This window comes from Procambarus clarkii, chromosome 62 (genome assembly GCF_040958095.1).
Source record: "Procambarus clarkii isolate CNS0578487 chromosome 62, FALCON_Pclarkii_2.0, whole genome shotgun sequence".
Lineage (NCBI taxonomy): Eukaryota > Metazoa > Arthropoda > Malacostraca > Decapoda > Cambaridae > Procambarus > Procambarus clarkii.
The window spans coordinates 8220596-8292684 of record NC_091211.1 but is presented as its reverse complement, the minus strand read 5'-3'; the positions used below and the strand labels follow the sequence as shown (position 1 = coordinate 8292684).

At 46.0% G+C, this 72089-nt stretch overlaps 1 protein-coding gene across 2 annotated transcripts; it reads left to right on the top strand.

The window, feature by feature from the left end:
* The first annotated feature begins 32883 nt into the window (after positions 1–32883).
* LOC138354258 (uncharacterized) lies at positions 32884–40151 on the top strand. Of its 2 annotated transcripts, XM_069308168.1 has the most exons (3): positions 32884–33374; positions 33761–38701; positions 39088–40151. In XM_069308168.1, exon 2 carries the CDS (start codon positions 34994–34996, stop codon positions 37955–37957), a length of 2964 nt encoding a protein of 987 aa, XP_069164269.1. In that variant the 5' UTR covers positions 32884–33374; positions 33761–34993; the 3' UTR covers positions 37958–38701; positions 39088–40151. The 2 variants fall into 2 exon arrangements, with proteins under 2 accessions (XP_069164269.1, XP_069164270.1); XM_069308169.1 differs by lacking the exon at positions 32884–33374 and having other exon boundaries at positions 33383–38701.
* Positions 40152–72089: the final 31938 nt, after the last annotated feature.

Below are 72089 nucleotides of genomic sequence, written 5' to 3'. Positions count from 1 at the left end.
TCTGGATCCCCGTTGCGGCAGCAACGAAGTGTAGCAGACAGCTATGTGAGAACCTGATGTGATCTTAGTGACCAAGTTAAGTCTGCAGTATGTGAGTATTGAATGAAAGACTAACCGGGTGTGGAGCGTTGTAGTAATCATTCCGTATTAGGGACTTAGGCGGAAGTTACGAGTGTGGGTGGTGATCGCGGAGGTCAAGTGGTCTATGGGTATTGGAAGTGTATTGACCTAATAGAGTATGTTAATATGTATTTATTTGTCAGAGTCTATTCTTTGTAATTAAATGACAAAACCCGACGGCCTTTAAATACCTTCCATATGTTCATTCATTGTGTTCCAGTACAAACCGAGTGGTACGCCTCAAGGGTCTGGTGTGTGTAGGAGTATAGGTGGTAGTAACGGTTGCTGAGGCAAGGTGTTATGTGTTGTGTATTCGCTGTGTTCGGAATGAACCGGGGGGCGGCGTCACGACAGTGTGTGTGTGTGTGTGTGTGTGGGGGGGGGGGCGGCAAAAAAGTCGTATGAAAAACTTGTAATGTCCCCTGAAATAGTTTCCGTTTTTTTTCGAATTTATTCTAAACTAGCAACATCTTATTCTAGTTCAGAAGGACAGTACTGCCTGAGGGCAGATTAACAAAATAAAATCTGACAGATTTTATTTTTTTAAATGGCGGCCTGCCTCTCAACTGTTAACCAACTGTTTCTCCTACTACTTTTTTTCCACACCACACACACAAACACACACACACCAGAAAGCAGCCCGTGACAGCTGACTAACTCCGAGGTACCTATTTACTGTTGGTAACAGAGGGCACAGGGTGAAAGAAACTCTGCCCATCGTTTCTCGCCGGCGCCCGGGATCGAACCCGGCACCACAGGATCACGTGTCCAGCGTGCTGTCCGCTCGGCCACCGGCTCCCTCCCTGTGTGTTTCAACTCACCTATTTCACCTTTTTGTATTTGCGGGGGTTGAGCTTTGTCTCTTTGGTCCGCCTCTCAACTGTCAATCAACTGGTGTACAGATTCCTGAGCCTACTGGGCTCTATCATGTCTACATTTATGAGGTATTTAGGTGAGGTATTTAGACAGAACGTTTTGTGCCAGAGATAAAGGAAACAGGTTAAGGGTTTGCTATCCAGGAGCTGGTATTGGTGATATTGTTGGAAACATGAAAGATATTATGACGGGAAATGGGAATAAACCCATTATTTGTATTAGTGCAGGGGGCAATGATGTTGGGCGAGTTTGGAGTGAGGAACTAATACAGAGATTCAGGACAGCCATTGAATTAGTGAGGAGCAAGGGAGGAATCCCGATCATATGTGGCATTCTTCCAAGAAAGGAAGTGGGAAATGAATGGATGTCGAGGGCACTTGGTGTCAATTGCCGGCTGGAAAGATATTGCAAATCAAATGCAATATCTTTCATAGACAACTGGGAACACTTGTATGGAAGAAATGAAATGTATGCTCGTGATGGGGTGCATCTATCGAGGGCTGGGGTTGTTGCTGTTGCGAACTCGTTGGAACCAGTGGTTAGAGGTGTTTATTTGGGTTTAAACTTTTAGTAGATAGAGGTATGGGAATTGATTTGGAGGAAGGAGGTAATAAAAGTATGTGTTTGTGGGAGAAAGGATTTGGCAAAATGATCAGGGAAAGACAAGGGCCTCGTAATAACAATTCACTTAGGGTATATTACACTAACAGTAAAAGTCTAAGAAATAAAATTAAGGAATTAAATGCTCTTGTCTGCGCAGAAAAAATAGATATTATTGCACTTACCGAAACGTGGATGAATGTAGAAAATAGAGAACTATTAGCTGAATATCAAATAAATGGATTTAAACTATTTCACACAGATAGATATTAGACGAGGAGGTGGAGTAGCAATATATGTTAAGGACAATTTGAAATGTAATCTCAAAGAGGGAATCAAAACTGAGCAACACACAGAAACTATTTGGATAGAATTAAACGAAAAAGCAAATAATATTATAATAGGAGTTATATATAGGCCACCAAATTTAGACAGAATGGAAGCAAAGCATCTATGGGATGAAATATCTAGGGCATCTATATCTAACAGTATTTACGTCATGGGTGACTTTAATTTTAGTGGAATAAACTGGTTGAACAAAACAGGGAATAGTGAAGCAGAAGATTTTCTAGAATTAATTGACGATTGCTTTCTTACGCAACACATTACGGAACTAACACGGGAAAATAATATTTTAGATTTAGTGTTAACTAACAGGGAAACACAAATTAATGACATCGAAATATGGAGTGAGCTAGGGAACAGTGATCACAAAGAAATCAGATTTAGCTCAGAATGGAATAGACCTGTAGGAGAAAATTCTGTTAAAGTGCCAGATTTTCGAAAAGCTGATTGAAATAGCCTAAGAAATTGTTTGGGTCAAATTGATTGGAAAGTCTTGGGTATGGGATGTGGGCCGGTCTTGGAGCGAGACATGAACCCAGCGATAGGTGACGTAAATGGGGCTTTCGATGTGGATTCAATATATAACTTATTTAAGAATATTCTAAACAAAGCACAGGAACGTAGTATACCATACAAATTGAATAGATCGAATACTAATGGCCCAAAGTGGATAACAAAGAATTTGAAGAACCTTATAGGTAAAAAGAGAGCTTGGTACAAAAGGATTAAAAATGGGGAGGTCACTTTAGAACAGGAATTCGTACAACTGGTTAGAAATGTTAAAAAAGAGATAAGGAAAGCAAAAAGAAACTATGAAGTTCGCATAGCAGGGCAAGCAAAGACAAATCCTAAAGGGTTTTTTCAGTTATATCGTACTAAGACTAGGGAAAGGATAGGTCCATTAAAAACTGAGACAGGTCAAATAACAGATAGTGATGAAGAGATGAGTAGTATTTTTAATAAATATTTTGTATCTGTATTTACTAAAGAGGAACTTAACAATATGCCTTCAGCCGAACAAGTCTATATGGGTGGGGACGAGGACAGGTTGACTAGTTTAGCAGTTACCAGGGAGGATGTTCTTAAACAAATAGTAAAACTCAAACCAAACAAATCCCCAGGGCCGGATGAAGTGTTTGCCAGGGTGCTTAAAGAATGCAAAGAGGAGCTTTTTGACTGTTACGGACTCGAGTCCAGCGTCCGAGCACGGAGCAGTGACGACCACGCCATCTGTGGATCAGCTCCCGAAACCCCCTCCAAATGGACGACGCCATCTAGTGTGGACGAGATATACCGGCCACAGGGGCTGGTTTCCCGTCTTGATCAGCTCATGACATAGCCTCTGCTGACCTCTGGTGAGGTGACGCTTAGACAGCATCGCCATCTATGGAGTGGATAGGTGGGCGTTTGTGTCTAAGCCTGTAAGTGAGGTGCCCTAAAGTGTAACCAGTACTGATGACGTGTCTGATTACAGAGTCGACCTGGGACTGCTGGATTGGACGATGGGCAGTCTACCCAAGGCAGCCATAGTATCTCCACGTGTTTGCTGCAGAAGCTGTGAGTCACCCCCCCGGATGAACACTGTTGTGTTAGCCGGCCTGTGAGGTGGCAGAACCAGGGATTGTCGTACCTGGGGCTGACTGGCGGAGAAGACTAGCCACTGGGGTGTTGTGGTGAGGAGAGTGATCTGTGGAATCACACGAGGCTCCTGCCTAGGGCTTGCAACCCTAGTATCGGTCGTGGAGTGGCCTACGCAGCGTAGCTGATTGGAACCTGCCAGCTACAGGCTGGATTTGTGGTTGAAGGCCTCCACGACGGTGCACCCAGTGGGACTGTGATTTGGCTGGCCTGTGGCCGGGGTAGGCTCGTCTAGAGAATCTAAGGATTCATCGTGAGGCCACGAGAAGAGGACCAGGGCTACTCATCGTGAGCACCGTGGAGCAACCCGTGTCTTCGGAGGAAGACGAGTTATTGTAAATAAGAAGTGTAGTAATAACAACCCCGTGTGTGACTGTGATATATTTATTTATGGTGGTGGTAGCAATATATATACAAAAGCAGTGTATTTGTATCCCTTCACCTTTAATTTACTTGCATTGTAACACACCCCTTGAAAGCCACTACTAACTTGGGGCCGGATACCCAAACTCTAATAACATTGGAGAAGAACCCCAGTTGCGACCCAATAGGGCCGTAACAGTGACCCACTGTCAACCATATTTAATAAATCAATAGAGTCAGGCAGAGTGCCAGAGTTTTGGAAAGTTGCTAATGTGATACCAGTTTTTAAGAAAGGAGATAGATCACTTGCGTCTAACTATCGACCAATTAGCCTAACGTCTATTGTGGGAAAGTTACTCGAATCTATAATAGCAAATAAAATTCGTCTTCATCTTGAAAAACATAAATTAATAATTGAGTCGCAGCATGGTTTTGTAAATGGCCGTTCATGTTTAACAAATTTGTTATCTTTTTATTCTAGCATAGTTGAGGCAATTGATAGTGGTAAGGATTGTGATGTTGTGTACCTTGACTTTAGCAAAGCTTTTGATACAGTGCCACATGAAAGACTGATTAAAAAGATAGAGTCTCATGGTATTGGGGGTGCTATATTAAGCTGGATTAGGGCATGGCTATACCAAAGGAAACAGAGAGTTAGTATAAATGGAGTCAAGTCAGAGTGGGAAAATGTTGTAAGTGGAGTGCCTCAAGGCTCTGTCCTGGGACCTCTGTTGTTTATAATATATATAAATGATTTATATTCAGGTTTGAGTAGCAACATTTGCAAATTTGCCGATGATACGAAAATCGGTAGGGAAATCAATTCGGAGGAGGACTCACTATCACTTCAAGTTGATCTAGATAGGGTTTTGAAATGGTCAAAGGATTGGCAGATGCAGTTTAATGCTGATAAATGTAAAGTTCTGAGGTTAGGTAATGATGATAGATTTACAAGATACGAGCTAGATAGTGTTGAGATTGCGAAGTCGGATTGCGAAAGGGATCTGGGAGTTATGATTAGTAAGAATTTAAAACAAAAGGATCAATGCATAAATGTTCATAATAAGGCAAATCGGACACTTGGATTTATTAATCGCAGGGTTAGTAACAAGACACCTGGTGTGGTTCTCAAGCTATATCTTGCTCTAGTTAGGCCCCATTTAGATTATGCAGTTCAGTTTTGGTCACCATATTATAGAATGGATATAAATTCACTTGAACGTGTCCAGCGTAGGATGACTAAGTTAATTCCCCAAATTAGAAATCTTTCATATGAAGAAAGATTAACAAAGCTTAAATTGCATTCACTGGAAAGGCAAAGAGTAAGGGGTGACATGATTGAGGTTTACAAGTGGGTGAATGGACATAACAAAGGGGATAATAATAGGGTATTAAAAGTATCAACACAAGACAGAACACGAAACAATGGGTATAAATTGGATAAGTTTAGATTTAGGAAAGACTTGGGTAAATACTGGTTCAGTAACAGGGTTGTTTATTTGTGGAACCAATTGCCGCGTAACATTGTGGAGGTGGGGTCCCTCGATTGTTTCAAGCATGGGTTGGACATGTATATGAGTGGGATTGGGTGGTTATAAATAGGAGCTGCCTCGTATGGGCCAATAGGCCTTCTGCAGTTGCCTTTGTTCTTATGTTCTTATGTATATTTGAAACTGTGTATGGAGTCAGCCTCCACCACATCACTTCCTAGTGCATTCCATTTACTAACTATCTGACAATGAAAAAGTTCTTTCTAATGTCTCTGTGGCTCATTTGAGTACTCAGTTTCTATCTCTGTCCCCTAGTTTGTGTTCCACCCGTGCAGAAGAGTTTGTCTTTGTTCACCCTGTCAATTCCCCAGAGAATTTTGTAGGCGGTTATCACGTCTTCCCTTTCTCTTCTGTTTTCCAGGGACATGAGGTTCAGCTACTTCAGCTTTTATCGTAGCTCATGCCTCTCATTTCCGGGACAAGTCTGGTGGCATACCGCTGAATCTTATCTAACTTTATCTTGTGTTTAACTAGATATGGACACCAGGCAGGTGCTGCATATTCCAGGATTGGTCTGACATAAGTGGTATACATGGTCATGAATGATTCCTTACACAAGTTTCTAAAGGCAGTTCTTATGTTGGCCAACCTAGCATATGCCGCTGATGATATCCTTTCGATGTGGACCTCTGGGGACAGGTTCGGAGTGGTATCAATCCCCAGATCTTTCTCTCTATTTGACTCTTGCAGGATTTCACCTCCCAGATGATACCTTGTGTTCAGCCTTCTGCTCCCTTGGCCTAATTTCGGTACTTTACACTTTCCTAAGTTGAACTTTAGCAGCCGTTTTCTAGATCATTCCTCCAGTTTGTCCCGATCATCCTGTAGTCTCTGTCTATCTTCATCTGTCTTGGTTCTTCTCATAATTTTTGCATCATCTGCAAACATTGAGAGGAATTAGTCTATACCCTTTGGAAGATCATTTACATATATTAGAAACAGAATGGGTCCCAGTACAGAGTACAGTGGGACTCCGCTGGTGACATCTCGCCACTCTAATGTCTCTCCCCTTCACAGTTACTCGCTGTTTCCTGTTGCTTAGATACTCCCTTATCCACTGGAGCACCTTACCTTATACTCCTGCCTGTTGCTCCAACTTTTGTAACAGCCTTTTATGGGGTACTGTGTCAAAGGCTCTGTGACAGTCCAAGAAAATGCAGTCTGCCCACCCTTCTCTTTCTTGTCTAACTTTTGTTGCTAGGTCCTAGAATTCTATTAAACTGTGAGGCACGATTTACCATCTCGGAACCCATGTTGGTGGTATGTCACAAAGCTATTTCCCTCCAGATACTCTACGAGCCTTTTCCTCACGATCTTCTCTATCACCTTGCATGGTATACAAGTTAGGGAAACTGGCCGGTAGTTCAGTACCTCTTACCTGTCACCCTTTTTGTATATTGCGCTTACATTAGCTTTCTTCCAACTTTCCGGTAGGTCTTCTGTTTCCAGTGACCTGTTATACACCATAGAGAGTGGCACATTTTGTGCCTCTGCACCTTCTTTTAGTATCCACGGTGAGATTCTGTCAGGCCCAACAGCCTTTGTCAAATTCAGTTCCAACAGATTCCTTTTGACCTCATCACTGGTTGGGTCAAGTTCCTCCAAGGTTGTTTGGTTTGCCTCATTTAGTGCAGGGGCTTCTCCTTATTCTTCTGTGAAGACCTCCTGGAATCTTCTGTTGAGTTCTTCACAGACCTCCTTGTCATTTTCTGTGTATCTGTTCTCCCCTTTTCTCAGTATCATCACTTGTTCCTTCACTGCTGTTTTCCTCCTGATGTGGCTGTGGAGGAGTTTTGGTTGGGTCTTAGGTTTACTCGCAATGTCATTTACATACTGTCTCTCTGCTTCTCTCCTCACTCTGAGGTACTCATTCCTGGCCCTCTGGTATCTCTCCCTGCTCTCTGGTGTTCTGTTATTCCTGTAGTTTCTCCATGTTCTTTTACTCAATTGCTTCGCTATCTTACATTCCTGGTTGAACCATGGATTCTTCTGTGTGTTTTTGTTTTTCTCCTTTTGGACTGGGATAAACTTATCTCCAGCTTCCTGGCACTTCTGGGTGACATTATTCATCATATCCTGCACAGTCTTCTCGCTGAGTTCTGTTTCCCATGGTATTCCCCTTAGGGAGTTCCTCATCTCATCATATTTTCCTCTTCGGTAATTTAGTCTTTTCCCTTCCGATCCCATCCTTGGATATGTTATCCGTATCTCCATCAAATACTTAAATATCAATACACTGTGGTCACTCATTCCTATTCGGGTTTCAAATTTGACTTTCTTATTTCTGATTCATTCAATGTGAATATCAGGTCGAGTCTAGCTGGTTCATCATTGCCTCTCATTCTTGTGGGTTCTCTGACGTGCTAGCTCAGAAAGTTCCTTGTTGCCACTTCCAAGAGTTAAGCTCTCCATGTATCTTCACCTCTATGTGGGTCCCCATTCTCCCAATCTATCTTTCCATGGTTGAAATCCCTCATGATTAAAAGTCTTGAGCCACTCCTGCAGGCAACTGATGCTGCTCTCTCTCTATTATGTTAGTGGTTGCCATGTTGTTCCTATCAAACTCCTGTCTGGATCTTCTGTCGTTTAGGGGAGGGTTGTAAATGACCGCAACTATTATCTTAGGCCCACCTATTGTTATAGTTCCTGTTATGTAATATCTGAATCCATCACAGCCCGGAATTTCCATCTCATCAAAACTCCAGTCCTTCCTTATCAGCAAGGCTACTCCTCCACCTCCTCTTCTTTCCCTTTCTTTCCTTACTATATAGTAATCCAGATGTACAGCATCTGTTATGACAATTTCGTTTTCGTCTGTCCTATTACATCTGGGTTCACTTCTTGTACCCTTTCTGCCAGTTCACTTGCCTTATTGGTAATCCCCTCGATGTTTGAGTACATTACCTTGAAGCTCACTTTCCTATATCCATTTTCACTCTCTTTCCCCACAAGTGTAGGAAGTTGTTGAATGGGCATTGCTACTTGGGTAGGCTCACCCTCCTGTGAGGTAGTTGCCAGGGGTTCAGGAGAGATGGGGTGAGGGATGGAGGGCTTATGTCTTGCCCAGGCCTGCTTGGGGCAGGAAGAAGACCAGGGGATGGGAAGGCAGAGGATACTGGGGGTAAGGGAGGAAGGGATGAATTGGGTGATATGTTGGGGCATTGTGCAGGGGCAAGGAAGTATATGTGCTGGGGGTGGTAGGGGGGCCTTAAGGGGTGGTGAATTGGGGTGTTGCAGTCCCCAATGGGGTTCCTGAATTGCTGGATTGGGGTTCCTCACTCCCCTCTGGGATTGCTGGGTTGGAGGCTGAGGTTCCCTGGCTCCTTTCCCTCTCCCTGTGCCTTATCCTTGTATCTGCTGCCCTTATTATCTCGTCTCTGGTCATGCCCTCTGAAGGTATACATCTTTGTAATTCCTTGCATTTTTCAGCTTGCTCTTCTTTACTAGGATGTCCTCTTTGATGGCCTCGTTTCTGAAAACTACCTTGGTCATTCCCTTTTTGTCTTTGTTGTACTGGCCAATCTGGAAAAACTGTTCTATGTCTCTTTCAGCCCCTTCCATTCCTATCTCCTTTAGTATCCCTGCCACTGCTGCTTTGTCCTTAGTCCTTCATTCTTCCTTCTTGGAACCCTCTTGTACTTTAACACCTATCACTACTATAGCTCTTTTCCTTTCCATTAGCTGGCTCGTGCATCTAGCGGCCTCCTGTGAAGTTACTGCTTTCATTACAACTTTCTTGACTGTGGACATTGCATCGGGACTCTTCAGAATTTCCGCAAAGGTGGCACCCATTGTAGGGGTCCCTGCTATTGCAACATCCCCAATTACCTGGGGGCTGTTTACCTGGGCCAGAGTCTGAAGGGGGGCTGATTTTTTAGTTTTTATCTCCTATTGGGCAGCACTCAGTTCTATTTGCAGCTTACTTATAGTTTCCCTTATGTCCTTCAATTTTCCACTGATTTACTTCCATGCATAAGCGATCATCTCCATGTACGGATGGTCTTCTTCCTCTCCTCCAACTTTGTTCCGTTGTCTTACCAACCTGCTTGACCTGTGTGTGTGTGTGTGTACTCACCTAATTGTGCTTGCGGGGGGTTGAGCTCTGGCTCTTTGGTCCCGCCTCTCAACCGTCAATCAACTGGTGTACAGATTCCTGAGCCTACTGGGCTCTATCATATCTACATTTGAAACTGTGTATGGAGTCAGCCTCCACCACATCACTTCCTAATGCATTCCATTTACTAACTACTCTGACACTGAAAAAGTTCTTTCTAACGTCTCTGTGGCTCATTTGGGTACTCAGCTTCCACCTGTGTCCCCTTGTTCGAGTCCCACCAGTGTTGAATAGTTCATCCTTGTTTACCCGGTCGATTCCCCTGAGGATTTTGTAGGTTGTGATCATGTCCCCCCTTACTCGTCTGTCTTCCAGTGTCGTAAGGTGCATTTCCCGCAGCCTTTCCTCATAACTCATGCCTCTTAGTTCTGGGACTAGTCTAGTAGCATACCTTTACTTTTTCCAGCTTCGTCGTGTGCTTGACAAGGTACGGGCTCCATGCTGGGGCCGCATACTCCAGAATTGGTCTTACATATGTGGTGTACAAGATTCTGAATGACTCCTTACACAGGTTCCTGAACGCCGTTCTGATGTTAGCCAGCCTCGCATATGCCGCAGACGTTATTCTCTTTATGTGGGCTTCAGGAAACAGGTTTGGTGTGATATCAACTCCTAGATCTTTCTCTCTGTCTGTTTCATTAAGTGCTTCATCTCCTATTCTGTATCCTGTGCCTGGCCTCCTGTTTCCAATGCCTAGTTTCATTACTTTGCATTTACTCGGGTTGAACTTTAACAGCCATTTGTTGGACCATTCACTCAGTCTATCCAGGTCATCTTGTAGCCTCCTACTGTCATCCTCTGTTTCAATCCTCCTCATAATTTTTGCATCGTCGGCAAACATTGAGAGGAACGAATCTATACCCTCTGGGAGATCATTTACATATACCAGAAACAGTATAGGTCCAAGGACTGTGTGTGTGTGTGTGTGTGTGTGTGTGTGTGTGTGTGTGTGTGTGTGTGTGTGTGTGTGTGTGTGTGTGTGTGTGTGTGTGTGTGTGTGTGTGTGTATGTGTGTGTGTGTTTACTAGTTGTGTTTTTTGCGGGGGTTGAGCTTTGCTCTTTCGGCCCGCCTCTCAACTGTCAATCAACTGTTAACTAACTACTATTCTTTTTTTTCTTTTTTTTTCTTTTTTTTCCACACCACACACACACCCCAGGAAGCAGCCCGTGACAGCTGACTAACTCCCAGGTACCTATTTACTGCTAGGTAACAGGGGCACTTAGGGTGAAAGAAACTTTGCCCATTTGTTTCTGCCTCGTGCGGGAATCGAACCCGCGCCACAGAATTACGAGTCCTGCGCGCTATCCACCAGGCTACGAGGCCCCCTGTGTGTGTGTGTGTGTGTGTGTGTGTGTGTGTGTGTGTGTGTATGTATGTACTCACCTATATGTACTCACCTATATGTGCTTGCAGGATCGAGCATTGACTCTTGGATCCCGCCTTTCTAGCTATCGGTTGTTTACAGCAATGACTCCTGTCCCATTTCCCTATCATACCTAGTTTTAAAAGTATGAATAGTATTTGCTTCCACAACCTGTTCCCCAAGTGCATTCCATTTTCTACTACTCTCACGCTAAAAGAAAACTTCCTAACATCTCTGTGACTCATCTGAGTTTCCAGTTTCCACCCATGTCCCATGGCTATGTGTGTGTGTGTGTGTGTGTGTGTGTGTGTGTGTGTGTGTGTGTGTGTGTGTGTGTGTGTGTGTGTGTGTGTGTGTGTGTGTGTGTACTCACCTAGTTGTGCTTGCGGGGGTTGAGCTCTGGCTCTTTGGTCCCGCCTCTCAACCGTCAATCAACAGGTGTACAGATTCCTGAGGCCTATTGGGCTCTATCATATCTACACTTGAAACTGTGTATGGAGTCAGCCTCCACCACATCACTTCCTAATGCATTCCATTTGTCAACCACTCTGACACTAAAAACGTTTTTTCTAATATCTCTGTGGCTCATTTGGACGCTCAGTTTCCACCTGTGTCCCCTTTTGCGTGTGCCCATTGTTTAAATAGCCTGTCTTTATCAACCCTTTCAATTCCCTTGAGAATCTTGAATGTGGTGATCATGTTCCTTCTAACTCTTCTGTCTTCCAGCGAAGTGAGGTTTTATTCCCGTAGTCTCTCCTCGTAGCTCATACCTCTCAGCTCGGGTGAGTGTGTGTGTGTGTGTGTGTGTGTGTGTGTGTAGTGAGTGAGTGTGTGTGTAGTGGGTGTGGGTGTGTATGTGTGTGTTTGTGTGTAGTTAGTGAGTGTGTGTGTAGTGGGTGGGTGTGTAGTGGGTGGGTGTGAGGGGGGGTCTAGGGAGAGAAAGAGCTAGGGAGCTAGAGCTAGGGAGCTAGAGCTCGGGAAAGAGCTAGGAGAGAGAGAGAGAGAGAGAGAGAGAGAGAGAGAGAGAGAGAGAGAGAGAGAGAGAGAGAGAGAGAGAGAGAGAGAGAGAGAGAGAGAGAGAGAGAGAGAGAGAGAGAGAGAGAGAGAGAGAGAGAGAGAGAGAGAGAGAGAGAGAGGAGAGAGAGAGAGAGAGAGAGAGAGAGAGAGAGAGAGAGAGAGAGAGAGAGAGAGAGAGAGAGAGAGAGAGAGAGAGAGAGAGAGAGAGAGAGAGAGAGAGAGAGAGAGAGAGAGAGAGAGAGAGAGAGAGAGAGAGAGAGAGAGAGAGAGAGAGAGAGAGAGAGAGAGGAGAGAGATAGAGAGAGAGAGAGAGAGAGAGAGAGAGAGAGAGAGAGAGAGAGAGAGAGAGAGAGAGAGAGAGAGAGAGAGAGAGAGAGAGAGAGAGAGAGAGAGAGAGAGAGAGAGAGAGAGAGAGAGAGAGAGAGAGAGAGAGAGAGAGAGAGAGAGAGAGAGAGAGAGAGAGAGAGAGAGAGAGAGAGAGAGAGAGAGAGAGAGAGAGAGAGAGAGAGAGAGAGAGAGAGAGAGAAATGAACAGGGGGTTGTGGTGGCGAGAAGATGGGTGGGTGTCGCACAGTGTGGGAGGGATTTGGGTGTAGGGGGGGGGGGTTGAATCTGGTGTACTAGAGTGGGAGGGGGTAGGTGGGGAAGTCGAGAGGAAGATCAACCTTGTTGTGGTTCCTATTTGATTTTTTCGAGTTCGTGAGTCACAGAGATCCTGGTTTAGAGTGAACCTCTATATACCGGGTTTTAAAGGTATATGCTATATTCTAACCTAATACTAAAATCGATCAGTACCCTTATTGATGACCTAGAGAGACTATACCTCCTGACAGCTTTCCTGCCTAGCACAAATATTAGGTGAGTATGAGGATGACCTTATGTCAAGGCCTGTCGTCCACGTGAAGGTGCTGGATGACTCCTCTCACTGCCCCTCTGGTGGCACTTAGGCTGCTGCCACAACACTTTATTATTTGTCTTATCTAACGTTATAAGAAATCACTATGATAGCTGAACACTGCGTTGCTGTACACTTCATAGGACCAAAACCTGATTTTTGCGTTCTTTGACACTTAAATATCCTGGGATATTGATGCTAATTCTCGGACCGCCCTACACATGTGCCTCCCCTTTAAGGAACTGAACTGAACAGTGTGTATGTGTGTGTGTGTGTGTGTGTGTGTGTGTGTGTGTGTGTGTGTGTGTGTGTGTGTGTGTGTGTGTGTGTGTGTGTGTGTGTGTGTGTGTGTGTGTGTGTGTGTGTGTGTGTGTGTGTTTGTACAGTAGAAAGACAGTCTACAGTCTTTTTACGGTACAGTTCCATACTGAGCACAGTCTCAAAAGGGGTTAAGGATACAGAGGGTTATTTATCCTCGGGGAAAAATCCAGAATGGTCCACATTACGCTATATTTTTCATTGTTATTCCTTTGTATACGTTTAAGGACTAATCATTCTAGTTATTATATTTAGCAAGTAGCAAGGTTAGACACTTTTTCAAACTGGAGTGTGAGTTCACTAAACGCAGCCTCTCTGGCTAAGGAAAGTTACTACTACCTTAAGGCTCATGATTATTGTATTTGTGCCTTCTGTCATAAAATGACTGGCGGGTGGTAAAAAGGTGACACCCCACGCAGTCGACATGTGCAGGAATCTCCAGGATGCCCGTTTATTAACAGCAAACCAACAGAGAATATCCATAGAGAGCCAAGCAACTTAGCTCTTACCTACAGATATTATTTCCGTTCCTATACGCTGCGATTAGAGAAGGATCTGCTGTCTTTTTCATGTGAGTAAACTTTGTGAAATGTTTACGTATATACTGATTATTATTATTAAATAATATCCCGGCTCATGAGCCGAGATGTCCTATCTACAACTTGAGATATGCGTTGTTAAATTTAAGGTTAAGTTACTATTTGAGTGATTAAGACGTGCTATTAAGATGTGCGGTGCGCGGGCAGGGTAAGAAACACCTGCCGGCGCCACACCACCACCACCACTACCACCTGAGTAAGTAGCACCGCGGTGGGGAGTAAGTAGCATCACGGTGGGGAGTAAGTAGCATCACGGTGGGGAGTAAGTAGCATCACGGTGGGGAGTAAGTAGCATCACGGTAGGGAGTAAGTAGCACCGCGGTGGGGAGTAAGTAGCACCGCGGTGGGGAGTAAGTAGCATCACGGTGGGGAGTAAGTAGCATCACGGTGGGGAGTAAGTAGCACCGCGGTGGGGAGTAAGTAGCACCGCGGTGGGGAGTAAGTAGCATCACGGTGGGGAGTAAGTAGCATCACGGTGGGGAGTAAGTAGCACCGCGGTGGGGAGTAAGTAGCACCGCGGTGGGGAGTAAGTAGCATCACGGTGGGGAGTAAGTAGCATCACGGTGGGGAATAAGTAGCACCGCGGTGGGGAGTAAGTAGCATCACGGTGGGGAGTAAGTAGCACCGCGGTGGGGAGTAAGTAGCACCGCGGTGGGGAGTAAGTAGCACCGCGGTGGGGAGTAAGTAGCACCGCGGTGGGGAGTAAGTAGCATCACGGTGGGGAGTAAGTAGCATCACGGTGGGGAGTAAGTAGCACCGCAGTGGGGAGTAAGTAGCATCACGGTGGGGAGTAAGTAGCACCGCGGTGGGGAGTAAGTAGCACCGCGGTGGGGAGTAAGTAGCACCGCGGTGGGGAGTAAGTAGCATCACAGTGGGGAGTAAGTAGCACCGCGGTGGGGAGTAAGTAGCATCACGGTGGGGAGTAAGTAGCACCGCGGTGGGGAGTAAGTAGCACCGCGGTGGGGAGTAAGTAGCACCGCGGTGGGGAGTAAGTAGCACCGCGGTGGGGAGTAAGTAGCACCGCGGTGGGGAGTAAGTAGCATCACGGTGGGGAGTAAGTAGCATCACCGTGGGGAGTAAGTAGCATCACGGTGGGGAGTAAGTAGCACCGCAGTGGAGAGTAAGTAGCACCGCGGTGGGGAGTAAGTAGCACCGCGGTGGGGAGTAAGAAGCACCGCGGTGGGGAGTAAGTAGCATCACGGTGGGGAGTAAGTAGCACCGCGGTGGGGAGTAAGTAGCATCACGGTGGGGAGTAAGTAGCACCGCGGTGGGGAGTAAGTAGCACCGCGGTGGGGAGTAAGTAGCACCGCGGTGGGGAGTAAGTAGCACCGCGGTGGGGAGTAAGTAGCATCACGGTGGGGAGTAAGTAGCATCACGGTGGGGAGTAAGTAGCACCGCGGTGGGGAGTAAGTAGCATCACGGTGGGGAGTAAGTAGCATCGCGGTGGGGAGTATGTAGCACCGCGGTGGGGAGTAAGTAGCACCGCGGTGGGGAGTAAGTAGCACCGCGGTGGGGAGTAAGTAGCATCACGGTGGGGAGTAAGTAGCACCGCGGTGGGGAGTAAGTAGCACCGCGGTGGGGAGTAAGTAGCACCGCGGTGGGGAGTAAGTAGCACCGCGGTGGGGAGCAAGTAGCACCACGGTGGGGAGTAAGTAGCACCGTGGTGGGGAGTAAGTAGCACAGCGGTGGGGAGTAAGTAGCACCGCGGTGGGGAGTAAGTAGCACCGCGGTGGGGAGTAAGTAGCACCGCGGTGGGGAGTTAGTAGCACCGCGGTGGGGAGTAAGTAGCACCGCGGTGGGGAGTAAGTAGCATCACGGTGGGGAGTAAGTAGCACCGCGGTGGGGAGTAAGTAGCATCACGGTGGGGAGTAAGTAGCATCACGGTGGGGAGTAAGTAGCATCACGGTGGGAAGTAAGTAGCATCGCGGTGGGGAGTAAGTAGCATCACGGTGGGGAGTAAGTAGCATCACGGTGGGGAGTAAGTAGCACCGCGGTGGGGAGTAAGTAGCACCGCGGTGGGGAGTAAGTAGCATCACGGTGGGGAGTAAGTAGCACCGCGGTGGGGAGTAAGTAGCATCTCGGTGGGAAGTAAGTAGCATCACGGTGGGGAGTAAGTAGCATCACGGTGGGGAGTAAGTAGCACCGCGGTGGGGAGTAAGTAGCATCACGGTGGGGAGTAAGTAGCATCACGGTGGGGAGTAAGTAGCACCGCGGTGGGGAGTAAGTAGCATCACGGTGGGGAGTAAGTAGCATCACGGTGGGGAGTAGGTAGCACCGCGGTGGGGAGTAAGTAGCACCGCTGTGGGGAGTAAGTAGCACCGCGGTGGGGAGTAAGAAGCATCACGGTGGGGAGTAAGTAGGATCACGGTGGGGAGTAGGTAGCACCGCGGTGGGGAGTAAGTAGCATCACGGTGGAGAGTAAGTAGCATCACGGTGGGGAGTAAGTAGCACCGCGGTGGGGAGTAAGTAGCATCACGGTGGGGAGTAAGTAGCACCGCGGTGGGGAGTAAGTAGCACCGCGGTGGGGAGTAAGTAGCATCACGGTGGGGAGTAAGTAGCATCACGGTGGGGAGTAAGTAGCACCGCGGTGGGGAGTAAGTAGCATCACGGTGGGGAGTAAGTAGGATCACGGTGGGGAGTAGGTAGCACCGCGGTGGGGAGTAAGTAGCACCGCGGTGGGGAGTAAGTAGCATCACAGTGGAGAGTAAGTAGCACCGCGGTGGGGAGTAAGTAGCATCACGGTGGGGAGTAAGTAGCATCACGGTGGGGAGTAAGTAGCACCGCGGTGGGGAGTAAGTAGCATCACGGTGGGGAGTAAGTAGCATCACGGTGGGGAGTAAGTAGCACCGCGGTGGGGAGTAAGTAGCACCGCGGTGGGGAGTAAGTAGCACCGCGGTGGGGAGTAAGTAGCACCGCGGTGGGGAGTAAGTAGCACCGCGGTGGGGAGTAAGTAGCACCGCGGTGGGGAGTAAGTAGCACCGCGGTGGGGAGTAAGTAGCACCGCGGTGGGGAGTAAGTAGCACCGCGGTGGGGAGTAAGTAGCACCGCGGTGGGGAGTAAGTAGCATCACGGTGGGGAGTAAGTAGCACCGCGGTGGGGAGTAAGTAGCACCGCGGTGGGGAGTAAGTAGCATCACGGTGGGGAGTAAGTAGCATCACGGTGGGGAGTAAGTAGCACCGCGGTGGGGAGTAAGTAGCACCGCGGTGGGGAATAAGTAGCATCACGGTGGGGAGTAAGTAGCACCGCGGTGGGGAGTAAGTCGCACCGCGGTGGGGAGTAAGTAGCATCACGGTGGGGAGTAAGTAGCATCACGGTAGGGAGTAAGTAGCATCACGGTGGGGAGTAAGTAGCATCACGGTGGGGAGTAAGTAGCATCACGGTGGGGAGTAAGTAGCACCGCGGTGGGGAGTAAGTAGCATCACGGTGGGGAGTAAGTAGCATCACGGTGGGGAGTAAGTAGCACCGCGGTGGGGAGTAAGTAGCATCACGGTGGGGAGTAAGTAGCATCACGGTGGGGAGTAGGTAGCACCGCGGTGGGGAGTAAGTAGCACCGCGGTGGGGAGTAGGTAGCATCACGGAGGGGAATAAGTAGCACCGCGGTGGGGAGTAAGTAGCATCACGGTGGGGAGTAAGTAGCATCACGGTGGGGAGTAAGTAGCATCACGGTGGAGAGTAAGTAGCATCACGGTGGGGAGTAAGTAGCACCGCGGTGGGGAGTAAGTAGCATCACGGTGGGGAGTAAGTAGCACCGCGGTGGGGAGTAAGTAGCACCGCGGTGGGGAGTAAGTAGCATCACGGTGGGGAGTAAGTAGCATCACGGTGGGGAGTAAGTAGCACCGCGGTGGGGAGTAAGTAGCATCACGGTGGGGAGTAAGTAGGATCACGGTGGGGAGTAGGTAGCACCGCGGTGGGGAGTAAGTAGCACCGCGGTGGGGAGTAAGTAGCATCACGGTGGGGAGTAAGTAGCACCGCGGTGGGGAGTAAGTAGCATCACGGTGGGGAGTAAGTAGCATCACGGTGGGGAGTAAGTAGCACCGCCGTGGGGAGTAAGTAGCATCACGGTGGGGAGTAAGTAGCATCACGGTGGGGAGTAAGTAGCACCGCGGTGGGGAGTAAGTAGCACCGCGGTGGGGAGTAAGTAGCACCGCGGTGGGGAGTAAGTAGCACCGCGGTGGGGAGTAAGTAGCGCCGCGGTGGGGAGTAAGTAGCACCGCGGTGGGGAGTAAGTAGCACCGCGGTGGGGAGTAAGTAGCACCGCGGTGGGGAGTAAGTAGCACCGCGGTGGGGAGTAAGTAGCACCGCGGTGGGGAGTAAGTAGCATCACGGTGGGGAGTAAGTAGCACCGCGGTGGGGAGTAAGTAGCACCGCGGTGGGGAGTAAGTAGCATCACGGTGGGGAGTAAGTAGCATCACGGTGGGGAGTAAGTAGCACCGCGGTGGGGAGTAAGTAGCACCGCGGTGGGGAGTAAGTAGCATCACGGTGGGGAGTAAGTAGCATCACGGTGGGGAGTAAGTAGCATCACGGTGGGGAGTAAGTAGCATCACGGTGGGGAGTTGTAACACGGGTTAGGTTCCTCTCTCTCTTTTCTTCCTTCTACTCCCTCTACCCGTATTCTTACTTTTATTTCTAAACCAAGGGACTCCAAAACTTTTAACAAAGCCAACTCCACGCCACGTGGTCCTAAGACGATTGACCGACTTATGATTCTACACCCAGTATGACGTGACCTAAGCTCTGAACAAAACCCTAGAGTCACCTCTGCTGCCACCACCAGACCAGTAATACAAGAGCAATGATCGAGGTCTGGATCGATCACGCTAATTAATCAACCTAAGGGGCTTGATCCCCACTATAAACGATGACCTTGAGTGTGGAATAAATTACACGGTAATGATAATTCCGATTCGATGTTAGAATCGGCGCCCAATGCAACTCTGCCTCGTGTGGACCACGTGACCAGGACAAGTATACACATAAAACACATGGAAATAATGAAATGCAAAATATTAACAAATTTAATTTATTAAAAGAAAAACTAAAACAAAATCTAAAAATGTTCACTCCCTATCACTTTAACACTCCCTACTTGACCTGAGTGGCAAATGAGACTATTTCTATACATAACCATAGCAACTATACCTCTATGTTTTCCAGCTAAGATGTTGGGCTGGTCTTGGGGAGAGGTAAGATGTTTGACCTCTCCCAGCTGCTCCCGTATTCACACTGATCTCTCTCTTGTCTGGTCTACCCCAGACTAGAACATTGTATTGTTCCGCATCGCTTACCCAGTTACTAGCAAGGTTTAAGTTATAACAATTAACCTCTGTTTGTACTGAATTGATCCAGACTGGTTGAATTATTTTACTTTAATTAAATTACAAACATCTAACGGCAGAGCTGTTCCCGATCACAAAAATGGTTATTAAAACTTTGAGAAATAGTAGACCTGTCAACCCCTGATGACCTATGACCGCCGGTCACTCCGCTTTAAAAGTTAGATCTGATTCGTGACGTCACTGATGGTGACTTAAACTCAATAATTAGAATACTCTTGATATTGTATCCAGTACTATTATACAATACAATTTTAATGCAAAATGAATAAAGGCTAATTTTCTCTAAATTACTGAATACTATAGGATGATTCATTATACGCAGTTATGAACAAAGCGTCGGTTATTTCCACCGCGAATTCCCCTGGGGGTCAGGTCACCATGCGGCTCAGCTTCCCATTCTCTTTTGTCGATAAACCACTCTGGATAATTCTTACAACAGCCTAGTTTGTTACAACCCCCCCGCACAAGCACTTAGTAAACCTTGTTAATTTGTTAAAATTCACGAGGTTTAGTATCCAAACCCACAATTCAACTCATGCCACAAACAAAAGCTAACCTAACTAATAAAATTTGACAAATAATAGTCCAACATCATAATGAACATGTTCATATTTCATAAATTTCTCAGCTGTCAACTGACAGCAATCCTCCAATATCAGGAAACATACATCCTATCCTTACTGACATAGCTAAATAACATGTCCCTACTCTACCATCAAAAACTAGCTATTAAACTCTCTTGGCTCTTCACTAGCCAAGTCCATGTGTCCTCTAGAGCCGGCCACACCGTGCTCAAACAAACATTAAAGTTATATCATCAGACTGAACTTTCAGTCATCCGGGAGCGTACTACGGAACTATCAGTTCACATCCGTGTACTAACCACTCCCCATCAATGTCAACCTTGACATGTTAAGGAACACACCTAACGTTTATTTCATGTATCTAAAAATATAAAAAAAAATTCCTATACTATATCACAGGTTTCAGCTGACTGTACAGCCAAGTGTTCTCACTCACTAGAAGTGTCAATGTTTATATTGGTCCGCCTCTCCTGTGTTCAAACATTCTGAAAAAAATAGCACAACATAATTTTCCATAACCGTTTGTTCTGGGCTGAGACAATTACACAGGGGCTTCGATTTTGATTACTGACCAATTTATAGAGCAAAATTCATATATTATACCAGAATTATTATTTTAAATCTGTTTTTCAACATTTATAAAGTATTGATTCTAAATCTGTTTTTCAACATTTAAACAAAAGTGTCCAGATGTTCTTTACACAGATGTTCAGAGCCAACTTTGTTGTTTGTATCAATTGTTCATATTGAGTAAACGAGAAAAAAAAATCGATGCTGCTGGATGCTGAATGTAGTCGCTGACAATGACGATGTCGATCTTGCTTCTTCCCATGTGTAGACATCAATACCTGGTCCTCTTGTACTCCCATCCGGTACTCCTGAATGACGACAGAGTGTAGTAGAGCGGAGTGCCAAGTGACAGCTGTAGAATACTGTTACTTCGGCCATTAATCTTGCTCTCGACAGTCCACACGCCTTCGTATCAATCACAGTTCACACGGTAGTCTTGATGTTAAACTTGTCGTCGCAGATGACCACAGCAGAGCAGGACTGGATGTACCAACAGTGTCTCTTAGCAGGAGTGGTGTCAGAAGGTCGTAGAGGCGGGTTGCTTGTTTGCAGAACAGGTGAATCTCGTCTTCCATCATTGCTCACGTCATCTCAGGCGTTTCTTGATGTCCCCAGGTTACTAGGCCGTAAACACCAACTGTGTATACCCTCGTACCGCCGACTTTAGGCCAAAGGAGACAATTTTGCGACCTTCTATTGGCGAGTCCCGGTACTCTGTAGGGAAACCGTGCCTTCCACCTGTGACCGCCTTACTTCCGCTTTCTTGTTACTTCAGACGACGTAATCATTAATCTTCCGGCGAAATTCTTGAGTACTGCTACGTGCTTTCCATTTCTTGACCTCTCCTCCAACACTGCTGGAATGGCTGCAGTCTTGATGACGCAGCAGGTGGGTAGTGGTGATCTCGAGACAGCTACCCCGGCGTTGTATGGCACCCCCGGTGACTGCTATAATGTGGACAGCTCGCTGGCCCTGACAACCTCGTTAGTGACGTGAGGCGTCGGCCGGGTGACTCTTGGACAGTCACTCATCCCCAAAGTAACTGATGTATGGGTTACTGGGTCTGGTGGGGGGAGGGCTTTGTGTAACGTGCCTCCCCCCTCGGTCTTTACAGACAAGGGTTCACGTGTGGCTGGAACAACTGGGTCGGTGTACCAATCAGACCTGGGAACAGACAGACACAACACAGCGGAAGCATAGATATACTCTGGGTTTGGTGGAGGTGGAACCCCAGAGCACGGTAAAAGTTGCTACCTGAGTCAAGTATAGACATAGTACATCTCATTGCCTTTACAGGAAAATCTAATGAATACTAAATTATACTAACCAAGGAAGTTACTTTACTGTATAGCGCGAGATCTCGTCACCATAGGGTGGCGAGACTGCACCTGACTACTGATGAGCGATGACAGAGGGTCATCCTCATCTTCTGACTCGTCGGTGAAGCCATGAGTCAGCACTGCTGAGTCAGGAACTAGACCCGCTGAAGGCAGTTCTAATTCCTCTCTAGCATGATAATGTTTCAATTTATTCACGTGAATTGTCCTTTCCACCTGGTCCTCGAACACTCCTTTTATAACAAGATTAACCGGCCCCGCCCTTTTAATTACTCTATATGGTCCTCGCCACCTCGGAGCTAGTTTCCTGCTCTGATTGGCGGGCGCAGCCTCATTCACTCTCAATACGAGGCTTCCTTCCTTCAACTCAAGAGGGCGCACTTTTTTGTCATAAAAATGAGCATACCGAGTCCGTGCCTTCTTGGACGCTTCAGCTGCAATATTCCATGCATTTCTCATTTTTCCAAGGACCTCTGAAGGATAGTCCTCCCCGTATGCAACATTATGTCTGTTAAGCAGACCTGACGGGAAATTGCATGAATTACCAGTAAACAAATGAAGTGGTTGGGTGTTAATTGATTGGTGGATGGCAGTATTCAAGGCGAACTGAACATAGGGTAGGTGTTCATCCCAGGTGTTTGCATCATGTTCAGCAAGGATTGCAAGCATATCCTTGACTGAACGATTAGTCCGTTCCGTCATTCCGTTTGCTTGTGGGTGGTAGGCTGTTGTAAAAGCCGAAGTTGTCTCTAAAATCTTACAAACTTCTCTAAATATATTCCCATTGAATTCTTGACCCCGGTCAGAGACTAAAACTTTAGGAGGTCCGAATACAGTAACGAACCTACGCAAGAACGCATCTGCAACCGTACGAGAATCCTTCTGAGGTAATGCAACTAATGTAGTGTATCTAGACAGATGGTCAACTAGCACCAACACATATCTATTTCCTGAATGACTGTGGTGTAAGTCAATCAAATCGGCCCCCACACGATCTAACGGTTCACGAATTTCAGGAAATTCCTGAAGTGGGGCTTGTACCTTAAGGGTACCTTTTCTCCTCTGGCAACGAGGGCACGACTTCACGAAATTGATTACCTCAGAAAGTAATCCTGGAAAATAAAATAGAGACTTTGCTTTTAAGTGCGTTTTAAAGATCCCCGGATGCCCTGCAATCTTTGAAGCATGTGCAAGCTTTAACGCTGATGACCGCAACGCGTCCGGAATAACTAGCTGAAATACTGCCCTATCATTCTGGCTATTAACATAATACAGGACGCCCTGTTTCATCTCAAAATCATGTATAGGTAAATTCTTTTTCTTTTTGGGGTATTTTCCTCCCTCTAAATACTCAATAATCTCTTTCCATCTCGGCTCGTTCATCTGGTATTCTCTCATTTTATCCGATGGAATGGTTTCAATGTTTTCATTAATCTGTACTGCCGCTATATTTCTACTTAGCGTATCTGGCACAACATGGGCTGGACCAGGCTTGTACAAAATCTGGAATGAGTGGGCCGAAAGTTCGTGAGACCAGCGTGACATTCGTGGGCATTTCGTTCGCTTTTTAAATGTGTGTTAACGCTCGATGGTCTGTGTAGATTACAAAATGCCGCTGAAATAGGTAAGGCTCGAAATACCTAACTGATTCTACTACTGCCAGTGCCTCCCGATCCGTAGCTGAATACCGAACTTCAGGTCCTTTGACCTTCCTACTGAAATAGGCTACTGGATGGGGTAAATTATCTGCGTCTCGCTGAATTAAGCACCCGCCAATAGCTATACCGCTGGCGTCAGTGTGCACTTCCCACTCTTTCTCAAAATCAGGAATAGCCAATACCGGTGTCGTGATTAGTTGGTCTTTCAGTTTGCGATAGGCCTCGTCATGTTCTGATTTCCACACAAACTTCGCATTTTTCTTTGTCAGATCAGTCAGGGGTGCTGAAATGCCAGCGAAACCTTCAATATGACGACGAAAATATCCGGCCGCCCCCAAAAACCTACGCACGTCCTTTGCTGTCCTTGGAGTAGGCATGTCAGCAATGGCGCGGCAAGAATCTGGGTCAGGTCGGATACCGTCCGGGCACACCTGGAACCCCAGAAATTTGAATTTCTGAGCCGCCAGGGTGCACTTCTGAACATTCAGCCTGAAACCTGCCTGATCTAACAACTTCAAAGTCTCAGTCAAGTCCTGTAGGTGTTCCTCAAACGTCCTGGAATATATCACAACATCATCCAGGTACGCTAAAGAATGCCTACCCAGTACCGGACTAAGGATAAAGTTGATGGCCCTCTGAAACGACGAAGGCGCTGTCTTCAAACCAAACGGCATCCTACGGAATTGATAAGTGTGCCTACCATCCGAGAATGCTGTTTTTTCCCTATCCTGTTCTGCCACCGGAATCGCCCAATACGCCGATTTTGCGTCAAGAGTTGAGAAATACTTAGCAGCACCAAATTGATCTATTATCTCCTGTATTCGGGGCAACGGATACACATCACCCTTAGTTAATTCGTTCACCTTCCGGTAGTCAACACAGAAACGATAACTACCGTCCGGTTTCCGAACTAGCACAACAGGAGAGAGCCACGGTGACGTACTAGGCTCTATCACGCCCTGTCTCAACATTTTCTGGCACTCCTCCCTGATAATGTTCTTTGCCTGTTCCGGCAACCTCCACTGTCTTGTGTACACAGGCAAATGGTCACCAGTTGGAATGGTGTGCTCGATCTTATCAAGGAGACCAATCTGGTCATCCTCTGTCGCAAACAATTTCGGGAATTTTCGTAAAACTCCTCTCAGTGCCTTCCTATCCGCCTGTGCAACATGTTGCAAATCAAGTGCTGAAATTAATTTTTCCACTTCCTCTACATTCTGTGCAACATTTCTCATCTGGTATTGTACTTTGGATGGTGTTTTAGTGTTCAACATATTTAGTGCACTACATTGTGCAGTGACGGCTGGCGTCTCAGCTGACTCATGGTGAAAGATTTCTGTGTCCTCCACCATGGTTCCCTGAGATACCCTATCACCTGCCCTGAAGCGAAAAGTCTTATGTGAAAGATTGACAACTGGAATGAGTGCACCTTTATCGAGCACTACAACTAAGTGATGAGGAATTAATAAACTATCACATCTCCCAGCCACCTGAAGGGTGGTACCTGGTTGTATGTGACGTCCCACGGCTACTTTAATAAATTTAACAGAATGTGGTGGGCAACTCTGTTTGGTCAATGCATGCAAGGCGCATGACCTCTTAACTGTGTCTGGAAGAGACTTAAAAATCAATTTTGGATAGTGCGCATTATATTTCAGCTTCCTCTTAATTGAAGCTACAACTGGGGGATGGTCGATCATCTCCACTGGGTAGGAAATCTGTCCCAACTGCAACCTGCAGTTCCTAGCCCCTTTTTGAGCAGACAAGGAATAATTAAATCGCGACAGAAAATCAGTTCCCATTAAGATGTGACCAGGAAAATCAAGGTTCTCTACGATCGTACATGTGTGAGGCTGCAATTCCCCATCAATCTCAAAATTAACAGTACCTTGACCTACGATCTCAATCTTTTCCCCATTGACTGCTGTTAATGTCTTTGCGCAACGTTGAAGACGTGCATACTTAAAATTGCTGAAGGCTGACTTTTTAATTACCGTTGCCTGGCTTCCTGTATCAACAAAAGCTGGCAATCTCACACCTTCCACTTTCACCTCAAAAGTAGGCCTACCATCACTAGGAGACTGCTTTCATGCTCTCGTAATAGTGACTTTACAGTCCCTCTGTATGTGCCCACGCATCCCGCAGGAGTAACACCTACGCGGATCCCTGTTGTTACCCCGCGCAGGGTGGCTCGAACTTGCCGCTGAGGGCTGCCTCCTGCTTGATGAACCCGCGCCACAGTGACTCGGCTTGGCTCCCTCGCCTTTACTTACCGCCTCTACGTATGGCGACAACTGAGTGCCCGATGTCCCTGCGCGCGTCTGCCTGTCTAGGGCTGTGGCGGCCTGTTGGACTAGGTCTTCATAACTCACACCCGCTCTCCCCGCAAGGAACAATGGCCCCATATCGGAAGGTAACGTTTTGCAGAACAACTCTTTAGCGAATTGCTCTGCCTGACTCGAATCGAACCCCAGTTCCTTAGTGAGGTCGTCAACCCTTCTCTTTAATATTGACCCGAAATCCTTGACAGTGCTTCGGTCATCCCTCTTAAGTGACTCGAGATAAAAGTAAGCCTCATCCTCCGAAACCCTGTCTTTGAATCTGTCCCTAATCGCTTGGACAAACTGAGGCCAAGATGTCAGGTGCTGAAACTCTGTAAATCCCGCCAGTGGACCGGCTACGTGCACGCAAGCCCCCATAGCGAGAGCAATTTTCGATCTATCCCCCGGGACAGCTTCCAGCATCGAACCGATTTCACAAAGCCAGTCTTCCACCTGGCGGTTGCGTTCCACCTTAATGAGCGACAACTCCCTACCTCTGAGTGTCGGCAGAGTCAACTTGGGAATCAGACTCACAAGTCCCTCTGTATGTGACGCGGAGCTACTGGCAGTGGGTGGGTCCCGGGGTTGGGGACTGGGTTGAGGTTGGGGTTTGGCCTGAGGTATGGTGTGGGTGGCCTCGGGTTGGGGTGTGGATTGAGGTTGGGGTTGAGGCTGAGGTATGGTGTGGGTGGCCTCGGGTTGGGGTGTGGATTGAGGTTGGGGTTGAGGCTGGTGTATGGTGTGGGTGGCCTCGGGTTGGGGTGTGGATTGAGGTTGGGGTTGAGGCTGAGGTATGGTGTGGGTGGCCTCGGGTTGGGGTGTGGATTGAGGTTGGGGTTGAGGCTGAGGTATGGTGTGGGTGGCCTCGGGTTGGGGTGTGGATTGAGGTTGGGGTGGGTATGGGGTGGCCTGGGGTTGGAATGGGTATGGGGTGGCCTGGGGTTGGAATGGGTATGGGTATGGGTATGGGGTGGCCTGGGGTTGGAATGGGTATGGGGTGGCCTGGGGTTGGAATGGGTATGGGTATGGGTATGGGGTGGCCTGGGGTTGGAATGGGTATGGAGTGGCCTGGGGTTGGGGGAAGGGTTGGTATGGGAACTGAGGATGGGGTTGGTATGGGAATTGAGGATGGGGTAGGTATGGGAGGTGGGGTTGGGGTTGTTGTAGTGACGGATGAGGTGTACCTAGGTGTTGTGGGTGCTGTGGTATTGGTGTTATGTTGGGTAGTTCCTGCTGTTGGTGTGGTTGTTCATGTTCCCGTTGAACGGGTTGCTGTTCTCTACCGAGCGAAGTGGGACGTCCTGCCATACTAACTGAGGCCCCCTGTCTGCCCTGCTGGCATGGCGTCGATGTTCTTTGTGGGGGAACCCAAGACGGCTCTCCCCACTCATGGGACGACTCCTCGCAAGACTCCCCACTCATGTCAATAATAGTATCGCTACTGGGATGGAAAGATACCCTCGACTGCCCAGTCCCATGCAGAACCCGTGAACTCGTCGCTTCAGTCCCACTGACCCCACCTGTGGTGCCAGTTGAGCTACCTGAGCGATCCCCAGTGGTGTCGGAAGAGGTTCTATCCTCTACACTCCCATTCCCACTGGTCCCTACTGACTGGTCATTATCTGGGTTAAACATTTTCTGTGATTCCTGGTGTGCCACGTCTCTTCTAAACTACCCTTTAGTACACCCTCGACCCGGACTCACTACAACCGTGATCTTACACAAATAATAATAAAAAAAAATCGCAACTCTTTTCCAAGAAACAACTACTAAATCCCCAAAATAGGAAATACACCGATTTATCGAGAGAATCGCTGAAGTGAATCCAATGAATGAGTGTCTGCCCCGCACTCGTGTCTGACCGTGAAATATCCCGCAGTTCTATTGCTGAAACCTAAGTCCTTTACGTTAAAAAAATTAAAGAATCTAATTTATATAAAACAATTTAAATGATAACGCAACTAACGCGCAGCACTCGTGATGGATTAATAAAGAATATTTACTGTACTAGAATACTAAACGCGCTTGAAGTAAGCAGCGTGGCCACTGATGACTGATGGAGCGGGACCAGCTGCGCTGAAAAAAAAACTAAGTCCCGCGCTTTTTCGCTTAAACGCTGAAAAATCAAAATTTTCGTTCTGAAGGAAAATAACTAGTTTTACGTTAATAAACCGCTCTAGCGATTAATATAGACACCCAGGACCTATAAATGCTTACTAAAAATTGAATTTTAATCAAAAACTGCGTTTTTACTCAATTGCTGGACTCTGCCAATTTTCCTGACTCCGAGGGAAAAAAATTTCTATCACCCCAAATATCACAAAACTCCTTTAATTCACAAAAATTTGGGTTTCTCGTTCCCAGATATAAATACGTTATTATTTACTACTGACGTTGTATGCAGAACAATACTGACACTTCGGGCGGTTTCAACACTCACTAATTCGATTTTTCGTCAAAATCCGAGATTTTCACCTCAAATGGACTCTGACAAAATTACAACACGATTTTCTCGAAAAATAACTAAATTCGGCAAAAATGTAATTATCACTGTTTAATGCTTTACGAACAGAATTACGTCCCTTGCGCGCACTAGAGAGTAATACTGACCCCAGAATATACACAAAACATGAAAATTCGAATTTTCGCCAAAAAGTCAGATTCTAGCCCAAGCTGGACTTAGAAAATTTTCCACCTACGTTTCTACTGAAAACAGAATTCTAAGTCTAAAAACACAAATTTACCGTCTTACTGGTAACAACTAGAAAATATCATCCGCATCGACTGGAGAATCCTAATGACGCCCAGAACATACACGTGACCCACGAATACAAATTAATTACAGTTAACGAGTTTCCGACATCGACTTAGCCGAAAACTTATCCCAAAATACTTAGAAATATTCCACGGACTCTATTAAGCATTTACAAGCAACTTACTATCCCTTAAACCCTTCACTTACTATAGTGACCGACATATAGCCCTAAGTCCAGAGGATTAACAACGCCTCTGACTTAGACTAATACAACAGGGAATAGCAAAACTTAACGTACGCACTTAGCCTAATATGCAAGAAAACGCTAAACACTTGGAAAATTTTTTTAACCGGGGATTGAATTTAGGGGAAAAAATTAATCTAGAACAACGCAAATAAACTGAAATTACTTTATAAATTTAAGTATACTTAATTCAAAAATGCACTCGACTTAATCTTATAATTGCTCCTACCGGCTCGCCGTACCACACCTAGCCTAGGGGCCACACCCTCTAGGTTCCAACAGAGCGACACGCAGCTTTCAGCAACAATTATGACTAGGGACGACTCAACCTCCACTAAGTGTGCGATCACTTAGTTGTTGAATCGCTGCTAGGTAGGTTACTAGTCCGTCCCTCGGAGGCCGCAACGCCCTTCACGGATTACGTTTTTCCTAGCGTTTTGGGTCGTCTAATAACGCCCTCGGACTATCTATTGGCGTCCCACAGATATATCCGCCCCCGACAGCCCTCAAGGAACTGCTGTTGAGAGTATGGTGGCTCCCAACACCTCTGAATTAATTGCAATGGGTCGAGTATGGTACCCAGTCCAATCAACTCGGAGCGGTCTCCTTTTCAATAAATCTAGTTTAACAGCCTAATCTTACTAACTAAACCTTAATCATATCAGCCCGCATGACCCAAGATTCGCCAATCCCCACTCAACCGCACTGTTGTGGGGCGCACTGCTAATCCTGGCCCGCGGCTGTCTCCTTAGCATCCGCGCACGTGTTCGAACGGCTAGACGCGTGAGCCTTTCAACAATTTCAAACAAAATTGTTGAAACCACCGCTGTGCACCATTGTAACACGGGTTAGGTTCCTCTCTCTCTTTTCTTCCTTCTACTCCCTCTACCCGTATTCTTACTTTTATTTCTAAACCAAGGGACTCCAAAACTTTTAACAAAGCCAACTCCACGCCACGTGGTCCTAAGACGATTGACCGACTTAGGATTCTACACCCAGTATGACGTGACCTAAGCTCTGAACAAAACCCTAGAGTCACCTCTGCTGCCACCACCAGACCAGTAATACAAGAGCAATGATCGAGGTCTGGATCGATCACGCTAATTAATCAACCTAAGGGGCTTGATCCCCACTATAAACGATGACCTTGAGTGTGGAATAAATTACACGGTAATGATAATTCCGATTCGATGTTAGAATCGGCGCCCAATGCAACTCTGCCTCGTGTGGACCACGTGACCAGGACAAGTATACACATAAAACACATGGAAATAATGAAATGCAAAATATTAACAAATTTAATTTATTAAAAGAAAAACTAAAACAAAATCTAAAAATGTTCACTCCCTATCACTTTAACACTCCCTACTTGACCTGAGTGGCAAATGAGACTATTTCTATACATAACCATAGCAACTATACCTCTATGTTTTCCAGCTAAGATGTTGGGCTGGTCTTGGGGAGAGGTAAGATGTTTGACCTCTCCCAGCTGCTCCCGTATTCACACTGATCTCTCTCTTGTCTGGTCTACCCCAGACTAGAACATTGTATTGTTCCGCATCGCTTACCCAGTTACTAGCAAGGTTTAAGTTATAACAATTAACCTCTGTTTGTACTGAATTGATCCAGACTGGTTGAATTATTTTACTTTAATTAAATTACAAACATCTAACGGCAGAGCTGTTCCCGATCACAAAAATGGTTATTAAAACTTTGAGAAATAGTAGACCTGTCAACCCCTGATGACCTATGACCGCCGGTCACTCCGCTTTAAAAGTTAGATCTGATTCGTGACGTCACTGATGGTGACTTAAACTCAATAATTAGAATACTCTTGATATTGTATCCAGTACTATTATACAATACAATTTTAATGCAAAATGAATAAAGGCTAATTTTCTCTAAATTACTGAATACTATAGGATGATTCATTATACGCAGTTATGAACAAAGCGTCGGTTATTTCCACCGCGAATTCCCCTGGGGGTCAGGTCACCATGCGGCTCAGCTTCCCATTCTCTTTTGTCGATAAACCACTCTGGATAATTCTTACAACAGCCTAGTTTGTTACAGAGTAAGTAGCATCACGGTGGGGTGTAAGTAGCATCACGGTGGGGAGTAAGTAGCACCGCGGTGGGGAGTAAGTAGCATCACGGTGGGGAGTAAGTAGCATCACGGTGGGGAGTAAGTAGCACCGCGGTGGGGAGTAAGTAGCACCGCGGTGGGGAGTAAGCAGCATCACGGTGGGGAGTAAGTAGTATCACGGTGGGGAGTAAGTTGCAGTACGGTGGGGAGTAAGTAGCACCGCGGTGGGGAGTAAGTAGCACCGCGGTGGGGAGTAAGTAGCATCACGGTGGGGAGTAAGTAGCATCACGGTGGGGAGTAAGTAGCATCACGGTGGGGAGTAAGTAGCATCACGGTGGGGAGTAAGTAGCATCACGGTGGGGAGTAAGTAGCATCACGGTGGGGAGTAAGTAGCATCACGGTGGGGAGTAAGTAGCATCACGGTGGGGAGTAAGTAGCATCACGGTGGGGAGTAAGTAGCACCGCGGTGGGGAGTAAGTAGCACCGCGGTGGGGAGTAAGTAGCATCACGGTGGGGAGTAACCCTCATTATTTGCTTAACTAGAAATTGTACAAACAACAACAATAATAATAATAATTATATGAAGTTTTATATGAAGTATGAGAGAGAAACACAGTTAATTATTTTTTTGCCAACTAGAAACTGTACAAACATAATAATAATAATAAAAATGATAATAATAATAATAATAATAATAATAATAATAATAATAATAATAATAATAATAATAATAATTATAGTAATAATAATAATAATAATGATAATAATAAGAAGAATAACAATTTTATATGGACCAACTATAAATTGTACAAACATAATAATAATAATAATAATAAGAAGAAGAATAAAAATTTTATATGGACCAACTATAAATTGTACAAACATAATAATAATAATAATAATAACTTAATTTCTACTCCGATGTTAAATGTTCCACAGGAAGATCAGCAGCACAATCTCTGAGATCAATTAGATGTACTGCTGTGCATGCGATCTCTTCTTTCTTCTTCTCTCCCTTTATTCTGTTCTTCATCTCGCAATGTGCTGCGGCCATTCCCTCACGAATCTTGTAAGTAATTACCCGGTGTACTGGGGGTAAAGGTTGGACTTGAATCCTTCACAGGACGCACCATTAAGATTTTAATCCTGGCCATGTTCAGCTTAGGCTCTAGCTTAATTATTTCAGGCAAATACTCTCTCTCTCACAATTGACAGCTGTAACTCTTCCATTACTGTCCACCCACCATCCCTAATCCATACGGGAAAACGATTCCGCTTTTATTAATAATTCAGAGAGAGAGAGAGAGTATATGATCCCTCATCTCTCTTCTCGCTCAATTAAAAATTGTTCCAAGAACTGCTGTAAAAAATTATACAATCTAGTTGAAGGAAAAACAAAAAAGTCTAAAATTTAGTCAGTGTGGGGAAACCACGCATTACCTTTGTTGTTGAAGAAGAAGAATAAGGACATAAATAATGGGAGAGAGATAGAGTACACAGAGTTGGTTAGCGTTCTGCGTGTACGGCGCCTGTCCAACCCACCTGGGAAGAGGGTGGCGGTGGCGGTGGACACAAACATAGTGGACGCGGTGAGGAGCGCTAACCGAAATGGCCGTATGATGCCTATACGTCCTATTACTACCTTACCTACTCAGTAGCAAGTCGACTCTGACCGGAGAAGGATGTGCCTTCCTTCGCTACTCTCTCTCTCTCTCTCTCTAACTGCCTCAAATACCTATCTGTTCTCTCTCTTCCTTTATGCTGCTAGTGTAAGATATAAATCCTCAGAGCTAAGCTCCTATCTCTCCCTATACACTTCACATTCCAACGCTAAATACATTATGACAAATATCATAGGGCGGGGCTTCAACCTTCTAGGAAAGCAGGGGAGGAGCTTGATGTTGATTGGACATCGCTCACATAGGAATGGAGGAAGGGCGAGGAGCCAATCACTTCTCCTTTTTCATACGGGTTTGGCCAACACTCATCTGCACACACACATTAGGCGGGATCCAAGAGTCAATGCTCGATCCTGCAGACACAACTAGGTGAGTACACACATACACATACACACACACACACACACACACACACACACACACACACACACACACACACACACACACACACACACACACACACACACACACACACACACACACACACACACACACACACACACACACACTGTTATGATCTCAGCCTGCAGGAGAAACGAGTCTCCCTTCTTGAGAGTTATTCAGCAAGCCTGACCTAACTAGAAGGTCTAGCAAATATTGAGGTGATAACCCATATGAAAATTGGCTTGTTGGATATGTAAAACAGTTTGAGATTATGGGCAATGCAGAAGAAAATAGATAAATGACTGGCTAGGAGATGTGGACATTTTGCTGGAGGCGTGAGGCTCGCTTCCGGAGGACCTTGACCTCACTTGAGTGCCAGACATCGCAGGGGGAAGCCGCGCTCCGTTTGAGCTCCCGTCAGAAGGGAACCCCTAGTGATATATCTCGAAGAGAAGAGAAGTGTGTAGACGTACCAGCTGTGGAATCGAGCTGGGAACGTTGTGGTCTCAAGTCCTGGTCGACGAGGAGATATTAAATCGCCCAGAAGCAATATTGTGTGCTGTGTGGAGCGCCCTGACCAGACGCCGTCAGAGGGAAAGCGCCCTCGACCAATTAATCTGTGGTAAGCACGATAAACGCCAGCTCATAGTGATTGTTTGTAGTTGGTCGTGTGCCCAGCGACAGTAGCAATGTTTATTTATAGGTTAGACATGTTTTAATAAGGCAGAAAGCCTGAAATAGTAGAGTGAAGAGGGAGGAGCACGGAGCGACGTCCGTCCCCTCTGAGCTCTGACCGACGACTGAGGGAGCCCGGCTCCGGATGGAGGAAGACCCTCCCAGTGAGTGAGGACCGCCGCAGGCGAGGTGGAGTATGGACCCGCCCAAAACGGGGGAGTCCACTCTCACTGTATGTAGAGAACAGATAGAGGTTTGAGGCAAGCATATTGTGTGGTTATTTTTGTTTATGTGTTAAGGGGAACATTTTATTGGAACGTCGATGGGTTGCAGGTTTGTCTTTGGGGAAGAAGTTGCTGAGAACTTCGAAGCCAGCAGATGAAGTAATTGATGAGACTCCAAAGGTAGTGGAGCAGAGGACCTCGAGCTGTGAGGAGAAGCAGCAGTGAAGAGGAGTGTCACGTGCTTCTGTAGAGGTGGTGTAGCAGCCAAGAGAGCTGTGGAAGAACCTAACAGAAGGGTGAAGCACCGTAGTTGCACAAGGAAACTTCATGATAGCAGCCTGGAGGAGCTGCAGAGGATCCTGGTAGTGAAGCCCGGAAGAACCTAAGGATATTAGGGTTGTGAACTTCCAGAGGTGGAAGGGGGAAGTTCTGGTGGATTACTTATAGGGAGTTGATAGTGTTTGGTTGTCAGTAGCGTGCAAGACGCAGTGAGAGGTGAGTGACTGTTGGCATCCTTATGTCAAGGAGTTTTTTTATACTGAAGTATCAATGAACATTTATACTGGTATATGTTATTGCATTCAAATGCTGATTTTCTATATATATATGTTATCTTGTTGATGGTGCAACAGTGTGTAGGCTTGACCAACTTGAGGAGGTTAATAGTATCAGGTGGTGAACCAGGAGATAGGATACCACTTGATAAGCTGATAATAGAGTTCTGATGGTATTGGAGTGCAACCTGATTGTGATATTATAGAGTATAGGATTCATTATTATTATATGTGTGTATGTACCGTGTATGTGCTTTGTTCAGTAAATGTGTCACAATTTGCTGGTGTTTGCCCTTGTCCTAGTGAGGCTTCCCAGGAGGTAGTAAAGAAGGAGAGAGGAAGAGAGAAAGAACCAAGAACCACTGCTGTGGACAGGGTAAAAGGTAATACTAGTAAGTCAAAAAGGGGATTGAGGAGATCATATCACCTAGGGAGAGAGTGGGGAGTCACAGCGGCTCGAGTGGGTGTGTGCACGTGACAACGAGGCTAAATGTTGGAGCCGCATCCCCTAAACGTGTGACGTTGAGCCCCTCTCCAAGAGCCAGAAGCGCCAAGGGTGATCTCCTAGTATAAGCACTCTACCGAGTTGTGGGTTGGGTTGTCCGTAGAGAAGGATCAACGAAGACAACACCAACCAACCCACAGTCTATAATAAATTGGGGGCCTGTCCGGGAGAGTGAACTGACACACCCACACCCTGTCCAAAAGTGGATTTGTACACCCCTGCTGAGATAAACTGTGTGACCGCAGGTGTATATTCTCTCTCTTGGGAAGACTCACAGGACAAGATGGATAAGGTGCAAGCGTTTGTGGAGTCGGGCAAGCCTGAGGATTTAGAAGGTTGCACGAGGGATCAATTGAAACAAATAGCAGAAAAATGTGGCATCAGGTTGAAAGCATCTAAAGTAGCTGGGATGAAGGATGAGATCCTGAGGCAGTTAAGAGCCAAAAATGAAGCGGCAGAACAAGGAGCCCAGAAAGGAGCTGAAAGTAGAAAGGAGGATGATGGGCAGGATGACGTGAGATCCCAGGGATCGAGTAGGAGCAGCAAGAGTAGCCGCAGTAGCAGGAGTAGCCGGAATAGGAGCTTGGAGAGATTCCAGTTAGAGCTCCAGATGCAGCGTGAGGACAAGGAGAGACAGTTCCAGCTGGAAAAGATGAAATTAGAACTCCAGATGAAAAATGAAGCCGAGAAGGAAAAAGAGAAAACCAGACTGGAAGTAGAAAAAGAGAAAACCAAACTGGAAGTAGAAAAAGAGAAAACCAGAGTAAGGGAACTGGAGTTGGAACAAGAGAAAGAAAAAGAGAAAGCAAGACTAGAGGTCGAAAAAGAAAAAGAGAGAACAAAACAAATGCAGATAGAAGCGAACAGAACCTTGGCTGAGCAAAGGATTGAACATGGGTTGCCAGAGAGCACCACCCAGGTATCACACCCACCAGATGTTAGGGTTAGGGAGAAGGACATTCCCTTGTTTGTGCCCGAAGAGGCAGAGAGCTTCTTCGAGCATTTTGAGAAAGTAGCCAGTATCAAGGAGTGGCCACAGGAGGAATGGGCCCAGCTGGTCCAGTTAAGATTGACCGGTGCAGCCAGGGAGGCATACACCCAATTGTCACTGGAAGAGTGCCAGGATTACGCCACAGTAAAGAGCAGCATATTGCGCTCGTTTCAGTTAACCCCAGAAGCTTATAGAAAGCGCTTCAGAGAGATGAGCAAAGTTGGAGCATGTACGTTTGCTGAGACAGCAAGAGATCTGGAAAGACGATTCCAGAAGTGGATTGAGGCTGCTGGAGTTGGATCTTACGCTGACCTGAAGCAACTGATGGTCATGGAAAAGTTCTTGGAGATGATGCATCCCGAAACAAAGTTCAAGATCCAAGAAGCAGGGATAATGGAGGTGAAAGATGCCGCAGATAGGGCGGATATGATTACTGAAGCATACAAGAGCTTGAGGGAGAACAGAGTGAGAAGCGAGGCGAGACGCAGCAATGGCAGATCCAATGGAGTCTGGGGAGGAAGAAATTATGAAAGACCCAGAAGAGTCTGGGGTGAGAAAAATTTTGATAAATGGGCAGATAAAAGTAAATACCCTAAAACTCAGAAGAGTAGGTCGCGCACTTCGTCTGAAAGTGAGGATGGAGGAGCTAAACGAGAAACTAATCGTGATCCAGGGAATCAAGAATCCAGTAAAGCTCCACAGAGTACGAGTAGTACGTCTGGCCCGAGGAACTCTCATGTGAGTGGACAAAGTCAGAGCCGCTTTGGTACATATAGAAGAGACTTTTCCCAGATGAGATGTTACAATTGTAACGGATTGGGTCACGTGATGCGAGATTGTCGGCAGGGCAAGAGAGTTGTGACCCTGGCCATGTGTGACCCCCGAGGTAAATATACTAATGTGTTCCGAGACAAACCACAGAGAGCGAACTTAGTGAACGAGAGGTATAGGCCGTTCATGAGCAAAGGTTGGATCAGTATAGGAGGCCAACCTGAGGTAGAAGTTGGTATCTTAAGAGATACCGGAGCTAATCAGAGCTTGATTGCGAGAAGCCTGATTGGGAATGATCGACGGTTAGCTGGCAGGAGTAAGATGAGAGTATATGGGTTATTGTCTGAGAGTGACATGCCCGTTTGTACTGTCCAGCTAAGGTCGGAATATGTGTCGGCAGAGGTGATGTTGGGAGTGTGCCCTGACATACCTGTTCCAGGAGTCCAAGTGATCCTGGGGAATGACTTGTGCGGGACAAAGGTGTTGCCGAGAGTCATGGCAGAGACTGTGCCAGAGGAGTGCCCAGAAGGCCACGGCACGTGTGGGACACCTGAGAGTGTGAACCTGACTGACATCCGAGGAGATGAGTCAGGAGACCGCCAAGCCATTGAAAACCCTGTCTCGGTAGTGATGAAAACAGAGGTGGCCGACAAGGAAGACGCTGAAGAAGATGAGACAGTGTCGATTCAGCCGGTAGAAGATATCGATGTAGATATAGCATGGCTGTTTGATGAAGGTCCAGCCCAGGAAAATGAAGTCTCGGTGAGGTCGAAAGTGAAGATGGCCCAGCCGAAGAAGAATACTGTGAAGGGAGTTGACCTGAAGAGAGCCCAGACTGCTGAAATTAAAAGTCGGAAGGTGAATGCAACTGTGCTGAGTAGGAATGAGGGAAGATGTGGACATGCTGAGGACGGGAGTAGAGCGTCACGTTGTCCACGAGCACAGAGGCATAGGGATAGTGCAGTTAAGTTGTTTGAGATGTCAAGAGTTGACATGTTCCACAGGAAACGTGAAGGAGAAATAATGAAGAAGAGTAATAGCCGAGAAAATGAAAGGAGAAGAGACAGTATGTGTGGCGAGGTGCTTACGAGCACACAAGGAGAGGTAAAGCGACATGTACAGGCGAGTGCTATTGGTTGTAGTACAGAGCTCGAAGAAACTTTTAGGGAACGAAGAAGAGTTGAAGGAGAAGAAATGGAGTGGTATAGAAGTGAAAAGTGGGGGAAGAGGATGATGATGCAAGCATGGAGGGATAGAAGAAAGCCGAGGACTCGATGGAAGTCAGACAGGATGAGATCTTGGATAAATGAGGAGACAAAAGGGAGGATCGTCAGTGAAGACGAGGAAGTGAAGTATGATGACAGGAGACGAAAGTATAACGGCAGTAGATGGAAGTATGAAGACGACAGAGGAGATACAGACAGTAGATGTCTGACTCTGGACGAGAAGAGAAGAAGACGAGGAAACGGAGGGTGGAGACAGTAAGTAGAGTGGACCAATGGAGTGCAGGCGTCCAAAGAGGACAGCCTAGCCAAGAGGCGCCAGAGAAGTCAAATCGTTTGTGAGAAGATCATATTTCTGGAGAGTTGTGAGCCAGATGTTGCAAGGTGCAACGAATTAATTGTAGACTCCTAAGAGAGTATATGGGGGGGAAGAACGAGACAGTGTGGTGGCGGATGTATTATCCTGAGCTTTGCCACTGGAATAACTCTCAAAAATAAGGGGAGGGGAGTGTTATGATCTCAGCCTGCAGGAGAAACGAGTCTCCCTTCTTGAGAGTTATTCAGCAAGCCTGACCTAACTAGAAGGTCTAGCAAATATTGAGGTGATAACCCATATGAAAATTGGCTTGTTGGATATGTAAAACAGTTTGAGATTATGGGCAATGCAGAAGAAAATAGATAAATGACTGGCTAGGAGATGTGGACATTTTGCTGGAGGCGTGAGGCTCGCTTCCGGAGGACCTTGACCTCACTTGAGTGCCAGACATCGCAGGGGGAAGCCGCGCTCCGTTTGAGCTCCCGTCAGAAGGGAACCCCTAGTGATATATCTCGAAGAGAAGAGAAGTGTGTAGACGTACCAGCTGTGGAATCGAGCTGGGAACGTTGTGGTCTCAAGTCCTGGTCGACGAGGAGATATTAAATCGCCCAGAAGCAATATTGTGTGCTGTGTGGAGCGCCCTGACCAGACGCCGTCAGAGGGAAAGCGCCCTCGACCAATTAATCTGTGGTAAGCACGATAAACGCCAGCTCATAGTGATTGTTTGTAGTTGGTCGTGTGCCCAGCGACAGTAGCAATGTTTATTTATAGGTTAGACATGTTTTAATAAGGCAGAAAGCCTGAAATAGTAGAGTGAAGAGGGAGGAGCACGGAGCGACGTCCGTCCCCTCTGAGCTCTGACCGACGACTGAGGGAGCCCGGCTCCGGATGGAGGAAGACCCTCCCAGTGAGTGAGGACCGCCGCAGGCGAGGTGGAGTATGGACCCGCCCAAAACGGGGGAGTCCACTCTCACTGTATGTAGAGAACAGATAGAGGTTTGAGGCAAGCATATTGTGTGGTTATTTTTGTTTATGTGTTAAGGGGAACATTTTATTGGAACGTCGATGGGTTGCAGGTTTGTCTTTGGGGAAGAAGTTGCTGAGAACTTCGAAGCCAGCAGATGAAGTAATTGATGAGACTCCAAAGGTAGTGGAGCAGAGGACCTCGAGCTGTGAGGAGAAGCAGCAGTGAAGAGGAGTGTCACGTGCTTCTGTAGAGGTGGTGTAGCAGCCAAGAGAGCTGTGGAAGAACCTAACAGAAGGGTGAAGCACCGTAGTTGCACAAGGAAACTTCATGATAGCAGCCTGGAGGAGCTGCAGAGGATCCTGGTAGTGAAGCCCGGAAGAACCTAAGGATATTAGGGTTGTGAACTTCCAGAGGTGGAAGGGGGAAGTTCTGGTGGATTACTTATAGGGAGTTGATAGTGTTTGGTTGTCAGTAGCGTGCAAGACGCAGTGAGAGGTGAGTGACTGTTGGCATCCTTATGTCAAGGAGTTTTTTTATACTGAAGTATCAATGAACATTTATACTGGTATATGTTATTGCATTCAAATGCTGATTTTCTATATATATATGTTATCTTGTTGATGGTGCAACAGTGTGTAGGCTTGACCAACTTGAGGAGGTTAATAGTATCAGGTGGTGAACCAGGAGATAGGATACCACTTGATAAGCTGATAATAGAGTTCTGATGGTATTGGAGTGCAACCTGATTGTGATATTATAGAGTATAGGATTCATTATTATTATATGTGTGTATGTACCGTGTATGTGCTTTGTTCAGTAAATGTGTCACAATTTGCTGGTGTTTGCCCTTGTCCTAGTGAGGCTTCCCAGGAGGTAGTAAAGAAGGAGAGAGGAAGAGAGAAAGAACCAAGAACCACTGCTGTGGACAGGGTAAAAGGTAATACTAGTAAGTCAAAAAGGGGATTGAGGAGATCATATCACCTAGGGAGAGAGTGGGGAGTCACAGCGGCTCGAGTGGGTGTGTGCACGTGACAACGAGGCTAAATGTTGGAGCCGCATCCCCTAAACGTGTGACGTTGAGCCCCTCTCCAAGAGCCAGAAGCGCCAAGGGTGATCTCCTAGTATAAGCACTCTACCGAGTTGTGGGTTGGGTTGTCCGTAGAGAAGGATCAACGAAGACAACACCAACCAACCCACAGTCTATAATAACACACACACAAGGGGCCTCGTAGCCTGGTGGATAGCGCGCAGGACTCGTAATTCTGTGGCGCGGGTTCGATTCCCGCACGAGGCAGAAACAAATGGGCAAAGTTTCTTTCACCCTAAGTGCCCCTGTTACCTAGCAGTAAATAGGTACCTGGGAGTTAGTCAGCTGTCACGGGCTGCTTCCTGGGGTGTATGTGTGTGTGGTGTGGAAAAAAAAAAAAAGTAGTTAGTAAACAGTTGATTGACAGTTGAGAGGCGGGCCGAAAGAGCAAAGCTCAACCCCCGTAAAAACACAACTAGTAAACACACACACACACACACACACACACACACACACGCGCGCGCGCGCTCATCAAGGATGCAACAAGAATGAGAGGAGAGGATGAACCAGCAATGCTTGATCTGATATTTACCCTAAATGAGTGGGATATAAGGGAAGTCAAGATGGAAGCGCCCTTGGGAATGAGTGATCACAGTGTATTGAACTTTGAGTACCTGGTAGAGCTAGGAATTACCCCCCCCCAAAAAAGAACTAGGAAACAAAAGGCTGGCATACCGAAAGGGAAACTATGAGGAGATGAGAAGCTTCCTAAGGGAAATACCTTGGGACACAGACCTCAGAGCTAAGTCTGTACAAGATATGATGGACTATGTCACCCAAAAGTGTCAGGAGGCAGTAAGCAGATACATCCCGGCCCAAAAGGAAAAATCCGAGAAGCAAAAGAAGAATCCATGGTATAATAGGGCATGTATGGAAGCAAAGGTACTGAACAAAAGGGCGTGGAGGAACTTCCGGAATAACAGAACACCAGAAAGCAGAGAGAGATACCAGAGAACCAGGAATGAGTAAGTCAGGGTAAGAAGAGAAGCAGAGAAAAGTTATGAAAATGATATAGCAAACAAAGCCAAGACCGAACCAAAGCTACTCCACAGTCACATCAGAAGGAAAACAACAGTGAAAGAACAGGTAGTGAAACTTAGAACAGGCGAGGACAGGTATACAGAGAATGACAAAGAGGTGTGTGATGAACTCAACAAGAGGTTCCAAGAGGTCTTCACAACAGAACAAGGTGAGGTCACTGTGCTAGGAGAAAGGGAAGTAAACTAGGCGGCCTTGGAAGAGTTTGAAATTACGAGAGAGGAGGTCAAGAGACACCTGCTGGCCCTGGATGCTAGAAAGGCTGTTGGTCCAGACTGGATCTCGCCATGGGGTACTGAAAGAGTGTGCAGAGGCACTTTGCTTGCCACTCTCCATAGTGTATAGTAGGTCACTGGAGACGGGAGACCTACCAGAAATATGGAAGACGGCGAATGTGGTCCCAATATACAAAAAGGGCACTGAACTACAGGCCGGTGTCCTTAACTTGTATACCATGCAAGGTGATGGAGAAGATCGTGAGAAAAAACCTGGTAGCACATCTGGAGAGAATGGACTTCGTGACAAATCGACAACATGGGTTCAGGGAGGGTAAATCTTTCCTGACAGGCTTAATAGAATTCTATGACCAGGTAACACAGATTAAGCAAGAAAGAGAGGGCTGGGCGGACTGCATTTTCTTGGATTGTCGGAAAGCCTCTGACACAGTACCACATAAGAGGCTGGTACATAAGCTGGAGAGACAGGCAGGTGTAGCTGGTAAGGTGCTCCAGTGGATAAGGGAGTACCTAAGCAATAGGAAGCAGAGAGTTACGGTGAGGGGTGAGACCTCCGATTGGCGTGAAGTAACCTGTGGAGTCCCACAGGGCTCTGTACTCGGTCCTATCTTGTTTCTGATATATGTAAATGATCTCCCGGAGGGTATAGATTCATTCTCTCAATGTTTGCGGACGATGCCAAAATTATGAGAAGGATTAAGACAGAAGAGGACTGTTTGAGGCTTCAAGAAGATCTAGACAAACTGCAGGAATGGTCGAACAAGTGGTTGTTAGAGTTTAACTCAACCAAATGTAATATAATGAAGATAGGTGCAGGGAGCAGGAGGCCAAATACAAGGTATTATCTGGGAGAGGAAATTCTTCAGGAGTCAGAGAAAGAAAAAGACTTGGGAGTTGATATCACGCCAGACCTGTCTCCTACAGAAGAGTTAGGGGGGACATGATCACCACATTCAAGATTCTCAAGGGAATTGATAGGGTAGATAAAGACAGGCTATTTAACACAAGGGGCACACGCACAAGGGGACACAGGTGGAAACTGAGCGCCCAAATGAGCCACAGAGATATTAGAAAGAACTTTTTTAGTGTCAGAGTGGTTGACAAATGGAATGCATTAGGAAGTGATGTGGTGGAGGCTGACTCCATACACAGTTTCAAGTGTAGATATGATAGAGCCCAATAGGCTCAGCCCAGCAAACAATTTTAGGTTGCCACAACATATCTGGAAAGTATTTGAAAGTATTGGAAACGTTTGTTTTATCGTATCAGATACGATATTGTGTGTGGACTTAAATAGGTTTCCAAAACTTATAACCAAGACATATGTATCTAACACTAATTTGAGATGTTGTGGCAACTTTACACTCCTAACATGAGTCATTCATAATCCATTCATATACCAATATGAATCTCTTATGAAAGGAATGAGCCAATAATCTGAACCCTTTTCACTTCTTTGTGTTTAAAGTTAAATTTCTTGAAATTAAATTATATTTTATATTATATTATTTTTATTATATTTTATATTATATTATTATTTTCAATTTAAATATTAAAACCAATTGAAGGGTAAAAAAAATCTAATAATTTATATTTCTTTTATTATTTACTAACAATTATAATTATTTACTAACGGAGAGAGGGGAGGCTGTACGGCGGAGAGTGGCGGCTGTGGCGGACAGTGGCGGCGGTGGCGGATAGTGGCGGCGGGCGGACAGTGGCGGCGGGCGGACAGTGGCGGCGGCGGGCGGACAGTGGCGGCGGGCGGACAGTGGCGGCGGTGGCGGATAGTGGCGGCGGGCGGACAGTGGCGGCGGTGGCGGATAGTGGCGGCGGCGGACAGTGGCGGCGGTGGCGGATAGTGGCGGCTGTGGCGGATAGTGGCGGCGGGCGGACCGTGGCGGCTTTGGCGGCGGTGGTGGACAGTGGCGGCGGCGGTGGTGGACAGTGGCGGCGGGCGGACAGTGGCGGCGGCGGGCGGACAGTGGCGGCGGCGGGCGGACAGTGGCGGCGGCGGGCGGACAGTGGCGGCGGCGGGCGGACAGTGGTGGCGGCGGGCGGACAGTGGTGGCGGCGGGCGTACAGTGGAGGCGGCGGGCGGACAGTGGTGGCGGCGGGCGGACAGTGGTGGCGGCGGGCGGACAGTGGTGGCGGCGGGCGGACAGTGGTGGCGGCGGGCGGACAGTGGTGGCGGCGGGCGGACAGTGGTGGCGGCGGGCGGACAGTGGTGGCGGCGGCAGACAGTGGTGGCGGTGGCAGACAGTGGTGGCGGTGGCAGACAGTGGTGGCGGTGGCGGACAGTGGTGGCGGTGGCGGATAGTGGAAGCGGGCGGACAGTGGCGGCGGTGGCGGATAGTGGCGGCGGGCGGACAGTGGCGTCGGGCGGACAGTGGCGGCGGTGGCGGATAGTGGCGGCGGGCGGACAGTGGCGGCGGGCGGACAGTGGCGGCGGGCGGACAGTGGTGGCTGTGGCGGATAGTGGCGGCGGGCGGACCGTGGCGGCTTTGGCGGCGGTGGTGGACAGTGGCGGCGGGCGGACAGTGGCGGCGGCGGGCGGACAGTGGCGGCGGCGGGCGGACAGTGGCGGCGGCGGGCGGACAGTGGCGGCGGCGGGCGGACAGTGGCGGCGGCGGGCGAACAGTGGCGGCGGCGGGCGGACAGTGGAGGCGGCGGGCGGACAGTGGTGGCGGCGGGCGGACAGTGGTGGCGGTGGGCGGACAGTGGTGGCGGCGGGCGGACAGTGGTGGCGGTGGCAGGCAGTGGTGGCGGTGGCGGACAGTGGCGGCGGTGGCGGACAGTGACGGCGGTGGCGGACAGTGGCGGCGGTGGCGGACAGTGGCGTCGATGGCGGACACTGGCGGCTGTGTCTGGCGGTGGTGGCGTCTGTGATGAGTGGTGGCGGCTGGCGGTGGTGGGTGGTGGCGGCGGTGGTGGTGGGTGGTGGTGGCGGCGGCGGCTGGTGGTGGTGGGTGGTGGCGGGCGGTGGCGGGCGGTGGCGGGCGGTGGCGGGCGGTGGCGGGCGGCGGCGGCTGTGGTGGGTGGTGACGATCGGCGGTGGGGGGGGCTGGTGGCGGCTGGCGGTGGGTGGTGGCGGCTGGCGGTGGGTGGTGGCGGGTGGTGGTGGGTGGTGGCGGGTGGCGGCTGGTGGTGGGTGGCGGCGGCGGTGATGGGTGGTGGCGCCGGCGGTGGTGGTGGGTGGTGGCGGCGGCGGCGGTGATGGGTGGTGGCGGCGGCGGTGGTGGTGGGTGGTGGTGGCGGCGGCGGTGATGGGTGGTGGCGGCGGTGGTGGTGGTGGGTGGTGGTGGCGGCGGCGGCTGGTGGTGGTGGGTGGTGGCGGCGGCGGGTGGCGGTGGTGGGTGGCTGGTGGCGGGTGGTGAGTGGCGGTGGTGGGTGGCGGTGGCTGGTGGCGGGTGGCGGCTGGTGGTGGGTGGTGGCGGCTGGTGGCGGCGGGTGGTGAGTGGCGGTGGCTGGTTGCGGGTGGTGGCTGGTTGCGGGTGGCGGCTGGTGGCGGGTGGTGGCGGGTGGCGGCTGGTGGTGGGTGGTGCCGGCTGGTGGTGGGTGGTGGCGGCTGGTGGTGGGTGGCGGGTGGCGGCGGGTGGTGGCGGCGGGTGGTGAGTGGCGGTGGTGGGTGGCGGTGGCTGGTGGCGGGTGGCGGCTGGTGGTGGGTGGTGGCGGGTGGCGGCTGGTGGTGGGTGGTGGCGGCGGCGGCGGTGATGGGTGGTGGCGGCGGCGGTGGTGGTGGGTGGTGGTGGCGGCGGCGGTGATGGGTGGTGGCGGCGGCGGTGGTGGTGGGTGGTGGTGGCGGCGGCGGTGGTGGGTGGTGGTGGCGGCGGCGGCTGGTGGTGGTGGTGGTGGTGGTGGGTGGTGGCGGCGGGTGGCGGTGGTGGGTGGCGGTGGCGGGTGGCGGTGGTGGGTGGCGGTGGCTGGTGGCGGCTGGTGGTGGGTGGTGGCGGCGGGTGGTGAGTGGCGGTGGTGGGTGGCGGTGGCTGGTGGCGGCTGGTGGCGGGTGGTGGCGGGTGGCGGCTGGTGGTGGGTGGTGGCGGCTGGTGGTGGCGGGTGGCGGCTGGTGGTAGGTGGTGGCGGGTGGCGGGTGGTGGTGGGTGGTGGCGGGTGGCGGCTGGTGGTGGCGGGTAGCGGCTGGTGGTGGGTGGTGGCGGCGGCGGCGGTGATGGGTGGTGGCGGCGGCGGCGGTGGTGGGTGGTGGCGGCGGCGGCGGTGATGGGTGGTGGCGGCGGCGGCGGTGGTGGGTGGTGGTGGCGGCGGCGGTGATGGGTGGTGGCGGCGGTGGTGGTGGGTGGTGGTGGTGGTGCCGGCGGCGGCTGGTGGTGGTGGGTGGTGGTGGTGGGTGGTGGCGGCGCGTGGCGGTGGTGGGTGGCGGTGGCTGGTGGCGGCTGGTGGTGGGTGGTGGCGGCGGGTGGTGAGTGGCGGTGGGGGTGGCGGTGGCTGGTGGCGGGTGGCGGGTGGTGGCGGGTGGTGGCGGGTGGTGGCGGGTGGCGGCTGGTGGTGGGTGGTGGCGGCTGGTGGTGGGTGGTGGCGGGTGGCGGCTGGTGGTGGGGGGCGGGTGGCGGCGGCGGGTGGTGGGTGGTGGCGGCGGGTGGTGAGTGGCGGTGGTGGGTGGCGGTGGCTGGTGGCGGGTGGCGGGTGGCGGCTGGTGGTGGGTGGTGGCGGGTGGCGGCTGGTGGTGGGTGGTGGCGGGTGGCGGCTGGTGGTGGGTGGTGGCGGGTGGCGGCTGGTGGTGGGTGGTGGCGGGTGGCGGCTGGTGGTAGGTGGTGGCGGGTGGCGGCTGGTGGTGGGTGGTGGCGGGTGGCGGCTGGTGGTGGGTGGTGGCGGGTGGCGGCTGGTGGTGGGTGGTGGCGGGTGGCGGCTGGTGGTGGGTGGCGGGTGGCGGCGGGTGGCGGCTGGTGGTGGGTGGCGGGTGGCGGCGGGTGGCGGCGGGTGGTGGGTGGCGGGTGGCGGCGGGTGGCGGCTGGTGGTGGGTGGTGGCGGGTGGCGGCTGGTGGTGGGTAGCGGCTGGTGGCGGCTGGTGGTGGGTGGCGGCTGGTGGTGGGTGGTGGCGGGTGGCGGCTGGTGGTGGGTGGCGGGTGGCGGCTGGTGGTGGGTGGCGGGTGGCGGCGGGTGGCGGCGGGTGGTGGGTGGCGGGTGGCGGCGGGTGGCGGCTGGTGGTGGGTGGTGGCGGGTGGCGGCTGGTGGTGGGTGGCGGCTGGTGGCGGCTGGTGGTGGGTGGCGGCTGGTGGTGGGTGGTGGCGGGTGGCGGCTGGTGGTGGGCGGCGGGTGGTGGGTGGCGGGTGGCGGCGGGTGGCGGCTGGTGGCGGGTGGCGGCGGGTGGCGGCTGGTGGTGGGTGGCGGCTGGTGGTGGGTGGTGGCTGGTGGTGGGTGGTGGCTGGTGGTGGTTGGCGGCTGGTGGTGGGTGGTGGCGGGTGGCGGCTGGTGGCGGCTGGTGGCGGCTGGTGGTGGGTGGTGGCGAGTGGCGGCTGGTGGCGGCTGGTGGCGGCTGGTGGTGGGTGGCGGGTGGCGGCTGGTGGTGGGCGGCGGGTGGCGGCTGGTGGCGGCCAGCTGGGACACACCCTTCACCACTGAAGGTCTGAGAACAACTAACCATATGTCTCTCTCACCCACCAGCCCAGTGTTTCCAGCTCGCGCTCTCAAAATGTTTCCTTCAAAGATTGTATATTATCTTTGAACAACAAGTTTGATTATCAAGGAAATATTGCATATATTATTGTCACATTAATACTGTGCAATATCTTATTACATTCCTGCTAAATAATTATAATTTGAAACAGGACAAAAAATCCAACATATATATAAAAACCAACATTAGAGATCACGAGGCCTAGGCCTCGCCTGTGACCACACATCCTGCCTCCCTGGCCTGCTACTCTCTCACACCTCACACTCTTAACTCTCTCATAATCACTCTCACTCTCTTACTCTGTCACTCTTACTCTGTCACTCTTACTCTGTCACTCTTACTCTCTGTCACTCTTACTCTCTGTCACTCTTACTCTCTGTCACTCTTACTCTGTCACTCTTACTCTGTCACTCTTACACTCTGTCACTCTTACTCTGTCACTCTTACTCTCTGTCACTCTTACTCTCTGTCACTCTTACTCTCTGTCACTCTTACTCTCTGTCACTCTTACTCTCTGTCACTCTTACTCTCTGTCACTCTTACTCTCTGTCACTCTTACTCTCTGTCACTCTTACTCTCTGTCACTCTTACACTGTCATTCTTACTCACTCTCAGTCACCCTTACCCATTCATACTCACTCTCTCTCTTACTCTCATACTCTTACTCTCAATTACTCTTACTCTCAATTACTCTTACTCTCAATCACTCTTACTCCCAATCACTCCTACTCCCAATCACTCCTACTCTCAATCACTCTTATTCTCATTCTTACTCTTACTCTCACTCTTACTCTTACTCCCAATCACTCTTACTCCCAATCACTCTTACTCTCAATCACTCTTACTCTCAATCACTCTTACTCTCATTCTTACTCTTACTCCTACTCCCAATCACTCTTACTCTCAATCACTCTTATTCTCATTCTTACTCTTACTCTCACTCTTACTCCCAATCACTCTTACTCCCAATCACTCTTACTCTCAATCACTCCTACTCTCAATCACTCTTACTCTCATTCTTACTCTTACTCACTCTTACTCTCAATCACTCTTATTCTCATTCTTACTCCTACTCCCAATCACTCTTACTCTCAATCACTCTTACTCCCAATCACTCTTACTCTCAATCACTCTTACTCTCAATCACTCTTACTCTCAATCACTCTTACTCTCAATCACTCTTACTCTCATTCTTACTCTTACTCTCAATCACTCTTATTCTCATTCTTACTCCTACTCCCAATCACTCTTACTCCCAATCACTCTTACTCTCAATCACTCTTACTCCCAATCACTCTTACTCTCAATCACTCTTACTCTCAATCACTTTTACTCTCAATCACTCTTACTCTCAATCACTCTTACTCTCACTAACTCTCAATCACTCTTACTCTCACTCTAACTCTCAATCACTCTTACGCACTATTACTCACTCTTTCTCTCAGTCATCCTTACTCACTCTCATACTCACTCTTACTCTCTGTCACTCTTACTCTCTGTCACTCTTACTCTGTCACTCTTACTCTCTGTCACTCTTACTCTCTGTCACTCTTACTCTCTGTCACTCTTACTCTCTGTCACTCTTACTCTCTATCACTCTTACTCTGTCATTCTTACTCTGTCACTCTTACTCACTCTCAGTCACCCTTACCCATTCATACTCACTCTCTCACTCTTACTCTCATACTCTTACTCTCAATTACTCTTACTCTCAATCACTCTTACTCCCAATCACTCCTACTCCCAATCACTCCTACTCTCAATCACTCCTACTCTCATTCTTACTCTTACTCTTACTCCCAATCACTCGTACTCTCAATCACTCTTATTCTCATTCTTACTCTCACTCTTACTCCCAATCACTCTTACTCCCAATCACTCTTACTCTCAATCACTCTTACTCTCAATCACTCTTACTCTCAATCACTCATACTCTCAATCACTCTTACTCTCATTCTTACTCTTACTCACTCTTACTCTCAATCACTCTTATTCTCATTCTTACTCCTACTCTCACTCTAACTCCTACTCCCAATCACTCTTACTCCCAATCACTCTTACTCCCATTCACTCTTACTCTCAATCACTCTTACTCTCAATCACTCTTACTCTCAATCACTCTTACTCTCACTAACTCTCAATCACTCTTACTCTCACTCTAACTCTCAATCACTCTTACTCTCATACTCACCCTTACTCTCAATCACTTTACTCTCACTCTTACTCATTCTGTCACCCTTACTCTCACTCTTACTCACTCTGTCACTCTTACTCACTCTCAGTCACTCTTACACACTCTCTGGCACTCTCACTCACCTTCAGTCACTCTTACTCACTCTTACCCACTCTCGCTCACTCTTACTCACTCTAGTTAATAAGAACACGCCAATATAAGACAACAAAACGTTTTCAGATTCTTTCTCACCACTTTCCAGCAACTTTTATAATTTATATAAATTACCTTAGGGAATAATACATAAATTATATATTTAAACATGATATTAGTGTTTAGTGGAATGCATAAGGAGTCAAATTGTGTTAAAAAGAGCGATTTTTAGAAAATTTGGAAAACTACTTTTTTCTGTTCATATTATAACTAAATGGATTTTAAAGGTTTCACTCAGCCAATATATATCATTCACAATTTATTAATGAATTTTACAAAAAAAACACCATAAATTTTATATTTAAACATGTAAAAACTATTTGTTTTACATTTGGAAGAAAATAATTGTAGAAAAACAATTTATAATTAAACCTTTGTGTTTGGATTTTTTGAGTAAAAGTTTCTCAAAGGCTCTCCTGCACCATTCTCAATGCAAATCATTCCCACACCTATGGGAAGAGATAGGCGAACGTTGTGTAGATGATTTGTGTTTGCTGGGAGGAATCTGTACACCTGTTGATTGACGGTTGAGAGGCGGGACCAAAGAGCCAGAGTTCAACCCCCCGCAAGCACAACTAGGTGAGTACAACTAGGTGAGTACACACACACACACACATGTTCACACTCTCCTTTCCCATACTGGATTGTCATTCACTCTTCCTATTGTAACAAAACATGTACTCTTTTCTTACTCTCTCTATCACATTTACATATATCTTTCAACTCATACACCTGTAATCCCCTTGGGAATCTCCGCCAGCAGACTTTACGATTATGGTTCTTGAAGGAAAAAAGAACTAGACAAATCCTCATCTGCTACGTAACATTGCACAGATGCATTTAGAAGCAAACTTGGCATCCGACAGTTTCACTTACCTCACAGATGGATCAGTAGACCAGCAGGGACAAGAAACCGGAGCTGCATTTAAAGCAGGAAACTCTGTAAATAGTTGAAGACTTTCAAATGGGTGTTCGACGTTACAAACAGAGATGCTAGCCATTTAAAAGGCTTTGGAACATGCTCTTGCTGAACACCGACAACATGTTATCATACATACAGATTCGAGAACCGCCAATGAAACCTTGCAACAAGAACACATATATGATAACATACATCGGATCACAAATGTCATATCATTAATGCAAACACCCAAATCGTCAAGGCCGACGGGTACTTATCAACTAGGTGCCAAGTCATGTGGGAATAATAGGAAATGACATTGCAGACGAAGCTGCAAAACTTACAACTAAGTGAAGAAATGTAGACAGTTACATACCACAGAGTCTATCACAGATTAAGAAAGTAATTAGAAACAGAGCAATGCAAAAGATGTACAGTGACCACAAGACAGCAGTTTCAACATCAGGATCTGCAGGTTGGTACAAGAATTCAATCAACTACGAACCACTTAGTTTGATGAAAGGGAGCAGAAGAGCAACAGAAGTTCACTTACATCGCATCAGGCTTTGATAGCCATGTGCATGGGAAATAGGCTTACAGGCTCCGGAAGATGAGAGGAAATGTCAGCACTGTGGAGAAATGCCCGACAGTCCACTGGAACATTATCTAACACAGTGCACAGTTACAAACCCATCAAGATTTCAACTTAGATTCCACAGAGCAGAAGTTGTTAAACACATATTGCAAAATCTTACTGAAACGACCATACGAGTCATAAATACTCATACTCTGCCCAAGTAAAACAGAAACAAGCAACACTTAGTAGCCAGCCAGAGGCTTAGGGCCCGCGCAGGAATTTCCCTGCAAAAAAATAATTACCCTACATCTCTTCACCTTTTCCACGCACTTTAACTCCAGAAAAAACTCACGGGCGGAGCGAAAATGACCCGCGCGCCAACTACGTCCCCCCTCCCCCCCCCCCCCCCCCCGGTGATGATTGCGGTACCCCCGAGACAACGGCGATGTCATCCTCCCCACCTGGAACACCTGTTTGACACAGATGTTCCAGGCGGGGTCATCGCCGTTGGTGTAAATCTCCCTACTCACATGGCAAAGTGTCTCGTTTGGTTGTGATGATGTGAGACACATGGTAATGTGTTTCGTTTGGTGATGTTGGTTTGTGTCAAATGGTAATGTGTCTCGTTTGGAAGTATCAGTGTGTGTCAAATGATAATGTGATGTTTATTATAAACTTGTGCGTCACATGGTAATGTCGTTTGGTGGTGTTCGTGTGTGACACATGGTAATCTGTCTCGTTTGTAGTGTTGTGTGTGTCACATGAAAATGTCTCCTTTCGTGGTATTGGAATGTGTCATATGGTAATGTCTCATTTGGTGATATTGTTGTGTGTGTCCCGTTTGGTCTGTTTGTATGTGTCACACGGTAATGTGTCGTTTGTTGGTGTTAATATGTGTCACATTGTAATGTGTCTCGTTTAGTTGTTGGTTTGTGTCACAAGGCAATGTGTTGCGTTTGATGATGTTGTGTGTCAAATGATAATGTGTCTCGTTTGGTCGTGTTGGTGTGTGTGTCACATGACAATGTGTCTCATTTGGCGGTGTTGGTGTATGTGTGTGTGTCACATGATAATGTGTCTCATTTGGCGGTGTTGGTGTGTGTCACATGATAATGTATCTCGTTTGGCGGTGTTGGTCTGTGTCACATTGCAATACGTCTCGTTTCGTTGTGTTGGTATGTGTCTGTTACATGAAAATGTGTCTCGTATGCTGGTGTTTGTGTGTGTCACATGGTAATATGTCTCGTTTGGTGGTGTTGGTGTGTGTCACATGGTAATTTGTCTCCTTTGGTGGTGTTGGTGTGTCTCATATGGTAATGTGTCACATTTGGTGGTATTGGTGTGTGTCACATGGTAATTGGTCTCGTGTGGAGGTGTTTTTATGTCACATGGTAATGTGTCTCTTTGGTGTCACATGGTAATGTGTCTCTTTGGTGTCACATGGTAATGTGTCTCTTTGGTGTCACATGGTAATGAGTCTCTTTGGTGTCACATGGTAATGGGTCTCTTTGCTGTCACATGGTAATGTGTCTCTTTGGTGTCACATGGTAATGTGTCTCTTTGGTGTCACATGGTAATGTGTCTCTTTGGTGTCACATGGTAATGAGTCTCCTTTGGTGGTGTTGTTGTGTGTGTCACATGGTAATGTATTTCACTTGGAGGTATTTGTTATACAGTGATGTTTCTCAGAGGTGAGTTTCACTTGTTGAATACTCAGTGGAGTATTCCCCATCGTGTTGTATTTCACATGTATGTGTGTCTCACTTTGAGTTGTCTATCTTAGGGGGCATTAGTTCCAAATAGGCTAAAAATATGCAATAAATGAAAACTAGTTCGATTTCAAACAAACTTTATGACTAGTTGCATATGAAAAGCGTTTCGTCTGGTCCAAGTCTCAGCATCGTAGCATAAATAGAAAGGAGAAAAAAAATTGAATTATGTGTGTCAAAAATTTTCCCAAATGGTCAAAAATTAACATCAAAACAAGTGTACACTGAAATCATATCTATGACTCTACGCTATCACAATAACATATAATACAAAAATTTATTATTTATTAAAAAAAATAGTAAAAAAAATAGATTTTTTGTTTTTTAAATTTTTTTCTTATTTGTTTATAAGACGATTTGAGTGAAACATATATACCTGACTGCACGTAAGCCTGTTTGTGAGGGTGCCAATTTTGGAGGAAATTCGTTAATGTCACCCTCAGACACAAATAGGAGCACCTTAGATTTTACTTTTTAATTAAAATTTTTAAGTAATATAAACGTAATTTTTACTCTTTCATTTTTTATTTAATTTACATGAAACTTACACCTTATATGTAGAGTTTATGTCTCTACAATCTGTACGAAGCGTTTTCCCCTACGTTCATTTAACGGTTTTATAATAGTCCTAAACATGCTATATTTTCATAATTTTTTTTTTTTTGGGGGGGGGGGAAATTTGACTATTTGTATTAGTAAAACTAAAGATATTTTAGAAAATTAGCTCATACAGATCCTTTATTATACGCTAATGTGATAGAAAAGTGTCATGGAAATGACAAATGATTTCAAATGGTTTAATTTGAAACTTGTGGTTGTAGAGGCTTATTGAAAATGTAAAACATTCGTTGCAAAAAAACAAAAAAAAATAAATTCTCCCTTTCTCTTTAGGCTGTGATACTGAAACTTGGAATAGTTGCAGCCCCTTTTATATACAACTTGTCAAAAAAGATTTGGTGACATTAAACAACTTTTAAGATACTAACTTATGCCCCTTAGTGGTGTGTGCTTTTGTGGTATGTGTTTCATGTGATGATGTGCCTCACTTGGTATTGTTTTTCTCTTGTAGTTGTGTGTTGCATAAGAGTGTTTTTCACTGAGACACATTGCGGTGTGTCTTCCATGGTGGTGTGTCTCACTTCGTCGTCTGTGTCATTAGGAGGTGTTTCACATGGTGGTGAGCTTGTGTTAATGTATATTGCTTACATATGAGAATATCATAATATAACAATCTTATTAATTATGGCGTATAATCTATACTAATACACAGTGTATTTATTGTCAGTGATGTAATAGAATGATTAGAGCTGTGTCGGGAGCAAACATCTGGAGAGCAAAGTGACAAATTTGTGAACCTGTTGTGTGTTTAGGATGTGTGATTTAGTTCAGATAAAAATATATGTCTCATATCTAAATTATTTCCTTACGTGTGGTTGTGGATATCAGGTATGATAGGAGGTGGCAAGGAGTGTGACGAAGGACTTTTATGGTAAGTCGTGAACATTTTCTCCATTCATAATTCAGCTTACCAAGCTCAGAATTTCCTTTCTCTCAAATCTATGCAAGCTCAACATTGACTATTAAATTAAATAACTTTCGACCAGGAATTAAAAAATGTCCTCGTGACGAGATTATGTGTAAACTTGCAAGTCTCCGATAGCTACCATAAAATGAAAAGTGGGCCTTTGAGGTTGAACTATGTCCCTGATATTTTTCCGAAATCTTTACTGTAATAACTGTGGCTAGTAGTTATGGTTGAACATAAATCAAAAGCAGCTGCGCACATGCGGCAGGATAGAAACGTGAGGTTTATCCAGCTCTAAATCTTTCAATTTTTTTTTTAATTTTTCCACATTACATTTAGTCAGCGCAATAGAACTAGATCATTAGCATGATACAAAATACTTACCTTAGTACTTCTGATGTAACACAGCTAAAACCACTATTAACTTTTTCAACAGTTCTCAAGATAGACAGTAAATAATAAATGTTGAAAAACTTTGCCCTAACAACCTTATTAAACGAATTGTTTGATTAAATACTTCTTGACTTTCTGGCTGACATACTAGACACCTCAGACCGTCAATTTTCATTGCAAACTGCTTATTCAAGGAGGCTTAGATGGCAGCAACTATTTGTGATGGCAGCAACTATTCAGTACAAATCATATTGTAGTTCTGTTCTCTCTCCGTTTCATAATACTTCAAAATTATTTGATAATGTTAAACATACAACCTTTTAAGATAATTGTTTGGCACAAAGTAAGCCATGTAATGGCTAGGTATCTATATATGTCTTACCAAAGTAACTGAGAAATTAAGTAATGTTCTCTGAAATTGTTCTCACTAAAACAGCCATCAAATAATATTTCTGTCTCCCATTTTTATATTAATGAATTAAATATAATTATTCTGATTATGAACATTAGCAAGTTTTCCTTGGGGCAGATACGTAGATATATCGAGATCAACAACAGAGACTTCCTTCTAGTTAAGATGTGTTCCAGGGAAGCTTCACTTTTTCACTGTAGCTGCAACTAATGTGTGAGGTATAATGAATGTGGCTATGGCACGATTTCCAGGTAATGATTGTCACCAACACCGACACTCTTATATCACCGGATGTTACCTAATAAATAAATTAAATAATAGTTAAAATAATTCGATCATCACCATCATCTACTTTGCGATATATGCAGTTTGCTCAAAGGTTCATCAAGTGGGTAATGGTCAAAGTGAGACCTTCCTCTCCCATCCCATGATAGAAAGTTAATGTTAATATAAACCAATGCTTTCTTTGGGGATTGGTGGTGTGTCCTTGTCAGGGAGTAGATTGGTAGACTGGTAGACTGGTGTTACTGGTAGACTGGTAGTGCCTGCTTGTGAGAAGCCGGGGTGGGGGGTGGAAGTGTGTGACTCTGGTAAACTTGTATTGCCTGCTTGTAGAGGAGGCTGTGTGTTGCTGGTAGACTGGTAGTGTCTGCTTGTGGGGAACACAGGGAGGTTGTGTGTTGCTGGTAGACTGGTAGTGTCTGCTTGTGGGGAACACAGGGAGGTTGTGTGTTGCTGGTAGACTGGTAGTTCTTGCTTGTGGGGAAGACAGGGAGGTTATGTGCTGCTGGTAGACTGGTAGTGCCTTCTGGTGGGGAAGACTGGCAGGCTGTGTGCTGCTGGTAGACTGGTAGTGCCTTCTTGTGGGGAAGACTGGCAGGCTGTGTGTTGCTGGTAGACTGGTAGTGCCTGCTTGTGGGGAAGACTGGCAGGCTGTGTGTTGCTGGTAGACTGGTAGTGCCTGCTTGTGGGGAAGACAGGGAGGCTGTGTGTTACTGGTAGACTGGTAGTGCCTTCTTGTGGGGAAGACTGGCAGGCTGTGTGTTGCTGGTAGACTGGTAGTGCCTGCTTGTGGGGAAGACAGGGAGGCTGTGTGTTACTGGTAGACTGGTAGTGCCTTCTTGTGGGGAAGACTGGCAGGCTGTGTGTTGCTGGTAGACTGGTAGTGCCTGCTTGTGGGGAAGACAGGGAGGCTGTGTGTTACTGGTAGACTGGTAGTGCCTTCTTGTGGGGAAGACTGGCAGGCTGTGTGTTGCTGGTAGACTGGAAGTGCCTGCTTGTGGGGAAGACTGGCAGGCTGTGTGTTACTGGTAGACTGGTAGTGCCTGCTTGTTACGACCTGCTTCAGCCAGTTACAGAGTTCTTTCTGCGTAATGTGCCTTAGAGCCCTTTCTTTAATGATACGCCAAGTCACTGGTAGGTTATCAAGAATTGGCGGTAGGAATTATTTGTTCTTGGAATAAAATGGGGAGGGGGTAAACAATACACAATAACACCTTCACCAATATATTATCTATTGAAGTATGACTATACTTATGTACACAGTGTCGCTTTCACCCAGGACACTCAATATTTCTGTAGTGTTCTTCAAAACCCAATGAGTTCACTATCTTCAAGTATTAGACGTCCACATTCATCGGTAATTACTGGGGAGTTCACCTTCCTCTACATGGGTCAGTCCACACATCGTATCATCACGATGTTCAAACACCCCATATCTGCTCTCCAGAAACACACTGGCACAGGTCGTCAGCAACACGCTGACTGAGGTCACAAATAATACGTCCAGGGGTCAATACTAACACCATAGCAGAAGTCAGCTATGGTGTTAGTGGCGCTAGCAGCACTTCTCATCAGACGGCCAATACTGTCGTCTTGTAACTCCTCTTGGCCAAATCCCGGGTAAGTCAGTCAACACAATCACTGCACAAGTACAACAGCCAACACACTGTCTACTATCGACGGCGGCCACTTGTCCTCTAACAGGAACAATTCATTAGTTCAGGACTGACCGAGGTGAACTGATTTCCACAACACAATCGACTTTTCACGTCATCTTTTTGGTAATAAAAGTCATTTGCTGGACAAAACGTTTACATGGAGAACATAGGAGAATAATCTTTCACCTGGGATCTGAAAATGAAATCGAATGCACAAGCTAGATGGAGTTGATATCATAACTTCACTCAACTGAGGTCATGATCATCGACCTCACCTCCTAACTGTAGGTATGAAATTCACAGACGCCAAACCTCCCCCATCTGATGGCGTTGTTTTGGCTCAAAGCCTTGAGTTGGAGTGCAGGTCCATAGATGGCGTTGATAACGCCACTTTTCACTCCATAACATGCCTAGGGGAGGGCATGTGCTGCTGGTAGACTGGTTTTGAGTGCTTGTGGGGAAGACAGAGAGGCTTTGTGTTGCTGGTAGACTGGTAGTGCCTGCATGAGAAGGTAACTGGGAAGCTGTGTACTGCTGGAAGTCTGGTAGTGCATGCTTGTTGAGGAAATGGGGAGGCAGTGTGCTGGTTTACAGTTAGGGCTTGTGGGGGGACGGGGAGGCTGAGTGCTGCTTGTAGACTGGTTGTCATTGATACGGGAATGTTGCGTGTGCTGCTGGCAGACTTGTAGAGCCTGCTTGTAGGGGGGACGGGGAGGCTGTGTGTTGCTGGTAGGCTGGTAGTACCTTCGTGCGGGGTTGACGGGGAGGGTGTGTGGTGCTATTAGACTGATAGTTCCTGCTTGTGGGGGGGAGACATGGGAAGCTATGTGCTAATAATAATAATAATAATAATAATAATAGTAATAATAATAATAATAATAATAATAATAATAATAATAATAATAATAATAATAATAATAATAATTAAAATATTAAACATAATAATACAATGCAAGAAGGAACACTGGGTTGGTGAGATTAAATAAGATTGGTACTTTTATCATCATGCAAATCCATTTTATCATCATGCAATCCAGATGCGATATGCGTGCAAATTAACACGCATATCGCATCTGGCAGGTCTTTTAACTAACATGGCAGGTAAGATGAAAGGGGTACATTGTAGCAAGGTAATGTATCAACAAATAAATACAACATAAGTTGACTTAGGTCATTACACTGGTAAGGATATAACTGGTAAGGATATACAGGTCTTAAGTAATAATTTGGGGGAAGTGGATAGTACAAAACACAGTGCGAGTTAGAAGCACAAGGTAAGAAACAATGAGGATGAAATCTGGTACATTTTTATTTTACATTTGAACCCGTCATGGGTTGGACAATTTTTTAGTTCTTCTGGGAATGAGTTCCAAAGACTGGTGGACCCTTTTACTTGCATGGAGTGTTTGCACAGATTTAATCTGACCCTGGGGATATCAAAGAGATATCTATTTCAGGTGTGGTGCTCATGGGTTCTATAACACCTATGAAGGAAAAGTTTCAGATCAAGATTAGCATTTAGTAACAAGGCTTTGTACATGTATATAGCACATGAGAATGTGTGGAGTGAGTGTAAGTTTAGTATGTTAAGGGTTCTAAATAGAGGGGCTGTGTGTTTTCTGAAGACAGAGTTTGTTATAGTTCTTATAGCAGAGTTTGACTGAGTGATGATGGGCTTCAAGTAATTTGCAGTGGTTGAACCCCATGCACAGATACCTTATGTGATATAGGGATAGATTAGTGCGTAGTATAATGGGAGGAGAGCAGAGTGGGGAACATAATATCTAATTTTAGTAAATATACCGACCATTTTTGAGATTTTTTTGGCTATGTGTTGTATGTGGGTGCAGACGTTCAGTCTCTTGTCTATGTATAGGCCAAGGAGCTTCTCATTTTTATTAGTAATGTTAACATTGTCAATCTGATGTTATGATTACCTAGCAATTTCAAATGTAGAAGGTTTGTTCTATAATTAGCATAAGTTTGTTGTTTGACATCCACGAGTGGAAATTATTTAATTCACTGTTGACAATATTATATAGTGTGTGTGGGGGTTAGGGTCAGAATAGACAAAGGACGTATCGTGGGAAAATAGTATAGGTTTAAGATTGTTATAAATGTTAGGCAAATCATTGATTTATATAAGAAATAGGAGAGGTCCCGAGATGCTGGCTTGTGGCACCCCTACTGTCAACGGTAGAGGGAGGGAGGTTAGGTTATTGATGACTACATATTAATGTCCGTTACTGAAATAGGAACGCATATAGTCCAGAGCAAGGCCTCAAACACCATAGTGGTGAAGTTTAAGCTGCACCACTAGCTTCACTAAGCTTTCAGTTTAAGAAGGAGTTTCACTCCTTCTGAAGATGTATTAATATACGAAAGTACTTAAGGAAATTCCTGTTTCAATTTTCCTCCGTGGTCTGACACTGTCATATATATATATATATATATATATATATATATATATATATATATATATATATATATATATATATTTTGGTAGCAGTCTTTCCTGTAGACATATTTTATTAAATATGACCGAAAAAGTAAGATTAATAATTCTAACACGAATTTTCTCAATCTTTCGTACATTATGCTTCACTGTTGGAGGTAAATCAAAAATCACTTCTCCAAAATTCATTTTTATTTCTAGTCTGATGCGACACGGGCGCGTTTCGTAAAACTTATTACATTTTCAAAGACTTCACAAATACACAACTGATTAGAACTTGCGTTTCCCTGATTTTATATCTACATTTGAGTGAGGTGGGAAGGGTGATGTGGCATTACATTTGAGTAAGGTGGGAAGGATGATGTGGCATTAGAGGATATTAATAGGGTATTAAAAGTATCAACACAAGACAGAACACGAAACAATGGATATTGAATAGAAGTGTTTGTAGAAAGCCTATTGGTCCATATTTCTTGATGCTTCTATATTGGAGCGGAGTCTTGAGGTGGGTAGAATATAGTTGTGCAATAATTGGCTGTTGATTGCTGGTGTTGACTTCTTGATGTGTAGTGCCTCGCAAACGTCGAGCCGCCTGCTATCGCTGTATCTATCGATGATTTCTGTGTTGTTTACTAGGATTTCTCTGGCGATGGTTTGGTTATGGGAAGAGATTATATGTTCCTTAATGGAGCCCTGTTGTTTATGCATCGTTAAACGCCTAGAAAGAGATGTTGTTGTCTTGCCTATATACTGGGTTTTTTGGAGCTTACAGTCCCCAAGTGGGCATTTGAAGGCATAGACGACGTTAGTCTCTTTTAAAGCGTTCTGTTTCGTGTCTGGAGAGTTTCTCATGAGTAGGCTGGCCGTTTTTCTGGTTTTATAGTAAAATACTATAGATACTTTTAATACCCTATTAATATCCTCTAATGCCACATCATCCTTCCCACCTTACTCAAATGTAATGCCACATCACCCTTCCCACCTCACTCAAATGTAGATATAAAATCAGGGAAACGCAAGTTCTAATCAGTTGTGTATTTGTGAAGTCTTTGAAAATGTAATAAGTTTTACGAAACGCGCCCGTGTCGCGTCAGACTTGAAATAAAAATGAATTTTGGAGAAGTGATTTTTGATTTACCTCCAACAGTGAAGCATAATGTACGAAAGATTGAGAAAATTCGTGTTAGAATTATTAATCTTACTTTTTCGGTCATATTTAATAAAATATATATATATATATATATATATATATATATATATATATATATGTCGTACCTAGTAGCCAGAACGCACTTCTCAGCCTACTATGCAAGGCCCGATTTGCCTAATAAGCCAAATTTTCCTGAATTAATATATTTTCTCTCATTTTTTTCTCATGAAATGATAAAGCTACCCATTTCATTATGTATGAGGTCAATTTTTTTTATCGGAGTTAAAATTAACGTAGATATATGACCAAACCTAACCAACCCTACCTAACCTAACCTAACCTATCTTTATAGGTTAGGTTCGGTTAGGTAGCCGAAAAAGTTAGGTTAGGTTAGGTTAGGTAGGTTAGGTAGTCGAAAAAGCATTAATTCATGAAAACTTGGCTTATTAGGCAAATCGGGCCTTACATAGTAGGCTGAGAAGTGCGTTCTGGCTACTAGGTACGACATATATATATATATATATATATATATATATATATATATATATATATATATATATATATATATATATATGGGCTATGGGTCCCCACATTGGCACCAGAGGTGGTACCCTCACAAACGTTATATATATATATATATATATATATATATATATATATATATATATATAAATATATATATATATATATATATATATATATATAAATATATATATATATATATATATATATATATATATATATATATATATATATATATATATATATATATATATATGTACATATTTATGTATATATATATATATGTCGTACCTAGTAGCCAGAATGCACTTCTCAGCCTACTATGCAAGGCCCGATTTGCCTAATAAGCCAAGTTTTTATGAATTAATGTTTTTTGGACTACGTAGCCTACCTAACCTAACCAAACCTAACTTTTTCGGCTACCTAACCTATAAAGATAGGTTAGGTTAGGTTAGGTAGGGTTGGTTAAGTTCGGTCAAACATCTACATTAATTTTAACTCCAATAAAAAAAATTGACCTCATACATAATGAAATGGGTAGCTTTACCATTTCATAAGAAAAAAATTAGAGAAAAAATATTAATTCAGGAAAACTTGGCTTATTAGGCAAATCGGGCCTTGCACAGTAGGCTGTCATAGTAGGTCCAGAGCAAGGCCTCAAACACCATAGTATGGTGTTTGAGGCCTTTAACACCATAGTATGGTGTTTGTTAATTTTTTTTATTGGAGTTAAAATTAACGTAGATAAATGACCGAACCTAACCAACCCTACCTAACCTAACCTAACCTATCTTTATAGGTTAGGTTAGTTCAGGTAGCCGAAAAAGTTATTTTTTTTTTTTTTGAGATATATACAAGAGTTGTTACATTCTTGTACAGCCACTAGTACGCGTAGCGTTTCGGGCAAGTCCCTGGAATACGATCCCCTGTCGCGAAGAATCGTTTTTTCATCCAAGTACACATTTTACTGTTGCGTTAAACATAAAGTACAGTTAAGGAATTGCGCCCAGTAAATCCTCCCCGGCCAGGACACGAACCCATGACATAGCGCTCGCAGAACGCCAGGCGAGTGTCTTACCACTACACCACGGAGACTGTGAGGTTAGGTTAGGTTAGGTAGGTTAGGTAGTCAAAAAACCATTAATTCATGAAAACTTGGCTTATTAGGCAAATTGGGCCTTGCATAGTAGGCTGAGAAGTGCGTTCTGGCTACTAGGTGTGACATATATACATATATATATATATATATATATATATATATATATATATATATATATATATATATATATATATATATATATATATATATATATATATATATATATATGTATATCACGAAAATAAACACGTGATTAAGAATGTGACAATGTCAGACCACGGAGGAAAAATGAAACAGGAAATTTCCTTAAGTACTTTCGTATATTAAATACATCTTCAGAAGGTGAAGACCTTCTGAAGATGTATTTAATATACGAAAGTACTTAAGGAAATTTCCTGTTTCATTTTTCCTCCGTGGTCTGACATTGTCATATATATATATATATATATATGTCGTACCTAGTAGCCAGAACGCACTTCTCGGCCTACTATGCAAGGCCAAATTTGCCTAATAAGCCAAGTTTTCCTGAATTAATATATTTTCTCAAATTTTTTTCTTATGAAATGATAAAGCTACCCATTTTATTATGTATGAGGTCAATTTTTTTTTATTGGAGTTTAAATTAACGTAGATATATAGCCGAACCTAACCAACCCTACCTAACCTAACCAAACCTATCTTTATAGGTTAGGTTGGGTTAGGTAGCCGAAAAAGGTAGGTTAGGTTAGGTTAGGTAGGTTAGGCAGTCGAGAAACAATTAATTCATGAAAACTTGGCTTATTAGGCAAATCGGGCCTTGCATAGTAGGCTGAGAAGTGCATTCTGGCTACTAGGTACGACATATATATATATATATATATATATATATATATATATATATATATATATATATATATATATATATATATATATATATATATATATATATATATATATTGTGACGATAATCTCCTTCAAGAGAGATTGAGCCTGCTCTTCCATCCAAACTCCGGCCCAGAAACAACTAATATAGAAGATATATCCAACAAGTACAACAACAAGTTTTGCCCCAGAGCAAAACGTATCCAACACCGGGACACCTGCTCCACCTCCGCCACTCAAACCGGCAAACTGTTTGTCGCTGATTGGCTGGCGCCCGTCGCACCTGCTCCTCCACCCGCCACACGAGCTGATGTCTGAGCCACCACGACCTGAGGAGGGCAGAATATATCATGCTTTCCACAAGTTAACACGTCTCATTGGTAGACTAAGCCTTGGCTTACGTGTACTAAGGGAGGTGGCAGCTTGAAGCCAATATTCCTGCACTAATATATTTAATATTACTCACTTGTATTAACGTAACTTTTCATTTGCCAGTGATTATTTTTATTATTTTGTTTGATTGATTTATGTTACAATTTTTATGTCCAATTTTATTCATGTTTTGCTTTTCTAACGTAATTAAAATTTCATTGTTAAATTTACTTGTGTTTTGTGTGTCTTCCCATTACCTTACCACAGACAAAAGTTCCAGATTTTCTCTTTTGTTTCTTTTGTGTGACGAGGCCATACCCCTAGCTTTTGAAACAGCCGAACACCAACGCGTTACCGTCACATATAAGTGGGGGCCTGCCCTAGAAGCTTCACTCAGGTACTGGTGCCAAGTAGTAATTTATGGTATGCGTATTTGGCTTTAGTAACGTAGCTTTTACTATTTTTCATATTCAATTTCATTTTTATATGGTGCTGTGTGTATTGTGCATTCCATGAGTAGCATATGGTGAAGGTGAGACAACTTTGGATTACGTGGTGACTGTAGGCCTCAGTCATACTCTTAATTGGTCATCTCTCCCTCCGTGTTATTACTCGTGTTTACCATCTTTTGTCCCTTGGATATTTCTCATATTTTCGACAGATCATCATATTGGTACCCTGGTACTGTGGTCTGCCCCCGGGCCAAGTGCACCTAATCTTCTGCAATCTGACTGTAGGAGGATAAAGAGGGCCATAGTTCCTCTAGCACGAACTTTAGTTGCTGAATTGGGACCTCAGCAGCAGTTCTCGTCACCAGTTGACACCTCGCACCCCTACACGTCAGTCAGAGATGATGATACATACATATTGGTAGGGAATTAGCTTTCTTTTTCAGAGCACAAAAGTTCGCTAATTCTGTAAGTATCATATTAATTTCAGTGGGAAAACTTGCTCATGTCCTATAGAGACTCGGCAAGGTATGCCTACATCCTTGGACTACCAATTTTACTTTTGAGGCAATTAACTGTTTCATTTGTTTTAGAAACTCAGTTTCACTTGTTTAGTAGGATTTTCTTGCCCTTATCCTCTTATATGAGTACCGGGTACAAGATTTCCTGCGTCCTTGATTTAAATTAATCATTTAACATCTTGTACTTAACTTTAATTGTTAAAGATTCCACAGGATAGGTACCAGTTGCCACGTTGTCCTGTTTCTGACATTCACTATATCACAACGGTATATTCGTTGTACATTTATTTGCTAATTTCACCATGTTTCGTCTCCAAGCTTTCCGTACAGATCCAGCAGGTGAAATAGGGACTTTAAGTCGTGCCAAGAGGACTGAATTACAAACTCTTGCACATGAGTATCAACTAGAAGTTCCCTACCAAGCCAACAAAAATGACATACACAACCTGTTACTGGATCACTTCTTAGAGCAAGGTAAGATAGACTCTGAAACTCATGAAACTTACTATATTGCAGTTAAAACTGATTTGGCAACGATGAAACTCAAACTAGAGCTGGCCAAGATTGAACGTGAGCAGCAAAGGGAAGCCCTCGAGCAGCAAAGAGAAGCAGCTGCCATACGAAGGGAAGAACAAGAACGTGAGGCTGCCTTGAGGAAGGAAGAACAAGAACGTGAAATCGCCCTCAAGAAACGTGAGGTTGCCATACTCCGTGAGCGGGAACGAGTACAGCTTGAAACAAAACGACGCGAATTGGAGATTCAACGCGAACATGACAAACACCAAGCGACTCTGGCTATGGAATGTCGTCAACGAGAATTCGCGTTGGAAACATCACACCTCGCTCAACGCCAGCAAGCTACTGCCAATCTTCCCGTCAGTTTTAATATATCACATGCAAGTAAGTTAATGCCATCATTTGTAGAAGCAGAAGTTGACGTGTTTTTTACCACCTTTGAAACCCTTGCTAATCAACTCGGTTGGCCTGTCGACCAATGGGCCACACTTCTCAGAGTACATCTTACAGGTAGAGCTGCAGTCACACTCAGTACTTTGGCGTCTGAGAATGACTACCAGACTGTGAAACAAGCAGTGTTGGACGCCTACCTTCTCTCCACCGAAAGTTATCGAAGGAAATTCCGTGACCACCTGAAGGCAAGTACCACTACCTTTCTCGAGTTTGCCAACACAAAACGGAGATATTTTATGAAATGGCTGGAAGCAGCACATGTCTCTACTTTTAAAGAACTCGTCAACCTGATGCTAGTTGAAGAATTCTTGAGGCGTGTGCCGCCTCCTGTCCGTCTATATTTAGCAGATAAAGAAGAAACCGACTACCTGAAGTGTGCTAAGTCGGCTGACACTTACAGCTTCATCCACCGGCTGACACCTGAACCATCCTCCAGTAAGAAGTCGTGGTACAGTTACGAGAAAGTGAGTACCGATCAAGCTGGCTCGCAATTGTACTGCAAGTATTGTAGACTCTATGGACATACCATAGATAAGTGTGGTAAGTCTCAATACAAAGGAACCACTAACACGCAAAAACCCAAACCAACTCCTCCTAAGTCCGGTAAGCCTGTGATGAATGTTGGTGTTCATGTTAATGATCTTTCTCTTTTCAGTAACCACCTGTATACTGGAAATGTCTCTGCCAACGGTTCAAATCCGGAGGGACGTTTCAAATTGAAGATCTTGAGGGACACAGCGGCTCTTCAATCGATCATCTTGAAGTCGGCTGTGCCCAACATCGCCTACACCGGAGAAACTGTCTTCATCACTGACCTCACTGCTACCACTCCTTATCCTCTCGCCAGAGTCCACCTGGATTGTCCCTTCGTGAACGGAGAAGTCCAAGTCGCCGTCAGGGAAAAGCCTTTGACCATGCCTGGAGTGCAACTTCTCCTAGGCAACGACTTGGCAGAAGACCTGCAACCGACCAACCTGATCGTCATGGACAAACCCCAGGTGTGTACCTTTGTGCCAAATAACCCTATATTCGAGTATGTTCCAGCAAAGGTTCAAGAGAGTGATGAAGTTTCTCCTCCGGTTCTAGTGACCACCCGTGCACAAACCGCACGACCACAGCCAGCTGACTCTACTGCTACTGCTGTCCCTCAAGACCCTCAGAAACTACCCCCGAATCTGACCAAGTTGGAGTTCCGTAAGTTGCAGAGGGAAGATCTTACTTTGACACCATTATTTTTCCAGGCTGAGACTCAACCCGACAGTATTCCTGGGTTCTTCCTAGAGAACGACTTGCTCTACCGCAGATATAGACCCAGTAAACTGAAGGAGGAGGACGATTGGGCCAACATCGAACAACTTGTGATTCCTGCCAGCCTGCGGCCCACTATTCTACACCTGGCCCACGGAGCACTCTCCCACTATGGATTCAACAAGACTTACCATGGAATTCGTCAAGACTACTACTGGCCAGATATGGTAAATAGCGTCAAACAGTAGGTAAAACAGTGTCATACATGTCAGATGGCAGGTAAACCGAACATTTCTATTCCCAGAGCGCCACTGATTCCCATACAGGTGCCTGCGGAACCTTTCCACAGACTTATTATAGACTGTGTTGGTCCTTTACCTCGGACCAGTTCAGGTAACGCCTATATCTTAACCATCCTGTGTCCTACCAACAGATTTCCCATAGCAGTTCCAGTAAAGAACATTACGGCTGCTACGGTTGTAAAGCACTTATTGAAGATCTTCCCCCAGTATGGATTTCCCAGGGAGATTCAGAGCCACTGTGGTACCAACTTCACCAGTGATCTCTTCAAAAGGACACTGGAGGAGTTCAACATCAAACAGGTATTGTCCAGCCCCTATCATCCTGCTTCACAGGGTTCTCTTGAGCGTAGTCATCAGACTATCAAAGCACTCCTGAAAAAGTTTTGTAGTGAAACCTCTAAGGATTGGGATAAGCAATTGATTTGATTATGCACATTTATAGAAGTCTTCCCAATGAGTCCCTAGGAGTGTCTCCTTATGAGATGCTCTACGGCCGTAAGTGCCGTACTCCCCTCAAGGCTTTCAAAGACTCTGTACGAGATGCCACCTTTCAGTGAGCATCAGAATGTGCCCCAGTTTCTTCAAAACCTTCAACACATTCTAGAGAGAGTCCACAGTTTTGCCCATGATAATCTATTGAAAGCACAGGAGAAGATGAAGACTCATTACGACCAGACCAGCAAAGTAAGCAAATATAAGCCGGGAGACTTCGTGCTAGCGTACTTCCCTATCCCAGGTTCTCCTTTACAAAACAGGTTTTCAGGACCCTACCGCATCAAGGAGTGCAGAAACAACCATAACTACGTTCTAGAGACTCCAGATAGGCGGCGGAAGATCCAGCTGTGCCACGTCAACCTCCTGAAGCTATATAATGGTTCTCCTCCCACTGTCATGTTAAACTATTCCACTTTTACAGAACCATACATCCACAGTGAGACCTTCCCTGCTTCTCCTCCCGAAAGCACTGACAAGGAGTCAGCGCTTTCTAATTCAGAAATCCTTAATGATCTTCCCAACTACTTTCAGGATAATCATAGTGCACCTCTCGTGAAGATCTTCAGAGAACATCAGGAGTTGTTCCGAGATGACCCCCAAGAGTGTAATGTTACCCAGCACGACATCCAACTGCTCCCCGACACCCGGCCGATTCGTCAACCCTTCTACCGAATCAGCCCTAGCAAGAAGGAAGTCATGCGTGCTGAGGTGCAGTACCTCTTGGATCATGGACTGGCTACACCTTGTGAGTCCCCCTGGGCCTCACCCTGTATCTTGGTGCCCAAACCCCAAGGTAAGGTGAGGCTATGTACTGATTATCGTAAGCTGAATAACGTAACAGTCAAGGATGCATACCCCTTGCCAAGGATAGATGACATTCTTGACGCCATTGGTAGTGCCCAGTACTTGTCCCAAGTGGACTTGCTGACGGGGTACTATCAAGTGTGTTTAACGGAGCGAGCTAAAGAAATATCTGCCTTTATCACTCCTTTTGGACTTTTCAGATATGAACGCCTTCCTTTCGGACTATGTAATGCCCCGGCCACCTTTCAGAGAGCTGTCAACCGTGTCATACAGGGTTTGGATAACACATACGCCTACTTGGATGATATCGTCGTAGCATCCAACACCTGGAGTGAACATCTGCTCCAGCTGCGACGTCTGTTCGCCAAGCTCCTGACAGCCGGCCTCACCATCAACCTGGGCAAGTCCACCTTCGCGAAAGGTAAAGTGCGTTATCTGGGTCATGTTATTGGGAGTGGCAGCCTAGCTCCGTTAAACTCACACACTCAAGCCATCCAACATTATTCACAGCCTACCACCAAGAAGCAGCTCCTGCGCTTCCTTGGTCTTGCCTCCTACTACCGTAGGTTTGTGAGAAATTTCAGTACAGTCGCCACACCTCTAATTCTATTAACCAGTCCCAAGCAACGGTATAAGTGGACCATGCAGCAAACCGTTGCTTTCGAACAACTCAAATTCCTCCTCTGTTCTAATCCCATTCTCGCCTCGCCAGATATCACCAAGCCTTTCGTCCTTCATGTCGACGCCAGTGGTACCGGCGTTGGTGGTGTCCTGATGCAGAAACGAGGCGAGGAGGTTCTACCTGTCAGCTACTACAGCTACAAATTGAAACCACACCAGAGGAACTACAGCACTATTGAAAAGGAGCTACTATCCATCGGCCTTGAATCTCCAGCACTTCGCTCCATACCTACCAGGTGCCAGGTCTACCACCATCTTCTCAGACCACAACCCTCTCTGCTTCTTACATCAAGCCCAATTCACTAACCAGCGTCTTCTACGATGGGCTTTGTATTTACAAGATTTCAACCTGGAGATCCGCTATATCAAGGGTTCTGACAACATCATAGCCGATGCCCTCTCCAGAGTTTATGAAGTAGAAGCAACTCCACCTATTACTCCACCACATAACGACGTACTTCTTCCAGAACCGCAGGCTTCGGGGGAGAGTTGTGACGATAATCTCCTTCAAGAGAGATTGAGCCTGCTCTTCCCTCCAAACTTCGTCCCAGAAACAACTAATATAGAAGATATATCCAATAAGTACAACAACAAGTTTTGCCCCAGAGCAAAACGTATCCAACACCGGGACACCTGCTCCACCTCCGCCACTCAAACCGGCAAACTGCTTGTCGCTGATTGGCTGGTGCCCGTCGCACCTGCTCCTCCACCCGCCACACGAGCTGATGTCTGAGCCACCACGACCTGAGGAGGGCAGAATATATCGTGTTTTCCACAAGTTAACACGTCTCATTGGTAGACTAAGCCAATATTCCTGCACTAATATATTTAATATTACTCACTTGTATTAACGTAACTTTTCATTTGCCAGTGATTATTCTTATTATTTTGTTTGATTGATTTATGTTACAATTTTTATGTCCAAATTTATTCATGTTTTGCTTTTCTAACATAATTAAAATTTCATTGTTAAATTTACTTGTGTTTTGTGTGTCTTCCCAATACCTTACCACAGACAAAAGTTCCAGATTTTCTCTTTTGTTTCTTTTGTGTGACGAGGCCATACCCCTAGCTTTTGAAACAGCCGAACACCAACGCGTTACCGTCACAATATATATATATATATATATATATATATATATATATATATATATATATATATATATATATATATATATATATATATATATATATATATATATATATATATATTGTGACAATAATCTCTTTCAAGAGAGATTGAGCCTGCTCTTCCCTACATAAAGTTACTTACACATATACAAGAATTAGATGCTACCTTCAGGATACGTCTACCATTAGCACAAAACGTTTTGACCAGGAGGTAAAACGTACCCTAAACCCCCACTCCACACTCCCTCCATGCCAGCTTGCCCGTCATCGACCAGCAAACTACCATTCCAGCCTGCCTGCTTCTGATTGGTGACCCGCCATCTGCACACCTGCACCTCTGCACCTCAGCGCCCTCTACCTAAGTCGATGTCTGGGCTTGAACCAGCCATTGAAGTCAGAATATCCTTGTGCTCTCAAGCAGTGAACAACCAACCGATACACGTCCTATTTATTGGTGGAGGTTCCCAGCTAGCGCTATATTCTCAGCACCTGTTTATGTCATTTTTTCTTTATATTATTCCTAGAGTAATTTATCCCTGTTCATAATTTTTATGACTTGTGTTTTGCGTGTCTTCCCTTACTCTACCACAGACAACAGCCAAGCAGTCTCTTTTTTTTGTAAATGTGACAGGCATTGACACCAGCAATTAGGACTACCGAACATCTACACTCCTACACATTCCCGTCACATTTAATGGCGGCCTGTCCTAGGAGCTTCACTCAGGTACTAGTACTAGAACATCAATTTATGGTAAGTGTACTTGGCTTTGATACAGTTGCTTCTCAATATTTTCATTACTTTTAATATTTATATGTTATGTGTGTATTGTGCATTTAGAGAGTATCTTATTGTGAGTGTTGGATAACTTTGGATTACGTGGTGACCGTAGGCCGCAGTCGTTCTCTTAATTGGTCATCCCTCCCTCCGTGTTATTACTCGTGTTTTCCACCTTTTGTCCCTAGGATATTTCTCAATCTCAGACAGATCATCATTTTGGTTCCCTAGTACTTTGGTTTGTCTTCGGGTCAAAGCACCCTATCTTCTGCAATCCGACCGAAGGAGGATACAGAGGGCCATAGTTCCTCTAGCACGGACTAAGTTGCTGAATTGGGACCTCAACAGCAGTTCTCGTCACCAGTTGACACTCGCACACCTACACGTCGGTCAGAGATGATGATATTTACTTAGGTAGGGAATTAGCTTTCTTTTTTCAGAGCACAAAGTTCGCTAATTCTGTAAGTATCATATTTCATTTAGTGGGAAAACCCTTGCTTCTGTCCTATACAGACTCGGCAAGATATGCCTACATTCTTCGACTACCTTATTCACTTTTGAAACATTTAAATGTTTCATTTGTTTTAGAAACTATCGGTTTCATTTATTTAGTAGGATTTTCTTGCCCTTATTCTCTTACATTGAGTAGCTTTTCGTAACGATCCAGCAGGTGAAAAAGGGAACTTAAGTCGTGCCAAGAGGACCGAATTACAAACTCTTGCACACGAGTATCAACTAGATTCTCCCCCTGGAGCCAACAAAAATGACTTGCACAATTAAATATTGGATTACCTCTTAGATGAAGAGAAGATTGACTCTGAAACTCACGAAAACTATTCTATTGCAGATAGACATGCTCTGACAGCTATTAAATTGAAGTTCGAACTTGCCAAAATCGAGTGGGAACAACAAAAAGAAGCTCTACAAATGAGAGGAAAGAGATCCCTAAGGAAAGAAGAACAAGAACGAGAGGCGGCCCTAAAGAAAGAAGAGGTGGCCCTAAGGAAAGAAGAAGCGGCCATAAAGAAAGAACAACAAGAACGCGAGATGGCCCTCAAAGAACGTGAGGCCACCCAACTCCGTGAGCGGGAGGGAGAGCAGCTTGAAGCAAGAAAACGTGACCTGGAGATACAACGTGAGCACAGTAAACAGCTAGCTGATAGTGCGCTCGAATATCGTCGACAAGAAATCGCTTTGGAAACTACACACCACACTTAGCGTCAACAAGCTACAGCTAGTCTTCCCGTATGTTTCAATGTCTACCATGCAAGTAAGTTAATGCCACCATTCGTTGAGACAGAGATCGATGTATTTTTCACCACTTTTGAGACCCTAGCTAAAAAACTTAGCTGGCCTGCAGATCAATGGGCTACCCTTCTCA

Bases quoted from the DNA above. Each gene is read 5' to 3' on its own strand.
- LOC138354258 (XM_069308168.1), top strand. From the start codon at position 34,994: ATGGATAAGGTGCAAGCGTTTGTGGAGTCGGGCAAGCCTGAGGATTTA.